Source organism: Sylvia atricapilla, chromosome 3 (assembly GCF_009819655.1).
Source record: "Sylvia atricapilla isolate bSylAtr1 chromosome 3, bSylAtr1.pri, whole genome shotgun sequence".
Lineage (NCBI taxonomy): Eukaryota > Metazoa > Chordata > Aves > Passeriformes > Sylviidae > Sylvia > Sylvia atricapilla.
Window position 1 is genome coordinate 54,897,373 of NC_089142.1, and position 66,764 is coordinate 54,964,136.

At 39.2% G+C, this 66,764-nt stretch overlaps 1 protein-coding gene across 2 annotated transcripts; it reads right to left on the reverse strand.

Annotated features, from left to right (window-relative positions):
* Positions 1–22,936: 22,936 nt before the first annotated feature.
* On the reverse strand, positions 22,937–60,542 carry MED23 (mediator complex subunit 23). Of its 2 annotated transcripts, XM_066315397.1 has the most exons (30): positions 60,429–60,542; positions 57,729–57,760; positions 57,500–57,587; positions 56,584–56,708; positions 56,332–56,443; positions 55,418–55,516; positions 54,732–54,833; positions 53,976–54,045; positions 52,291–52,403; positions 51,052–51,147; positions 50,500–50,517; positions 43,952–44,152; positions 42,389–42,532; positions 40,802–40,947; positions 39,988–40,233; positions 39,671–39,813; positions 38,936–39,110; positions 37,083–37,246; positions 35,851–35,975; positions 35,166–35,371; positions 34,039–34,219; positions 32,357–32,527; positions 30,853–31,069; positions 29,827–30,063; positions 28,534–28,699; positions 27,491–27,563; positions 26,138–26,352; positions 25,490–25,610; positions 24,684–24,815; positions 22,937–24,042 (listed from the first exon to the last, which is right to left on the reverse strand). In XM_066315397.1, the coding sequence occupies exons 1-30, from the start codon at positions 60,486–60,488 to the stop codon at positions 23,869–23,871; spliced, it is 4,152 nt and encodes a 1,383-aa protein (XP_066171494.1). In that variant the 5' UTR covers positions 60,489–60,542; the 3' UTR covers positions 22,937–23,868. The 2 variants fall into 2 exon arrangements, with proteins under 2 accessions (XP_066171494.1, XP_066171495.1); XM_066315398.1 differs by lacking the exon at positions 50,500–50,517.
* Positions 60,543–66,764: the final 6,222 nt, after the last annotated feature.

Genomic DNA, 66,764 nt, shown 5'->3' on the forward strand with positions numbered 1-66,764 from the left:
AAGTTAGACCTAAAACATTCCTTCAACATCCTCAAATTATCAGTCGTTGCATTACCAAGTTATGGAAAACCTCAGAGGGAAGGGAAATGTCTTAACATTTAATCTGGCAATTCATAGAATCACAGCAAAATTTAGGGTGGAGGTCACCTAGTCCAATCTCCTACACTAAGTTTAACTACTTATCATGCACACTGTAACACCTGCACTGAAAACAAGATCCTAAAGGCAAACTTACCCCGTGCAGTGAAGTCTGGAGGTTTCCCAGTGTCTTCCATACTCACATGGAGCAGATATCCAGTTCAGCTGTGTGGGCCCAGAGCTGAAGCATCGAGCAGATGCTTGGACTGTCATTCTAGCATCAGCAATGCTGCTCAAAGGCCCCACCTGGGGAATTTGCATGAATCCTATTTCCATGTTACCCCACGACCTTTGAAAACCAAGCCTACACAGGCTCTAAAAAGACCTCTGCCCGGACTCACCTGCAAATCTCCTCAAAATCATATTAAAGTATTAAACTTAGGTCAAAGGTTAGACTTAATGATCTTGCAGGTCTTTTCCAGCCTTAGATTCTATGAGTCTATAATAGTGAGTAAAAAAAATGTATTTCTGTTGAAGATCAATGGGGAAATAGTTGGGCTATCTTTTTATTTCCAGCTGCTGTTTAGTAAAGAAATGCAAAGTAAAGAATGGGTTCCACAGATGGAAGCCTCCATCTACACTTTGTTGTTCCCATTTTTCTCTCATTTTTATTTTGTTATTATCCTTTATTTTAATATTCTCCTCAAATAATTCTGTAATATCTCGGTGCTGAGGTTTCAACACATCTGGATTCACATAGTACGGTAGTTAATATACAGAGATTTTTGGCTTCTTAAATCTGGACTTAGTGCTGGGCTCAAATCCACTTCTGTTCACATAGGCCTTTCTGCCGAGCTTAACCTGTGTTCACACGAGTGGAGCACCATCACACAGGTGGATACAGGGTGAGAATGAGGTATCTGTGGCTGTTGTGCTTTCCTGTCAGTGCAGCGAGGCACACCAGCAACCAGATTAAAAGTCATGATTCACTTAAAATAGCACTTTTGAGAGAGAGGGTACCTGGTACAAGCAGAGGAGAAAAGTGGGTAGAAATGAGTAATGTCACAGTCTGGCTACCCACAGCAAGGAACTCTGTCTGATATTAGGAAGCAGTGCAGATCTGTAGGAGTCAAGTGCACTGCACTTCTTTAAGAGCCTATGAAGAAGAGAAGGCTCTAGGGAGATGTTCTGGCTGTCTGCCACTGCCTAATCTGAGAAGACAGAAGACATGAGAAATTCCTGTTAGATATCAGTAAAGCCTTTTTTGGCATGAGGCTGGTCTAATACTAGAACAAGGCCCAGGGAGGTTGGAGAACCTCCATCCTTGGATGACCTGACTGGACATAACCCTTAGAGAAGGTAATCTAACTAGACAGAAGGTCAGAGTAGAAGGGACCTTAGGAGATCCCCTGCCACCTAAATGATTCTGGTTTCTTCTGAATCTCTTTTTCAAGACACACAGAACTTGTCAGAGATAAACCTTCATTCATTAGTCATGAATTGTTTTGATCCCTTTCCGAGTAACCTGGTCTAATCAATGTCCCTGCCCATGGCAGGGGTGTTGAAGCTAGGTGATCTTCAAGGTCCTGCCCAATCCAAACCATCCTATGATTTCTTGATGTGTTGAACACACAAGTAATTTTCAGTGTCCCCGCATACAAGTGGACATGGTCATGCTTTATTTTCTTTGAATATGTTCAGTGGAATCAATCAGAAAAACTTCAATTTCTGAACTTCTGCACAGTACTCCTGCAGATAACAGCGGACTGTTGATCCAGAATTTTTGAAGGTTAGAAGAATGCAATTAGGTTCCAAGTCTGGATTTCCAAGATCCAGACTTACAGGCTGACAGAGACCTCAGTAATTCCAAAACATTAGTTTATCATAGTTTTTAATGGCTTTTTTTCTGAGGAATTTCTGGAGGTAATTTCCACACAGATATACTAAATTTGTTGTTGGAACACTAGTACATTATGGATGAACTGGTTATATTCCAATGCCCACTGCCATTTACATGCATAGGATTTTTCCTCTTTTGCCTGTTGCTTGTAGGTTCTTATTGGAAGCCTGCAGAAAATAAATTATGCTGAACATGATTAAACCGTCACACTTTTGAAGTCTGCCCGTTGTCCATAAGGGAATGCTGCAAAAATCTAAAACAGAAGTAGACATCAGTTCAGAGAGGGCAGTTCAGAGATATATTCATTTCTCCTACAGCCTGTACCATGAAGGAACCTTTGCCCTGAAAACTTGTGATTCCTGGTGGTCTCTCTTCAAGCTTATGAGCTGTGCCTGAGCTGATGCAGACACACAAAGCTTCATGTTCTCATCTGCTCCCATTCTAAATTAATAAAGCCTTAATTATACCAGCAGAAGAACAGAAACTATTTTTGAACAAATTAAAATACTCCATCATGTGCTTTGTGCTTTTTTCTAAGCAATTGGGTTTTTTCCCCTCCTCATTAATGCTTTTCACTGACGATGCTAATGACTCACTCAGCAACCATGCCATTGCTTTCAGTTAATCAGCACATTAGCAGTGACTGCCCTTGTCAAAACGAAACCAACCTCCCTGCCTCCCATTGAGTATAATTCACACTGTGAATGTTAACTGGTGAAAACACCCACAACAAAAGATGTGGTGTAAGGTAGCTTTTACCAGATACTTTTCTGTTGCAACTATCAGCCAAACTCATCCCAAATTAAGAATATTTGTTCTCAGTAAGAATAAATTCCTCTACGTTTTCTTCTCATCTGCAGAGGGAAACATTTACACAAAGAGAGTCAACCCCTCTATAAAATGGAAATAAAAAGTTTTCAGTTGAATAATTTATGTAAGGATTATTTAATGCATGCAAGGAAACAGGCAACAGTAGAAACTTTTGAAAAATTATGCATTTACATATAAGCATTGTCAAACTTTCACAGCTGGAACTGGGGATAAAGAACTTCACAGAATCACTTTAAGATCATTGAGTCCAACTCAGCCCTAATATCCCAACTAAACCATGGCACGGAGTGACACATTCAGTCTTCTTTTAAACACATCCAGAGATGGTGCTTCCACCACCTCCTCGGGAAGACCATTCCAGTACTTGAACACTCTTTCCAAAAAAACTTTTTCCTGACATCCAACCTATATTTCCCCTAGCACAGCTTAAGCCTGTGTCCTCTCATTCTTTCAGCTGCTGCCTGGAGAGAGACCAACCCCCACTTGACTATATCCTTCAGGAAGTTGTAGAGAGTGATAAGGTCACATCTGGATCTCCTTTTCTCCAGGCTAAACAATCCCAGCTCCCTCAGTTGTTCCTCACAGGGTTTGTGTTCCCAGACCCTCACCAGCCTCGGTGCCTCCTCTGGACATGCTCAAGGGTCTCAAAGTCCTTCCTAAACTGAGGGGCCAGAACTGGACACAGCACTCGAGGTGTGAACCTCAGCAGTGCCCAGTGCAGGGGAAGAATGACCTCCCTGCTCCTGCTGGACACCATTCCTGATCCAGGCCAGGAGCCATTGGCCTTCTTGGCCACCTGGGCACATTGCTGGCTCCTGTTCAGCTGCTGTCACCAGTGGCCCCAGGTCCCTTTCTGCCTGGGCACTGTCCAGCCACACCATCCCCAGCCTGTAACACTGCAAGGGGTTATTGTGGCCAAAATGCAGGACTTGGCACATGGAGTTATTGAACTTCATCCTATTGGACTCTGCCCATCCATCCAACTGTCCCAAGTCTGCGGAGCCCTTCTCCCTTCCGACAGATCAACACACACTCCCAGCTTAAGTGTCATCTTCAGATTTACTAAGGAAAGACTCAATACCCTCATCCATGTCACCAATAACAATATTGAACAGAGCTGGCCCCAGCACAGAGCCCTGAGGGACACCCCTGGTGACTGTCCCCAGCTGGATGCAGCACTGTTCACCACCACTCTCTGGGCCTGGCCATGCAGCCAGTTCCTAACCCAGCAAAGAGTGCTCCTGTCCAAGCCTTGGGCTGCTTTCCCAGGAGTGTGCTGTGGGAGACAGTGTCAAAGGCCTTGCTGAAGCCCAAACAGAAAACATCCACAGCCTTTCCTGCATCCACCAGGTGGGTCACCTGGTCATAAAAGATCAGGTTGGTCAAACATCACCTACCCCTCCTAAAGCCATGCTCCTGGGTCTGAGCCTTGGCCATCCTGTAAGAGCTGCATGATGACACTCAATATAAACTGCTCCATTACCTAACTGGGTACTAACTGACCTATAATTACCAGAATCCTCCTTCCCACATGTTTTGTGAATGGATGTCACATTGGCCAGCTTCCAGTCATCTGGAACCTCACCAGTGAGCCAGGACTGTTGGGAAATGATGGAGAGCAGCTTCACAAGCTCATCTGTCAGCTCCCTCATCACCCTGGGATGGATCCCGTCTGGGCCCATAGACAGATCCGTGAACATCCAAGCAGCTCAGCAGTTCTCTGACTGCCTCCTCCTGGATAACAGGGGGACCATTCTGCTCCTTGGCACCATCTACTTGATACTCTCAGTTTTTTATTATAGTTTAGGTATCCATTTTTACAATAGTTTATCTTTTATAAAGATGAGAAGAATGCTGGTTTCAGGTTACAAAAGGCTTAGGTAACACTGGCAGAGTATGGTGAAGACAATTGGCAGTACTGACCCCTTGTCTCACTATCAAGGCAGAGAATATGAAACAGAAACATGAATTAATCATTGAGGAGTGGACTGAATATTACCATTTTCTTTCCTTGTTATTCCTTCTATAGGTAGATTGGTAAGAAATCATTGATGGCAGGACTCGCATTCAATGCTGAAAGTATGCAGAAACACCCTGTAGCAGGGAGAAAACAAAATACGGTTCGTAACACTGCTCTGGTGTTCCCCAAGGTCAGTGCTGTGCACTTCAAGGGAAAGGATTACCTGAAGGGGAAGGAAGAGGGATGCTCGGGAGGTTCAGAGCAGGAACCATTGTCTTTGCAACCCCAGACCTCAGAGGTGCCTCAGAGGAAGAATTCCAATTTGCTGTTCCTCTGGAAGGAAGGCACAAACACAGTTTGAGAAACACACCTATACATACATACATACACTTACAAGGTACAAAAAGAGTTTTTGCTCTTGTAAGAGAGACATGAACAAAAATTTCAGACAAGTGTGCTTCCAGTGTGCTCACAAAGCACACCAGGTATAAATGCTGACTGGTGGTGTTCTCTGAGTCACTTAAAACTGAACCCTAAAATTAAAAAAGTAGCTTGAAATGTCAACCTTGCATCTTATACCAGGCTGGACTAATTTCAGTCTCTTCTACTTTTCCCTCATGAATTTCCCATTCTGAGTACTGAGTACTGCTCATTAGTGGTTGCTTATTTGAGATTTTTAGATTTTACCTTCTACTGCTGTAATTTGGATGCTGGGTGCTGGACTTCTCATAGGTGTCTTCTTCCATTAAAATCCCCTTGTTTGACCCCAGGCTGAGGCAGCCAGGCAGATTGCCCATGAGTATGGACTAGACTGGAGGGTGCAGAAACTTTTGAGGATGTTTTTAATTCCAATCATTATCTCCTTCCAGAGCCAGTGGAAAGACTCCCATGAACCAGGGGCAGCAGAGAACTAAAGTTCTTCAGTAAAGAAGGCAATCTACAATTGGTTACACCAGTCTCACCAAGGGTAGTGAGTAAACAAATATATTTGTAATCATTGTTTGTAAGAATATTTATTTTTTTCTTAATTATTATTTATTATTACTATTTATTATTCAGTTCTGTTAGAATTTCCACAGAAGATCTTTTTCATAACTAGCCTTTGTTCTTATTGAAACTTGCAAAATAAAAAAATAAAGCAACCAAGGGGAATTTTAACAGAGCATCCACTTGAGCAAGCAGAGCCTTTTGAACAGTCTTCAAAAATATATATATGCTCCCAGGAACAAAGCAAGTCTTATGCATTATTGGGTCCCTTTAGAATAGTTGAAAGTATCTATTTAGAAAGAAGAGCTATTATGAGGATTGTGTGGGCCACATTTGTCATCAATTCCTTTTTCTTTATTCAGATGCAGTATCTATGGGAGCACTTGGGCCACGAAAGCTTTATCTCCCGAACGTATTATATTTCCACACTCACGTTTTCAATGCCACCTGCCTTTGCTGGACCTTACAAACAAATAGGTGGAATTCCAATCCTCTGTAGCTTTGCATGAAATGGTTGCATGTTCCTGCTCAAACAGAGCATCTGTCATCATCTCCCAAGCAGCCATAAAAGCCTCATGGCTTTTCTCCACCATCAGACTGTGGTGCAGTCAGGTGGTCAGTCAAGCAATCTCTCTCTTAAAGCACAAGCTGTGATTATTAGAATAATTACATAAGAGGTTTCTTCCTGACTTTGGTTTCTGGTGATATGACTGCTGATGAATATAAACTAGAAAATTCACTGCTAATTAACTCACTTGGTAGCTGCTTGTTACATAATTTGCTCCATTTGTGATCAAAATTATGTAAGGGTAAAAATAAGGCAGTTCTTATATATAATTTTTTAAGGCCAGGTTGGCAGTAAATGCTGCTGTTGTTCTACTTCTCCATGTCAAAAGCCAAACAAAGGCCCCTACTGAAAAAATGTCTTATCATAGAGGACACTGTTTGTTAAAATGACCTCACCAGGCAGGTTTAGGAGAGGCTGATCCTGATGAGGGAAAATACACAGAAACCACTGTTAAAGAATGAGTTTTGTGCAAACAAATATGTTCAAATAAACTATTCAGTGTGCTCTCAAGCTGCATTGATTAGTAACCATTGATTAGTCCAAGGACACTTAACTCGTTTTTAATGGTCCATTAGTTAGGGGCTGGTGAGACCAAGGACTCATGGGGAAGCGTGGCAAAGTGAAAGCACAGGGATGAGCCACAGGGAGGTATTGAGATCCAAAGGGCCAGGAGAACCAAACCAGGCTTTTCTGGAATTTTTCAGAAATTACAAGGAGTGAGGTTGGGTCATGTGTATAAATGCAAGGATTTAGGTCCACATGTGAACTGTAGAGACTACTGTCTTCCCCCAATCTTTGAAACAAATATCTTTCAATACACCAAAACAAGTATTTCCTTCTCAGATGTAAACAACCTAAACAAGTTCATTCATTCAAATTCATTCAAGCAATCCATTCAAATAAAACAAAATACGTTGTGCATAATTAAACTTCTTTCAATTTTGTTTTTAATTTTGCTTCCTTTCTTTATCAAAAACTGTTGTTTTGAATGAAATATCAAACCATTGTAGTCTAACAGCATAAACATGAAACACTTTGACATCTTCATACCAATATTTTGTTTCCATGTTCCCTTTTTTACAGGGATTTTACAGGTCTATGTAGTGAATAGAGTCAGTACAAGCAGAACCGACCTATTTCTCTGTATATAAATATAGATATATACATGAGTTTTCTGAGGTACTAGTATGCTATAACACAGAGGGCTATATAAAATTGTGTATGTCATGTACAAATAGATTTAGAGGAATTAGACAAAAATTCATTAGTCATTACCATGGATATGCATTACCATTACAGGACCCTATAAACACCACTTTCAGCAGCAAATCCTTAAATTGTAGATTTTGTTTTTGTAGATTTATTAAATTATTACACATACTGAGGTATTAAATAGAGCATATTAAATATGCCATTACTGAATTATTGAAATAGAAATACAAAATATTTTAGCAGTATTTCAGTTCTACTAAGATCATTATTTTTTCCTCCAATTTGATAGAAGCTGACATTAAAAACTCTGACTTTAGCCTATCTGTTGGTAGAGGAAAAATCCTTCCAGAAATGAGTTCTGCAATTCTGGCACTGGCTTGTGACCTGCTATATTATCACACAGAAATTTCTCTTGCCCTCCAGTAGCTTTTCCATAATCTGCCTTCCAAAGCTTTTCTGTTGACAAGGTAAGTGAAGTGTTTACAGAAATGGGAAATGTGGTGTGGCAGTGTAGCAGAAAAGGCTCCTGGCAAAGCCATATTCATTTGTCACAGCAAAAGGTTCCTTGCTCATATGAGGAAGACGTAAGGTGTGCTGGTTAATCTCACACAGTTTGACTATGCTGAGTATGGCACTGTGACCTCACTGCTGGGCAGGAATGGGCACTGTGCCCTGTGGTCTCTGACCACCTGAAGTGTGGCAGGTCACAGGGGTGTGACTAGGCATGGCCACACTGTTTGCTGCAATGCAGGTTTGCCCTCTCTGCTCTGGCTCTTGTGACACCATGCTTAGGCTTCAAGGAACAGCAGCGTGGGCCACCAGCACCAATCTTGGCTCTTTTTTGGCCTCTCATCCCAGTTCTCCTGGAGCCATCTCACCATGCTTGTGATAGCCTGGGGAGACTGGGCATTGCCTGTCCCTCTACCTGTGCCGCTGGGAAACAAGGTCCTGCCCACTAAAAGCCCATTCAGCCTGAGAAATCCCTTAGGCAGACCAGCCTTGGGGTGACAACAGACTATCCCAGAGACTCTCCAGTGCTCTATTAGGTTTGCTCTGCTCACCTTGCTCTCCTGACCCCCAGCCACCACAGGGAAGCTCTCCGCCAAGCAAGAAAACACAGCAGTACATCTCATCTTCTTTTCTGTTTTGTTTTAAACCACACTGACAAAGAACCACCTTCTGCTTTCCTTTTCATTTCCTTGCAATTCTAAGCCCTAATCAAAGCACTCATAAATCCCCCACTGTGCTATCACAGTGTTTATGAGTTGGAAAAATTGTAATAGTCCTGCCCTAGCTGAGAAATAATGAAGGAACATCTTTGATCCTTATTGCTAAAATAAACCCAAGGAAAGAAACTGATGAGTATAAAATCTTGCATGTCATATGCTTCCTTACCTTAATGTGGGATTTGCATTTGTGTCACAATTTGACTGCTGTTCACCACATGTGTCTGACTTTCTTCCTTTCTGGAGGAAAACTGTGAGAACTGTGCTGTTTGAATAAACATTTATTTGCAACTCTTGTGAGTTTTAGAAAAATTTACTGTAATGCACAAATTTACAATTCTGCATGCTGCTGAATACTTGCAACATTTCTACTTTGCTAAAACCAATTCCACATGGTATTGAAGCAGTATGACATCAAGATTTTTTGTCCACAGCACGACTTGATGTAAAGGTGAACATCCAAGACTGGATGAGTGATCTTTCGAATATTTAAAATGAAAACATGACTAAATTGACATCTATGATTTGCTGGAAGTTTATATGACATGGATATAACACCTTTAAAGAGCATGCTTTCTGAATTGGAGCATGTACCCAGTTTCATTGTTCTAAAATATTCTTAGCGAGGCAAAATTAAGTTCCCGTGGAAATCAGGATTTTTACTGAAGTGGCAGCATTATCATTATGATGAAGGTGGCTATGCCAGCACAAATGCCTGGATTTAGTCCCCCCTCTTCAGGAAGCTATAAAAGATCCTTCTAAATTACAGTTTATTGACTTGGTTTCAAGGCTCTTAGCCAAAAGTGTGAACAGTAGAGGACTATTTCATAGCATTCTCAGTAAGACAAGCAAAGCTTTTGAGAGGTGCTGTGCAAACATCTCAAGGAAAGGGAAATGTCAGAATCTGCATATTTCTACATCTTCGAAGATCTGGGATTTTCAAGCACCTAATGCTACAGCATAGCTGTGCCTAAAAGCCCTGCTGAGGGGAATTAAAGCTCTGCTTTACAAGTTACTGAGAACAGATGCAATAAAGAAAAAGAATTTCTGTCCCAAGGAACTTCAGACCTCATACATGATGAGACACAATGGACAAACACACCAAATAGGTAGGGAATTTGGCCAATGTAAAATGATTGTTTAGTATGAGCATCAGTTGCAGATAAGATAGTTGAAAGATAGTTTAATATCTCACTTGTAAAGTAAAGAGAATAGCAAAGCTGAGCAAAATATTTCCATGTGACTACTGGGACTCCTAAAGCATCAGAACATTATACATCTCCCTTCATCACTCCTCAACCTCCACACAGTGTTCGTATGACACCTATCTAAACGTTTTCCCCTCCACTACCTGCTGACATGAGCAGCTGCTGTTTTGGAAGCCACAGCTTTGGCAAGGCTCTACAATACTCTGCAAATGAACTCTTCTTCTGAATGTTCAGGAAAGTAATGGAAATGTCTTTGTTATGAAAGGGAGAGGAGGAGGATAGATTAGAAAGTTTCTCTGCACCAGAGACAACAAATTCCCATTGATACCTTTTTCTAAACAAATGGTAACAGTGAGATGACAGTCTCGGGAAATCAAGTCTCAGTTCTTCATGTGCTCCTAAGTGATGCTTGTCAAGTCACTGTAGTCTTACATATCTGCATGTGGCTAAAACATGAGCTTTAGCTGTGTAAGGGGAAGATAGGTGTCTTCATCCCACCTTTTGATTGAAGGGGTAATTAAGCATTAGGCTTGACTTTTTTTTTCTTTCTCCCCAGGGCTCAGCTAGGAAATACTTGCCCAGAAAAAACGGTGGTTTGAGAAGCAGGGGCAGTGCAACCTAAAGGATAATCCTTACTTCCTCTTAGGCTCAGGCAGAGAAATCTTTCCCTGAATTGCTTCTTCACCATCATGCATGATGAAAAAACAAGAACGACTACTATTATCCATGAAAAAAATCCAGCTATTTTGTTAAAAGGATAGTAGGCATCCATGTTGTCCAGTCATGATTCATTTGTTATTGCAGCAGCCCTCTTGTTAGAGGATAGAAATGAGCTGAGACACAGACTTCTTGTTTATCACAGCATGAAAAGGGCCCTGGTTTATTCCTCTTTACAGCTCAGCCATCCTGACTCCAGCTATTCGCCGATTCTGGCTACAGGAGCTCCTATTGTAGGTTTCCCTTGCAGCCTCTGACTGCTGGTTATTTCCTGCTAAACTATAACTGCAGGTATTAGTTTGCACTCTGAATGCAGGCTTTTACCTAGCTGGACATGACTGCAGATTCCAACTACAGACCCAGACTGCCCTCACAGCAGTGATTCTCTCCTCAGGATTCTTCTTCATGACCCTCTTCTTCCCTCATCCTCAAGGTCCTTCACCAGCTAACCCACTCCCTTTTATCACACTTATCTTTATTGGTTATAGCTGTGATTCATCAGGGGCAAGGCTGTATTGGGTAATTAACATAGCTCTTACTTCTCAGGGGCAAGGTCACCTATATTCCCTTTTCCTACACTTTAGCAGCCAGGGCCATCACAGTGTCCCAAGCCTGACACCAGGCAGGGACTGCAGAGTGGTATTAAGTCACACTCTGCTCATGCTCCCAGTTCATATCTGTCTGTTTGTTCATCCTGTTCCCTGGATCTCTAGTAGTAACACAGAAATGCTGTTCACAGGAAAAACAGCTCAATACAGAGCCAAGCAAATTATGAGAGTCCAGTTTTTCCTCTTTTGTAGCTGTGCTGCTGCTTTACCACTTTGTAAAGAAAGAGGTTAAAGAAGTTTAAAAGCACTTTGGCACAGCACATGGAAGGACAAGGACAGTGGAAGGACAAGGACATCAACCTCACTGCAAGGTGGAAGAGCTTAACCAGGGGCATCATATATCATCCACTACATGAGCTATGGCGTTGCACCACTCTACGACACCAGTCTGGCTGAGTAGCATGAGCTCTGCTATGAACACGTTCTTAGTTCTCTTCTGGACAAATTCTGACAGTTTCAAATGGAGGGGCTTTGTCTAAGTTAATACAGGGATGAATTTAATTGTTTGGTTGTAGAGAGGTTATCAACAGTCTTCCCATTACATACTGTTACTAATTTTTTTTGTCTTCTTTCTCTCAGCTGGCTGCAGGATGAAAACCTCAAGAATGAAGGAGCCATCATGTACCTACTCTTGCTGAATGGGATTCCTTGTCATGGCCTGAGGCTGGAGAGGGTGGGACATGTCGTTGGGTGGTAAACAGAATTGTGGACAGTGATTTCAGTCGGAAATGTCACTCACTTTGTGAACAAGGGATGTGTGAAAAATACATAAAAGAAATATGTTCCTGTCCTTTGAATGCTAATGTCCCTATCTGAAACTTCTTTTCCTACCCTTATTCCTCAGGAGAAAACAAAACCCACCTCCATCTCGATGGTCATTTTAGATTTTGTACTACTTGAATTGTGGTAGATTTTGTGTGGGGCACTTAAGGATGATTTCAGGTACTACAGACAACTGAAAATATTCTGTAACAGGCAGAATCCAGGGCAGCAGCTGACAGTGACAGTGAGGACAGCACAGAACACAAGTTTGAGAACCTCTCCAGAAGCCAAAGAGGACAGTACCAGACTCAAGGGGAAGGATACACTTAGCAGTTATTTCATGATTTTTCCTGTTATTTCCCTATGGCATCACATGGCCCTAATTACTGCTGTGTACATGAGTACTTTACAGCCTCCATGGCCCATCCAGGATTAGGGGAGCATCATTTGCCAAGTTTTAATAGCGAATTCCAAAGCTTTGTCTAAGATCATTTGGGAAGACTGTGTCAGAGGAGAACAAACATGTAGCTTCTTCCCATATCTCAGCCAAGAGCCTTGGTTGTCAGCATTTTATACTTTAATTTCTCAAATACTCCCACTCCATAGTGTTTCATCCTAATGCTTTTTTAATGCTGTCCTAGTTTTCTGTCTTTTAGTTTGTCTAATTTCAGGGAAAAATATAGACAACTGATGCCAAGGAAACCTATAAATCACTTTATATAATTCGTAACACTACTGAAAAATCTGTTTGGGATTTATGTCACTGCAAATGAAATGTGCCATTTGCAAGCCGCCTTTTATAATTTATTAAGCAAGCTGAAATGTTTGCTAAAACAAACTTTGTTAGCGTGTCATCTGCTGGAGTAGAAGAAATACTTTGCTGGCAGATCATAGAAATTGGATTTTTATGGCCCCCTATCCACTTCAAAGGGTTTTCTTTTCTCTGACAGGCTTGACACAGGATGCTACTTCAGAAGCATTCTATGTGCTCTAGGGGACCATCCCTGTTTTCATCCCTGTTTTTAATTAGTACAACAACCCATCCTGCATTTTCCTTGAGCGAGCTGAATACTGTATGTTGCAACACCTAAATTTGGAAATAGTAGGTATATAGAAACACAGGTTAAATGTTTAAGGCTGATACAATGCACACCCAGAAAGCTCTAAATCAATCATTTATGCCACATAACCAACCTGCTTTGGGCCCTCACTCAATTGCAGGTAGCTGCCAAGCAAATCCAGCAGGCAAACCTGAGGACAGAGCTGAGTGTGCCAGTCTGAGAAGGGCAAATCCCAGATCCAGATCACAGTGAAGTGATGACAAGGTTTCCCTGGGCTTCATGAAAGTTTGACAGAGGACCCAAGGAAGCACATATCTGATTAATCTCTTCACTTTAAGACTTACTTTCATGAGCCCAAACATTGGGGAGTTGCCTAGAGCAAGGGCTGTATGTCTTAAGGGCTGTACTGGTATTTTGGGACAGAACACCAGAGAAGCCTCCTGTGCAGGACAACTTGAACACCCTCCATACAGTCTCCAAAGTAACGGAATGTTCATATATTAATCTGTTTCACAACTTGCAGTGCTGCAGCTTCTGCTTGCACACTGGCTGAAAGTGTGCTCAAGCCAGCATCTTCTCCAGTGTTAATTCCACACACTGAGGGAAGAAGATAGTGTAATTACAGCACTCTGTTATTTTCATCTTTGTGAAGAGAGCTCACTTTAAAAAGAAGAAAGAGGTGGCCCCAACTGCCTCTGAGAGAGGTGAGAGCACCCTCAACATGCTCAGTAAAACTCTTTGCAGGCTGGGAGGTTGGACCATTACCAGAGCTCATGTGAAGGCACATCTCTCAGAAAGCTATGGAAAATGAAATTAAATTGTGACATTCCTTTACAGGTGGCAAAAAGCCTTATCCTACTCATGTGTTATGGTGACAGAGAGAGGAAAAATCCAAATAAATATATAACTATATTAAAATTCCATGGCAAATATAGGTCATTGCATTTCTTCAGAATTCTCAAGGGGTTTTTATATTTTCTCTGAAAAGAATAATGGGAAATTAAAGTTAATACATCTATTATTTTCTTGATTGTTATAATTTCTCTTGCCCTCTTTTAAAGACAGAAAGTCTCAAGTCTTCACCAAAGGGTTACTACTATTTGCAATACATAGGCTCAGCTCTTGGCTGCTTCCCATACTCATAGGGTTGAGCAGCTCAGAGCTGGGGGAGGTTGAATCCAGTGGAAGTCGTGGTTGCTGGCCACTGAGGTTCTGCAGAGGAAAGCTGTGATGACAGCAGTGAGAGTGGGAGCATGGAAAAATGAAAGATAATGCCAGCATGGAAGCTGTGGAAAACCAAGAGACTGCAATGCAGTGGCTCATGCATGATAGGGCCACCCTTCATGGGCTGGTCTGGAATCCCTGGTTGCTCAGCTGGTTGCTCACTGAGTGAGAGAGGAGAAAGCTCAGTGGTGAAGGATCCGAATGCAGGGGAGCCTGGGAAGGCAGGCATGGAAAGGTGCCATGTGTATCTGCTCCACAGAGCCCTCCCCACGTGTGCTTGCCCAATTGTGCCCCATGTCTGGGGCACAGCTTCTCACAAACACTGAAGCACAGGAATTTTTCTTTGATATGTAGCAATGCTGTGGGGAATCATGAAAGTCCTCTGGCCTTAATTTTGTGAGTCTTTTCCTAGAGAAAATACTGAGTGAAAAAAAAAAAGGAAAAAGATAGGAAAAACCCCAAGGGAATCTCAAAGGGAATTTGAAATAGTTGCCAGAGTGCAGAGTTGACAGAGTTGTTATCTGTCAAGGGTTATCCGTCTTATTAAAGCAAATGCCTCAATCTACTGTAAAATGAAATTGTTCAGCAGGAAAAAGAAAAAAGGAAATGAGAGGAAAAAAAAATTGACCTAAATTATAAATAGCAACATGAATCATAATCTTGAATGCATTTTTTCCTCCAAAGATACTCAAGAGGTGCTGCCCAGCATTGTATTTAATGGAAACATGTATTTCTTAAAATCTGCTAAAGTGACATTTCAGTCATATTATAGACTACAGAAAGACGGTCTAAGAAAACAGTAGAACAATTGCTGTCCCACAAAAAAGCTCAAGGACAAGAAAGCAGTAACAGCTGCTCCTTGGTTTGTGCTTTTGTTTTTCCTGTGGATGGAAAGAAAAGCACATTCCTTTTTACAGCAACTCTGTTGCAGGTGTCATAATGAGTGTCAAATTAAAGCAGGTAGCTGGAGTAATTGGAGTTCCTCTTTCCAAGGGACAGGCAAACAGCATCTCCAGTTTTTGCCAGACCCATCTAGAAACACTCTTGCTCAGTGTGTGAGGCTGCAAATGATTGAGTTGCCACTGGCCGTGACCTTTCTTCAAGGTTGTTCATTCCTTTTGCACAAAAAAACCACCAGACCTTCATGGAAAATACAGAAAAATCTCAGCCACATTTTTTTATAGTGGGAGGAGAAGGAGTTTTTGTAAATATTTCTTTCAGGATTGACATTTTTTTGAACTTTCAGGATTGTCTTTGCTTTGAACTCAATACAGGGGTTGATTGGGGAAAATGGGAAGTCAGTTTTTGTCCAGTGTTCAGGATAATTGGGCCCCTCAGCAGTACCTCATCTCACTCCTCTCTTTTGGCTTGTTTCTCCAAACCATAAACCTCAAAGAGGTCAAAGTCAGCTCTTAAAATATGTAAAACTGACTCTAAATATTATAGAATGCCTTCTTATTAAGAAAAAAAGGGAAGTTAAAATGAAATTATCATGGTGGCTGTTCTCTCCCATCTGTAGTGTGGGAGTTTTACTCATCCTGATGAATAAGGAGAGTTTAACGTTCTCCACTTGAAGAATGGAGATAGAGAGTTGTGTGCTATAGCATAATAAAATTATCTTATTTGAGGCTGCTTCTTCAGCTAGGTACAGCACATACATGCTTGTGACATACTAAATTTGAGGCCCACGGGACTCTAGACAACATCTGGGTGCTGTTTAGGCTTCCCTCAGTTGCTCCTTTAATTCTAGAGGTGGAAGGCACAGAAATGCTTTGTAGTGCACTGTCAAAATTCAGCTTGACCTGCAACATGTGAGCCCTCAGCACCCTCTTCCCTGTACCTACATCCAGGCTCCTCTGAGGGACAAGCAAGGCATGGGCCAACAGTCAGGGGGTAGCAGGAGAGGTGCAATCCATCCTGTCCTGTATTTAGGAGGGCCATGATACTTCCTAGGCATCACAAGTTTCAATCTGAGATCATAGGTAGGAAAGATGTGGAGATGGGCAGAGCCCCGGCTGCTCTGCCCTGGAGGGAGCCAAGCTGAGGAGTCAAGGAAGAATTTCACAACTTCAACCTGAGCCACTAGGACAAAAAAGACAGGCCTCCTAGCTACGGTGACCTGGCTGGAGACCCACAAGCCCCCTCGGGATTTTATGTAGATCTGTTACAATTGATTGGTTCTGTACCCTTTTCCTCCCACCCTAGTGTCCCATAAAAACCCCTGGGTTTCCTCTGGTCAGCAGAGGTTCTTCGTCCCTGGATCCTTTCGCTGGTACCCTCTCAATAAAGTACCACCTGCGGAAATTCCATATGAGGCCTCTCTCTCTCTCACCACGGCCGGCTAAAAGAGGGGCTAACTCACAAGGGCATGAGCTAAGAGCACTGAGCTGAAATCACTGAGAGCTGAAATCACTGAGCTGAAAAATCACTGCTCTGCCCGATGCTGAGAAGCCCCTCTACCCAGCTGAGGAGCGCCCTGACCCCCCAAGGAGCTGTTTCTAGCGAGACATCCTTTGGGGTGGCTGTGGCTCTCTGGGTCCCAAGCGGCAGACCCCATCCACCAGCTGGCATAGAAAGAGACTAAAAAACCTCTTTTTTCAGCTTCTCCTAGAACTTCTCTATAAAAATCTGATTCACCAGGCAAGCTCTCACAAGGAAAACAGGCACAAAGCCATCAAAGAAGAGGAGGTGACATGGCTGATGTGTGACCTGCACTTCCAAAGCGTGGGTGCAAGCAGGCTGAGGGACCCACTGCCAGTGTGGGCTGGGTCCTCTGCAATTCCACCAGCACCAGTGGAAGTGCTGTGGCTTAGTTAGATCAGCACTGCACCCACACTTCCTGTCCAATCTCACAGGGCTTCCCCTGTCCCTTCTAAAGCTACTACGTACCTCAGGATGCAGTCCTCCGGCACAACCTTCACATATTGTGCCTCATGCAGCATGGAGGCTGGGAGATGCTCATGAGGCTGTTCTTCCCCCAGACACTGGTGCTCATCCAGCTTCTCCCACGCTGGATCCCAGACAGGATTCACTCCCATAAGAGAAAAGCAATTTTCATTTTCACAGGGTAGTTCTGCAATTAGGGCGGAGAAGAGTCACTGGGGGCACAAATGAACAGAATAGGTGGGAAGAGAGAAGCAGAATGTAGTGCTGCTGCTGAACTCCTTTTACCATGTGGTTTAACATGGTTTCACTCACAGAACAGTGCTAGTGGTAGAGAGGATACATTCTCTGACGTTCCTCTTTCTATCCATAGTCAGAGCACTGCTGCTGCTGAACAGGCTCAGTGCCTGCTGAAGAGAGATGACAATCTGCTCTACTATCATGCATAGAGTCAATCTACACTCCTCTAATCATCTTATCTAACCTTTAAAAGGAAAACAGCAAAAAATGGGAATTGCTCCTCTAAGGGCCCTTAAAGGCTGGTTCAGCTGGGTCTTGATAAATGAACACACAACAGAAAAGACACCGATGTGATAAGTTACAGCCAGGACTCCCTTCTTCTAAATTACATCTTAGCAGAAACAGCATCAAGGAAGGAAAGAACCTATGAGGATTTTTCCTAGAGAATTCCACCTCATAACCCTTCAGAGAGCACTGACAGTTTTCCATTTCCATGTTCATCTCATCCTCACCTCTTAAGTGCTTTCTTCATTTGCCAAACACCTCCATAAATTCATTCAAAAGTATCACACATAGATCCTGCTTTTGCAGCACTCACAGGAAAATTGATATTCTGATAAGAAAACCCATCAAATTTTTTCTTCCTCAACGACATGATTTTTCTCTTTCTGCACACTGTCATTTTTAGGTTGAAAGTTCTCCAGGGCAGGGACTGGCTCACTCAGTACTAGCTCATTCAGGACCTTGTTTTCTGCTCTTGACTTTGACGTATTTACTAAATAATTGCATGCCTTGAGTTATAGCTGCAGTGGGAATTGACACTGAATTTCTCAATTCCTCTCAAATCATACAGATAATGCTATGCTGTCATTTCCCACAGAACACGCTAATTGTATTTTATACAACTTTCACTAGAACTTTACTAATTTTAAATATACTTGCTGTTGATGTCATGACAGATGTAGTCTTCAAATCAGTGTGGAACAGGTCACCTCAGTACAAATGTTACACAGGACTGTCAGACTTGTCTGCTCATTTTTCACTGTTTGTAGCCACCTGTCATCTGTTTATAATGATGTGAGACATAACTCCCTGACACTTGGATATCCTCTCTTTGCTTGTTTTGCAGTATTTAACATGCCCTAGAGGTCACTAGATATTATATCCCATCAGCAGGACCACAAAAATATGAAGCTTATGAAAGTTTTTTCGTGCATGTAATGAAGAAATTGCACCTGAGAGACAGGAACTGTGACAATGGCTCTTCTGGATGTGCAGGCTGATCTCACTGATCTCAGGCTGAGCTGAGCTAAATCAATAATGGAATCCTGCCTTAAATCTGGAACATTGAACTTTCAATTTATTTTTAGAACAACAATATGATCAGAGCCTCACACAAGACATAAATCATAAACCTAGGAACTATTTATTAATGATGGGTTTTTTTCCTTTGCCTTCATGGCCACCCTCAGTCTTTCCTCCTTCATTCAGCACTTTGATGCCTTTTGCTTCAGAAGTATCTGGGTTGCTTAAGAATTTCCCATGCAGCACTGATGTGGGGGCAATTACATGCAGGGACTTTTCAGCTTTTTAATCAAAAATTAAACTGTTAAGCAGCCTGGGCCTGCTCAGGGCTGAAGCAGGGCTGGGACAGAACTATAGATCCTCTGCCGTTGATGGCTGACAGGAACCGACTGTGCTCCTCTCACCAGGACACAGGATTCCCTCACATTTCAGGAGAAAAATATTAGAAGGTGCCCACTAACCTTTGAAACAACTCACTCCTATTGAATCTGACATCAGAGGCACACCACCAAGTCACAGAGTGGTCTCTGTGAAACACTAAAGAGGTGAAGGACCAGATCTGAACAGCAACAAAGCTCACAAGAGCTTATACATAACAGATATATGGGGCAGGGAAAGAAAAAGGAAAAAAAAAAAAAAGGAAAAGAAACCAAGAAAAAAAAAAGACCACCCACGCCATCTCAAACAAAGACCTTTGTTTTAATTGAAATTATTATAAGAATGGATGGAGAAGCACAGTGGTATCTCTACGATTACAGCTAACAGCAGGTGCACAAGTGAATAACTAGGGGGGTTGGATGGGAACCTCTCCATGTTGGCTTTCTGGATCCTGGACCAGAAAAAGAATCCTTCCTGTGCTTGTATTCGCTGTAGGTACAGGGAAAGCGAAAAATATTCACCACCTTTTAGAGCTGCAGAGATATTACACCTGTTTGGTTCACCTTCAGAAAAGGCTCCATGATTCCAGGTACAACTGGCCAAGCCACAGGTATCCATATTTATCTCCTAAAAAGCCTTTGTACATGCTTCTTATGTGCTGGGATTTTTTTTTTTTTGTTTGTTTTGGTTTTTTGTTTGTTTTCTTTCTTTTTTAGGTAATGAACTACAAAATTCTGTCATCAAATCTAGTAGCTGTTGCATGAATCAAGTGATCAGCTTTTATAAAAAATAATCTGAGAAAATTCTGAAAGACTAAAAATCTTTGTATTGTTGGAGAGATTTTGCAAATCCCATACCTCTCTGGGGTCCTCCAGCAAGCTTTTGAGGAAGATAAATAAAATGTATTTCAAACATCAAGGACAATTGTGTAATGTGGCCTCTGTGTTGTCAAATCTTGGATAAAAATGTTGGTAGATACTAGGAAGATCTGAGTGTTCAGAATATTGCATTATACTCTGAGACAGTTGAAGACCAGATTATATTTTTTGAAGAAATCTCCCTCTGGTGGCTAAAAAGGAAATTAAAATTTTTCCTGACTTTTTTTTTTTCTTTAGGCTTAGGAGTCTGTTGACTCAGCCACTCACACTTTAATAGATTTTAAAGTCCTACTTAATCAACGGTCTCTGTGAAAGTCAGATGGGAAGGAGGAAGTCTGGTACTATTGTGTCTTTTCCATACTGGCTACTTGCAATTTGAAATACAAAACAAAAACTAAAAGTCAAGTCCCCAACCTCAGACTTATGCCACTCCTCACTACTCTCAATCACTTTGAGTTCCAGCAGACTGACGAATTTTGACTGACATATTTTGAATTTTAAAACCCAGCCATATGAAAGCCATGATCAATAACAAACATATGTCTGAAATCACACTATTATTTTGTCTTTCTGCACTAGCACTTTAGAAAGTGAATTTGGTTAGCTGGATTTTAAGGGGTAAGGTGTTTAACTCAAAGCAAACATCAATAAAAATTGATTTTAAGACCAGTACTGCTGGTGAAAATGCAAATGTAGATTATTGCAGAAGAGATACCTTATTCACACCAGAAAGGCTTAACACCTTCAGAAATTCGGTGAGTTTTACAGAAAAAGAGTGTGCATGATGGGAAGAACAGATGGTCTTCCTTTGCCTTTTGCAGCATACAGAACATGTAAATCCCTAATCCTGCTAGGCAAGCAAGGGTCCCAATTCATAGCACCCTTAGTGAGAGGCACAGCCTTTAAGCTCTGGCACAAAAGTTCAAATCTAGTCCAGTATGGATGAAACCCAGGTTTTTCATTGATTTGCCAGTGCCAGTCCAGTTAAGGCAAATCCCACCTCCATAGTGCCAGACCAGTGTTCCAAAGTCAGCTTCACATAACTGCATGCATGGCAAAGACAGAGCACAATGAGGGAGCTTCAAAGAATTCCAACCGCTTTCAGGATTTGCTGCTGATGACAGTTACCCAACTTCCTCAGTACAGCCTCTGAAATCCCTGTGACTGAAAACGTGCTAGTTTAAACTAGGGGTTTAAAAGGGGTGACACATAAGGTGCCAAAACTATTGCAATACGAAATGAGACAATTCAGAAAGATGCTCAGAAGAACAGTTAGAACACAGAACAGCAACGGAACACACTCTTTCTACAGTGTTTTCTATTAATTTGCTGCAAAAGGTGCTTAGAAAGAGAAGTCTCACTGCCCAGTCTGCAAACCCGCAACTAAAATTTTGCTTCTTGGGTCTGCTCAGAAAGCCTGTGGGAAGACCTGCACAGAACTTCACTGGATTTTTGGAGACTAGCTATTTGACCAATTAGTAGTTGTTAGTCTTGTTATCAAAATGGAGCCCAATGGCACTAGAGTGACTTGAGTCTGGAATGGAATACAAGATGTTTAAAAACAAACACAGAATCATAAAATAAAGGGGTGAAAAGGCCTTTAAGATCATCAAGTCCTACTTTCAACCAAGAACCTCTGTGTTCACCACTAAACCACATCCCCAAGTGCCACATCCATGCACTTATCGAACACTTCCAGTTATGGTGATTCCACTTCAGCACTGCATTTCAGTGCATGAGCAACCCTCCAGTGAAGGAATTTTTCCTAATATCAAATCTCAAACTTGAAACCTCTCCTGGCACAACTCGACACTGTTTCCTCGTCTTGTCACTTGTTACTTGGAAGAGGAGACCAACCCCCACCATGCTACAGCCTCCTTTCAGGTAGTTGTAGAGAGCCATGAGGTCTCTACAGCCCCTGAACCTCCTCTTGTCCAAGTTAGCAACCGCAGCTCCCTCAGCTGCTCTTTGCAAGATTCCAGACCCTTCACAGTTCCATTGGTCTTCTGTGGACAGGCTCCAGCACCTCAAAGTCTGTCCTGTAGTGAGGAGCCCAGACCCAAACAGGATTTGAGGTGTGGCCTCCCCAGTGCTGAGTACTGCTGGCACTGTAGTATCCCAGTATCCTGCCGAGTCCTGATCCAGGCCAGGATGCCATTGACCTCCTTGGCCACCTGGGCATAGCTGGCTCATGTTCAGCTGCTGTCATCAGCACCCCCAGGTCCTTTTCTGCAGGGCAGCCTTCCAGCCACTCTGCCCTTAGCCTGTAGCACAGCAGGGGCTGTTGCGACCCAGGTACAGGATATGGCACTTGGCCTTCCTAAACCTCATACAGTTGGCTTCAGACCATGGATCCAGCTTGTCCAGATGCTCCTGAAGAGCCTTTGTGCCCTCCAGAAGGACAACATTCCTCCCCAACTTGGTGTCACCTGTGACCTGCCTCAGGGTGACCTCGATCCCTTTGTCCAGATTACTGATACAGACATTAAGCAGGACTGCCCCAAACACTGAGCCCTGGGGAACATCACTTGTGACCAGCTACCAGGGTACAGAATAAATCTGCAAATGTAGTTTTCTGTTAGACTACAGGTTCATTAAAGAGCACTCACAGTTGTTACTCAAATTACACTTGGCAGAATTTAGGATCCAAGTACGACAACAGCAAAACAGCCGACTAAAGAACTTTCACCTGCTGAGTCAGCAACTTATTTCCATAACTGTTAAATTTTTAGAGATATATAAATCAGATCAGACTTGGGTTTATTAATCTGGACTCTATTTGTAATGTGTTAAAACTGTCATTAATGCAAAGCTGATAAGAGAACTTGGGACATGAAATTATCCTTGCTATGGTCAGTTCTTATTTTTAAGGTAATGAGTATGGAAAACAAACTTAACAATACTAGTACCGACTTGTAAACTGTGGAGTTTTTTTAATTAAAAATTTGTCCAAAAAGATGAATATTTACAAAACATCGAGCCTTTCAATTCTGTTATCAAAACCTGTACTGCTGAGCCCAGTACACATAAATCCTAAAGCAGAATATTATACAAATCCAAAATACAGTAAGATCAGTAAAATTGATGTGATTGACTTAATAAAAACTACACCATTTCCCAAATAGGAAAGATCAAATATGAACCAGCACAGCTTGAAGTGAACATGCAGACTTCTAATAGATTCATTTGAGACAGCCTCTGGGGTGTAATCCAACAGTCTAGTAACTGACATTACATCAAACCCATTGAGGTGTGTTTAATGAAATCTGTACACACAAAATTTACAAGTATTTTCAAAGTTTCCTTCTTAGTCTTTGGAAAGATGTCATAATTAACTCAATAAAACTGATGCAATCTCTCTGTCTAGGAGTGTTTCTGTATAAGGGCTTAAACTGTCTGCCCAAAAGACAAAAAAGGATTTTAATTCCTCTGTTGGATGAAAAAATAGAAATTTTTAATAAGGCAGAACCCAAATTTTAAAACAGTTTTACACACTCAAGAGTTCTTTCATATCACAGGCAGAAAAAAGGAAAAATCCAGATAACTCAACCCCGGACAGGGAGCAGAATATGGTAAACTCTTCAGAAATCCATGTATTTGCTCACAGAGGATCTTCACTCATTGCTTTCAGAAAAAGGCAACATCTAGTGTCTAGCATAAATAGCTAAGAAGATTGGCATGCAGAGCTAGGCAGCTTCATGATGCAAAAGAAATCAAAGCAAAATGCTGTACATGGTTGTCTATCCTTTTATAAAGCATCCCGGATCTCAGACAAGACACTGCTTCACTTCACTGAGCAAGAGGAGAAAGCCTTCACACCAAGGTCAGCCCAGCACCTCATTTCACTGGGTTACAGGTAAAGCCACATTGACAGGCACTTGGCTGGGCTGCTGTGCTGGGGACCCATTGCTGAGGGGCTGCTGTGACACAGCAGCTGGCTCCATCTTGCTGATGTGCGTTATGAAGCGCAGCCGAAGTTTCAAGGCTGGTCTTAGATTACAAATTATCTTCTCTACCTGTTTTAAAAAAAGAAAAAAATGCACTCGATAAAAAACAGGAGTGTTTTTTACATGCCACTACTGTACACAAACATTACATTAGCACAACAGAAAATGGAAAAAGATATAGTAAATAGATGTATTTACAAGAATATTTAATTTAAAATGCTAACTTTTGGACCTCTTCTGAAAACCAATCTTAAATAAGTCACACAACTGACATTTTTAAAAGTGCATACTGTTATAAATTGAGTGAATGATTTTTCACTGAACATCAATGAAATATCCCTTTTGTCACATTAAATTATACTACTACTGAATCAGAAATTAAGCAAAACTTTAAAGAAATAGATTTAAATGGATAAAAGTTATGACATATCCAACAGCTTTATTTCTAGTGACAGCTCTAGTAATAGTTTTTAAAGCACCCTGAAGCTGTATCTTAAATTTCAGACTACATAATTAATCTTGAAATCTAAGATATCTAATCTACTCCATCTGAAGCTTTTCCTGCACCAGCTTCCTACTTTGTATATAGAGACTAATAAACTGTTAAGCAATTTGTTGTACTGATACCTATGAAAAATAGTTCACAAAAATATTAAATTACTATATGAGAAGAAATATAACTAAAGTATCAATATCTGCTCTTTACTTACTTGGTCTTTCACACTGTCACCCGTAAACATATATTTCATATGATACAAGAAATCACAGATGGGATCCATGTAGTTCAGGTGGGAGCTGTACCGATCTGCATTCAGGAGCATTTCATAAAACGCTACTCCAATCTGCTCATGGACACAAAGAGCAGCCCAGATGAAAACAGGTATTAAAATGCTTTAGATTAACAATATAAGAAATATGTACTGCTTTTTAAGCAGCTGTGATTCCTAACAATTTACTTTCTTACAGGGACATATGGACACGACTAAGTCATGCCATTATACTTCACTATATGATTCCCAAGTTAAGCTCTTCTTTCCAGCAGGATCTCTGATATCTGACATTTTTCAGCTCATCTGCCTACTGGTGAGCTCCATCTCTTTTTTTCCTCCCCTAACCTTATCCATACTGACATAAATGTAAGAAACAGTTCATGTTCCTCCATCTTCACAATTCACCTCTTGCATACTCCCTTCCAGGCAGAAAGTTTGATGTATATTTTGAAAGCAGTTTGAGAGCCAAAGAAATCATCTATTGCTTCATATTTCTGGCGGGTTATTTCTTTTCTTGCTTAAAGAAATGAACTAGGTGTTTTATCCAACAAGATTTCAGTTAACGGGGTAAGCTGAATACCAACTCAGCAACTCAGATCCTTGCAATCACTGTTTACTTTGTACAGAATTTAATTCTGGATATTTATTAAGGTTAATATTTATTAAATCCCATTCTGATTCATGAGTCAATTGCACAGGTAAAATAATCCATACAGTATAAAGCAAATCACAAGCCAGACTTTTACCTCTATCATGCACCGTGTCCTCTCCTGCTGGAAGCGTTGCAGGAAAGGACCAACGAGGTGGTAAACATAGAGCAACTGGAACTCTGTTTTCACAATGGGTATCAACGCTTCCGTGAGGAACCTGTAGTATGAGACATGTACTACATCAGCTGTTTGGTTATTTGGGGTTCTTTATTTCTTTCACCTGTACTAAATTCTAGCCAAAACATCACAGCCTCTCTCACAGATTTAGACCTTTATTTTAGAAAAAACAGTGTGCCTCTGGAAATATGAGCTATTCCACGTATTATTTCAGGGCAGCTCTAGAATTAAGAGTAATATTAATGGTTTCAGTTGATGCTTTAGGAATATGCTACAGTCCATGCTTTAAGAAAAATTTAAATTAATAAAAGCATAAAAGCTAACCTAGATTTAAAAAGGCTTATTAAAGGCAGTCACACCACATGACAGCCCTAAAGCCTACAGACAACCAAACTTATGTCAATGGAAGAAAGAGCTGGAAAAAACCTTGTGATCCATCTGGCAAGTCTTGGAGCTCCCCTGTACATATTTATTTGCTGGATCAAGTGCTACAGGTGGAGCTTTGTTATCTATCTTATGTGTGGAATTTAAAAGACAAATTACATTATCAAATATCATTACACCTACTTAGGAATGAGAGAAAGCTGTCCAATGCTGGAATGATGCCAGACTGCATGTGCCAAAGCCAAAGTGTAGCTACAACTCATCTCGGAGTAAGACTGGTGGCATGCCGTGAAGTCAAACAGCTGGAATGGGTAACCAACCCACTCTGTCTCCGATGTCAAGCTGGGACTGTTGATGACATTCACAATGCAATCATGGAGAACGATCCAGTATGGCTCCTGGGGAGAAAAAAAAATCAAAATAACAGAACAAACCCAAAAATTCAGAATTATAAAAGGAACATCACTTAAGACAACGCCTCCTTATCTCTTTCTACTATTATTGCATTTCTAAAATGTGTATATATAAATACATATGTATATGTACTGTTTTAAATGACATATGGTATATAAATGGTAGCTGATAATCAGGAAGATGCAAATTGATGACACACAATACAGAAAGCATCCGTATTAAGGGGTAGGAACACTCCAGGTGTGGCATTACCAACACATATCTCATTGATTTAATTATTTAATCACCTGACATAAAGGTTTCTAAAAGAAGCAAAGACAAGGCAAAAAGCCTTAGTGGAAGAGGTCTGAGAATTTTGTCTTCTAAGTGCAGGCACAAACAGACCAAAAAACGAAGATAGAAACAGGAAACAAAAAAAGGCACAAAAGACAAAGAATATAGATGAAGATGCAAGGAGCGGGAACAGGGAGAATAAGAAACATTATAAAAATAATAAGCACTAAATTCTTGTTGGTTTCCCTTCAAGAAGAGGAACTATTTTATTGGGGAGGAGAGGTTACAAGGGAAGGACAGCTGTGACACATAAATAACAGGTATGGGAAGATCAAAATTACTCAGGCAGTCTTTGTCAAGTACCAAGAGTAATGATGTTCAGAAGATAAAAGTGATCTTCGGAATATAATATTTGTATCATATCTGATGCACGAACTACAGTACTGCAGACATTTCCTTTTGCAATCTTAGCCACATCTCATTTACATGGTTTAAGAACTACAAGGTGTGAAAGCACAAGCATTAATCAAAAAATAACCTTGCAGATCTTCCTATTACATAGCTCCAGTTCTCAATACTACACACGAGATTAACAATATATTTAAACAGAAGTGATTTACTTCTTTTCATCCTGGCCTCAAAACATAATAGAAAAACAAGACACCTGGTCAATTTTTCTATGCTGGAGGAGTAGATTTTTCTCAAACATGCACACAGCCTTGTAAATAGCTTGCTGTGCAATCTATAGATGCTGGCTGTAAGTGTTTTACAATGTAGTCTAGAAAGATGATAAATGTTTCATGGAAGAATATTTTTTTTTTAATTTTAAAATACAACATATTGACTCACTGGTAAGGCTGTGATAATCAGTCCAATCGCATTCATCCAAGCTGTGATGTTCTCTCTTGGCACCAGGGGCTGACTAGAGAAAAAGAAAACAAAAACTAAAGCTCCGAAGTACACAAATGCAATTTGTGCTTCTCATGCATCTAACAGACCACATTACTTACACCAAGAATGTTTGTCAAGTTGAGAGAACTACAAAAACACACACAGGTATTTACAAGAGCCAAAAGATGGTACAAATGCTATTGGGATGTTGTGTGCAAAACTTTATTTGGGTGTTTTGCATTAGTAGCAGGTTTCCTTCAAAGGCTTTGAAATTTTTCTTCAAGCTTTAGTGCCGAAGGACGGTCTGCCCCTTTATTGACTCCTTCCCTCTATATGCCCCAAACAGAGCTAACAATAATATATCACTAAGCTGAATGAGGCTGCACCAAAGTAATTCCACTTTGTCATTGCTCAGTGATGTTAACTGAATGGCTGCAAGAATAGCAGGTCCTGTCTCTCACTGCAGTTTATTTCAGTGGCTGCCCAAGAAGCAGCTATGGGTCAAATTTAATGCGTCGTGATAAAAGGTCAGCCTTGGCACACCACTCTTTCAAAGCACCTGTGATCTACATCAGCATCAGGAAGATTCAGAGTCCTGCCAATGATTCCTGCCCCCTTCTTTGCACTCAAAAAAGCTGTGATATCAGCTGATGAGATGTCCTCCTCTCAGCATAGCTGAAAGAACAGACGTTCTCCAGGCTTTCTTGCTGAACCCAATGGGTAAGACCTCTGCCTGTGTGAGGTTTTACCTCAAACTCATATGGGCATCATGCCACATCAACCATTTCTGAAGCACACAATCCAATACACCATAGGAATCTAACACATGATTTTTCTGCTTGATCCCTGTCACCTTGTTTGTCACCCAAAAATACTTTATATATAAAATGTTACCTATATACACTTTTTTTTAAATTAGAAAATTAATATCACATGCTACCTTAGCAATCTCAAATTATGTATGATATATTGCAGAAAACCATTTCAGAAAGCCAACATACCTCTTCAGCACAACATTCAGCAAAGCATTGCCCACCTCCTTCCCTGGAACAGCCAGAGCCATGAGCTCAACACAGGTAACATGCAGAGCATGGGCAGCTGGGTTAGGAAACTCATTGAATCTCCAGTCACAATTTGGAAATGGACCAGGTGATTTGCCTGCCATAGGTGGCAATGGTTAAGGAAAAAAATGCTGCCCCAACACAGACAAGTATAAGCAGCACAGTGATTAAAAACTGATGCATACATCACATACTAAAATGAACTGAAAATTATTGAAAACAAGTAGAACAGCCGCGTTTCATTAAAAAAAAAAAACAAAACAACACATACAGAAGTATGAATGTAAGATGCTGATAATCATTGAAGAACTGCATGAATACATGGCTATAAATATATTACACACACATAACCACACAAAGGATAAACTTCCCTGATTAAGAGGTGGAAAAACAACACAAACCATCTCATTTACTGCCTGCTTCCAAGAGGAGAAAATATAAATAATAGGAAGTTTCTACTCCTATATTCGGAAACCATTAATTTGCCTCTCTAAGATTTAGCAGACTTCTAGGGTGACAGCTTATGCAAAAGGAGCCCCTGCTTAGTCTCAGAAAATATTCCACTTTCCCAAACAAGACTAATTTATTAGAAACACATACAGAAAAGTTCTCTAGAGTTAACATTTGCATAAAAGCAGTTTATATAATTTTAGCTTTCTTTGGAGACACCAAATAGACTTCTTTCTAGTTACACATTTAAGAAAGGGAAGTTCAGGAGGAGTGAAAGAACTTGTAACATCCTGAAAATTGGTTACCTCTTGTAAAGCAGCTCCAGAAAGAAGCCAAAGTCCAAGAAGATTCCTATTCTCTAATTTGCCAGCTATTCCCACATCTTAAATGTGGCACTGCTCGCAATATTTCATACTCAGTAATACTAATAAACGGTATTAGAAAACAGTAATAATGAGTAACTCAGTACTCAGTAATAATGAGTAACCTCATTTTCAAAAAATTCTTTAAATACTCACGCTTTCCATCAAGCTTATTTTTTTCAACAACCAAAATTCAATTCAGAAAGCATAAACATGAATAACTGTATTTCTAAGTGATGCTTAAACAGTGAAATATTTATACAGCTGTATTCTACCTGACTTTCACCATATTCTTTTAAGATATCTACTAAGACAGCACATCCCTGTTTAGAAGAATAAAGAAACTGAACTTCATATTTTGATGAAATGAAGCTGTAAGACATTGTCACAGCTTACTTAAAGCAAACTTTTAGAAGGATATTGTCTACTAGTCTTCCAATGAGCTTGCAATAGTAAGCATCATCAGGAACCCATGGATTTTCTTCTCGGGGATTCATGGCACATTTGAGGTAAGTATCACTCAGACACCAGCCTAGTGGACGATTATCTTTGAGAGAGCCAATTATGGCATGAACGAGTTTTCTCTTGAGGTTTGTGCGGTCTCTCAGATGCCCCTCATAATAATGAAGAGTGTTGTACAGGTAGGTCACTGGCCGGTCTGCCAAGGAGAAAGGGAAAACAATAAAAGCCAGAAGTAACTTCCAACATCACTATTTGTGGCAAATAAAACTAAAATCAAGAGCCCTGCAAGACTAAGTTGCATTTATTTAAAAACAGCACATAAGGAATTAATTCATATTCTTTATTTCAATATACTGTACAGAACTGATTTTCCTTTGTCTTGTACGTACTTCAGTGTTTGTGCAGAACAAAAGAAGTGGAACAAAGGTCAGTATTCCTAACAGTTCACAATTTAATGGTAATTTTAATATATTTTTAAGTATTAAATGAACTCTTCATATAAAAGGTATTAGGTAAAAAGAATCCAGATATGAAATCAGAGTAAAGAAAGAGTACTGTAAATTGTCTGAGCATAACACAGCAATGTCACCCATAAAAATGATGATAAAAGGGCATTTCTAAAAGCATTCCAGTATCAGGTCAAGGTATTTGAATCTTAATTAAGGATAGAGAGAGGAACTGCTTTTCACAATTATTTCAGTCTTGGTAACAGAAAGTTTGTCAGGACACAGGTCCAAGTATTTACTGCTAGAAGGGAAAAGGCGTGAAGGAAGCACCAATTAGCAAGAGATACCTGAATAAGTTCATTGTTAGTAAGCTGAAATTCACTATATAGGAAATGCAGTTCTCTGTGCAAACGTACACAGGGTTTAGGAAAGGAAGAAAGCACTGTTGTGCTAACACATGAACATTATGAATGAAAGAGGTGAAGAGAACATAATGATCACAACAGAAATATAGCCGACTGCATTTACAGGTAACTTACCATGAAATTTGTATAAACCCCCCAGATGATCCAATAAAGTTTCTAGTGATTTGGACACTGGAAGCAATTCCAGAAATCTATGAATTACAATGTCAAACACTGGCAGGAAGCGCAGGCATACATTTCCAAAATAAATTGGTAAGTACTGGGGCTGGATCTGAACTGGGGGATTCACTTGCTCTGCCAAGCCTTCAAAATACAGCTTTTCAGGGTATTTCTGGAAGAAAAGAAATCCAACAAAATCAAAATCTCTTTCTTTGTAAATAATGGATTAAACATTCAGCATCTACATTGCTTTAAAAAGACACTTCAGAACCCACTTTATCACACTGTAACTCAGTGAAGCTTACTGGAAGCTTACTGAAGAAAACTGAACTATGACTTAAATTGGCTATTTAAGAATAGTGGATAATATCTTAAAAAAAAAAAAAAAAAACCAAAAACAAAAAACAAACAACTCAGCAACCCAGAACAAAAGTTCACCACCACTCAAAATGGGCATAAAAGAACATTAAGAATTCCAAAGCAAAGCTGAAAGCAGCCAGCACTAAAGTGTCCTTTGTGAAAGGACACTTGAAAAGAAAACCTAGGGGAAGTCAGCACTACTTGAAGCTTCTGCCATCATACACTGAATTAGAACACTAGAAATAGCATGAATGAAATAATTCCCTGGAAAAGAACTGTATTGTATAACTGTAGTGTATACCCAAATAACAGATGGGTACTGCTAAGGGCCTGAACTTAGGTTTTACCTGTGACTAAAATTTCTATACGATAGGTTAGGTGCAGTGACTGTGCAGCCATGTCAGAGCACCTCCCAGGCTCATTTGCTTCCCTGCTACCCTTACACTTTTAGGCACTGTCAACACACTGTACAGCCAAGTCAGAAGGCTAATATAGACCAAACAGTTCCTGGATCAAACTAGATGGCATATACTGAGCTATATGACAGTTTGTTTGTATTTGTTTGTATCTGTACCATCTCAGTGTTTATTTTTTAACAGAACAACTCATTGGCATATCCTTCTCTAGCCAGTAGAAACCAGTATGTTTACAGGAGCATTAAAATCTCAGCAATGCTCCTCCCTAACGTATCAGGCTGTCATGTTCTTGTCACACAGAAGATGGAAGAGTTTTAATAATTAGAAGAAAATGTATGTTTAACTATTGGTATAGTTATAAAACACCAGACAAAATACCTTCTCCCTGATGCACAAAAACTCTGTTCTGAGTGAATTTCAGTATAACCAAGATTTCAAAATTACTTGATTTAGATGAGCAAGAATGAACACTCACCCAATTCTTAAGCTACTTCTATCTTTGAATACTACTGCATTATAATTTCAAAGTCATTACATACAGTGATCTATTATTTTCATACTAGCCCAAACAAATTACGGCTTATTAGGAAAGTCTAAAAATCGATAAAGCTGTCCTGTAAATGATGGCTGATATAATTTCCACAGAAATTATTGCAATTAAAGAATATTATTAGCTGTGATACCTTGTGATAACTCATATGCTTTGTATGCCAGTCATTCTGCAGCCAATGTTCGGGAGAATTCTCCTTCACAAAATCACTCACTCTGTTTCTGAAATCATTAGGCTTCAGCAGGAGTAATTGGATTATGAAGTAACAAACTTGAGCTTCATTTCCTTCATGACTACGCATAGCCTGAAATGAAACAGATCAGATAACATGAAATTACAGCTGACACTGCTGTCTGCTCTAAAGCCCCAAAACACGGCAGCCAAATTTGGTACATCTGCACACAAATTCACAGTGAATACATGGTCTTTCAACTCTACTTTCCAAGTGAAGACATTAAAAAGAGGCAGATTCAATCCCTATTCCATTTTTTTGTTCCAGAAAATGGGCAGAAGGTCTTACAAACTCCCTAGTGATAGCACTTTCTCCAGGAATTCTAGCTCTCTTTTATGTGTCAGCTGTCTTACTGAAAATAACCAATTAAGTGACAATGAAGTTAAGATTGCTTTTAACCTCTGGCCATTCTGACATGACTGGAGTTCAGTCAGAAAAGCAAATTAGAATTCAAACAACCAACCATTTACATTAAGATGAGACTGAAAATTGAAGGACAATTACTGAATGCAAATGTAGTTCTCTCCAAGTGAATATTGCTTTATTTTATAGGATAACACAGAAAGCAAGAGAATGCCATTTCTGTCTTACTATTATGATGGAAGACGCTGATTTCTAAGGATGAAAGACTACTCTAATGGGTATAAGATTTTCCATATGCTTGTGAATGAATGAATGAATAGCACGCCATATCCTACCTACCTTTTGAGGCTGCAGGAATCGCACCACAGAATCATTTAGGGTAGAAAAGACCTTTAAGATCATTGAGTCCAACCATTAATTGAGCAGTGCCACTAAACCATGTCCTGAAGTGCCACACCTACACATCTTTTAAATATCTCCAGGGATGGCGACTAAACCACATCCCTCGGCAACCAGTCCCAACACTTGACAACTCTTTCAATGGAGATATTTTTCTTAATATCCAATCCAGCACAACTTGAGGCTGTTTCCCTTTGTCCTATTGCTTGTCACTTCTATAGGAGAAGAGGCCAATGCCCACCTGACTACACCCTCCTTTCAGGGAGCTGTGGGCGATAAGGTCTCCCCTGAGCCTCCTTTTCTCCAGGTTAAACACTCCCAGCTTCCTCAGCTGGTCCTCAAGATTTGTGCTCCAGGCCCCTCACCAGCACTGCTGCCCTTCTCTGGACATGCTCAGTGTCTGTCTTGTAGTGAGGGGCCCAGAACTGCCCAGCCTGTAGCACTGCAGGGGGCTGTGACTCAAGTGCAGGACCTGGCACATGGCCTTCCTGAACTTCAGACAACTGGGCTCAGTCCATTCACCCAGCCTGGCCAGGGCCCTCTGCAGATCCTAAATAACTGCACAGCTCTGAGGCAGAGACCCAAACCACCCACTACAACATTTAATAATACCAGGCTGCCATTAAATAAGCAAGAAGTGCTTCCCTGAAGATTTAAAGAACTGTAAGAGTTGGGATTTTATCTCTAGTATTTTACTTGATTATTGACTTGCAAATAGTCACTATTTAAGACCAATCCATTTTTACAAGATTGCTCCTAAAATATGAGTCAGAAGGCAAGACTGCATGAACTGTGATCTTATCTTCTGAAGAGATACTTACCAAACAGAGTATCAACCTATCCAGTGTTACAATATTGTATTTCCACACCATGTCATTGAGGATCTCAATACATTTATTGAGCTGCTGTCCTCCTGCAGATGTAGAGAATTCATACACCAAGAAATCTGCAAATGTCCTGACATGTGCCACCAGAGCTCTGGCCCCAATTCTTTCTAACACTCTAGAAGGAAAGGAAAAAAAAAGCAACAAGAAATTGTTAAAGTTTCTAATGCATTTCTAATGCATATCTATTTGATATGAGTAAGCAGGTTTTAACACAATTGTTTTGAACAAAAAACCCGACAAATTTCCCTCCCACTTATTAAATTAACTGAAGGAAATACGAAAGCAAAGCAAAACACTTGAAGTTTAGAGCAAGAGAATTCCAAAGTCCAAATACCAGTCAGGAGAAATGCTTCAAGTTCACCAATTTCATCTGCAGTATTCTGCCCAGAACCCAAGCTTTACTTCTGCAATTTTAGTCATACATCTCTGAGGACAACTTTCTGCAACTCAACTTTATTTTCCTATGCCATGTACTTTAATACAGCCACAGTATTATTAACAACTTCCTCACTGCACTATTTCCTCATTGCACACATGCTATCATAAATACTGCTTCAGCATACCTAGGAAGGACTGAAAAGAAATAAATCTATTTTTCACAGCTGGAACTGATGCTATTTCTACCAGGAAAAAAAATTTAAAATATCAGATAATTACTACTTCCATAATAAATTTTCATCTTAATCCAACATTTTTTTCTTAAAGAAATATTTGGCCTTTATTCATGTATAAAGGCTAAGTAAATGAATGCTTTAGATTTTCTGTTTACTCTTTCAGATTGCCTGAAACACTGCTATTACAATTAAACTGCTTAATTCAAACCTCACATCCTTGTTTCTCACCAGGAAAAATGTGCATTGCAGACCACTGCATGGTGGAACCAATCTTAAACACTGCACAATTATTATGGCATGCTGGCTACTACCTAATTCCACTCTCTTTTTCCATGCTATGCATGCTCCAAGTTAATTTCAAGAACAAGCTATTAATGCTCAAGGCCTATGCCCTCAGAACTGAGAAAGCTGCTTAATAATGTTGAAATAGCACGTTTTTAAGCTCACCTGTAACCAATTTGATTAATGTGATCAGTATCTAACAACATCTTCCACAGGAGACAAAGGAAAAGCGGGGATGAGCCTTGAGCAGAGAAGTGTGTGATTATCTCATTCTCGCTGGTCATCGACTTCCACTTCCGGTATTCTTCTTCCACATTCTTCTTCAGATTGAAACGGCTTTCCTGAGGCACGTTGTTCTGCTTGAAGAACACCTGAAAAAAGCAGCCTTTGCTGTGACTGAGAGCCCACAGTAAAGCATTTGAAGATAATTTTGCCTGATTTAGCACTGTATGGGTTCCTACTTCCCTGTACCACACAACCTACTAGGGAAGGTTCTTATTTCACTGTGATACCACAGTGACTGCTTTGTCACTAACAAAGCTACATGACAAACTGCCACAAGAAAAAATGGCCTTTCCAACTTTTTATTTATTTTTTAAACCATCTGATCTACCTTGCACCAGAAGTATCAGTTGACAAAATCTGACCTTAGAATACACAAGGGGAATGTAGCTAACACATTTCGAAGGAAATGGCAATGTTATAATCATGCAGCATTCTTTAGGGACTTGAGATTAATGCAGTCTAGACAGGGGAAGAATGTCACCAACCTACAAAAGGCAAAGGATCTTGTTAAGAGAATAAATTCACTGCATTTCCAATAGTAAAGTATTCATGTCTAAACTATTACCTGTAGAGGTGCTGGAAAACAGCTTAGTGTATGTGATGCCCAGTTATGTGGAGTGAAACTCATGATAGTCTGCAGTATGTCCTTGCACCAAGTACCCTGAATTGAATCAGAGCCTGTAAAAAAGTCTAGAAAATGGATTGATGGTATTAGAATTTCATACAAAACTATTTCTTATAGGTATTCCTTTTGTCATCACACACATCAAGGCTTTTCTAGTCCAGTACAGTTTCCCTTTTTTGTCTGATTCCTCCCAGCCCCTTTCTTTGACTTTATTTGCCCTATAAAAGATGCTGGATATTACCTTTTGTATGCTATTAATAAGAAAATTATTTATAAGATTTGAGCTAGAAATAAAGCAATCATGATTTTAACACTTTAAATTTAACTTCCTGTAATGTCACTAAAACAAGCTTCTGCTGATTAGACTTCTAGAAAAAAATCCTGAGGAAGAAAGTGATATAAAATTGCCAGATGCCATTTTATGTTACTTCAAAAAGGCTGTTCAGAAGAACCCACCCCAATTAAGCAGTAGAAATGAATGCCACATTCCCCCAGCCTTTGGGCTGATTTCATCAAAGGTTGAGAAATGGTTAAAAAAAAAAAAAAAAAAGAAACCAACACATAGAAGTCCCTTCTCTTTCAAATCACCTTCACCAGTCTTTGTGAATCAGTTGTTCTAACTCTCCAGTGAGTCTGTAGACTAGAACCATAAAAAAGGAGAGAGAAAAAACCTCCCTCAAAGCTAACAAAAACCTGATCCATGTCACTGCACACTAGAAAACATTAGAAGACAAAATGAAAGCTTCTTTTTTCCCTTCCCAAAAAAAAAAGAAACCCAAAATTCAGACTACCTTTTCTTAAATGCAGGCTATAGAGGGGGTGGCTTCCACATGAACAGCACAGTGGCTGTGAGTATTTCAAGCTATTTAAATAGCATGTATTAATAATCAATCCAAACATTTAGATTTAAATTAATGAAACTCAAAATAAGACACTAAAAAAACTCTAAACCCTATTCACAGTGTACCTCTGAATAAACTTTGAAACAATGTCTCATTTTACTCATTTTGCTACTGCTTCAATAATAAGTAGCTGGAAATTAAAATTACACTTTCAAAACCAGAAGTGTATGTGACATGTTTTATGACTAGGCCATTTTGATGACACTCTTTTGAACAGCACTTTAGAGAAAAGGTTTGACTACAGCTTTTACTGGGAGGTACTACTATTACCTGTAACATGTGTTGCCCTTGCCAGAGTTAAGATCAAAGCCCTATTGAGTTCTTCTGATTCTGCTGAAAGAACTGTTTTGGGATCATTGAGGAACCGTGTGAACTGCGGCTGCACTTCCGAGCTGCCCAAAGCTGTGATTAGCCTTAGAGCAGTACTCTCAACACTGAAAGAAGGAAAACAGTCCAGTTAGCAAGTAAGACCTATGCTGATGCTTCTAAGATTCAAAAAATACCTATTTTTTCCTCCATTTACTGCTTCAAGTAATACAGAAACGTTTTGTTTTGAAAACAATGTTTTTAACCTTTCGAAAAAGTTTATTTTTTCTGCTGTTTAATAAATTTATCAACTATTTCAGTATCTTATTTTCAAATATAGCACTCAAAAGTAGATTTGGCAAAACTTTCAAGTGCAGACCCTGAAGAAGAGCCTCAAGTCTCTCCAAATTAGAGCCCCTCATTATTATTTTTTGCACATCTTCATCTAAAGAAGATAATAAAAATAAATATATGCAAAACCAAAATTAAAAAAAGCATGAATAATACATAGGAAGCTTCAAAGCCAACTAACATCTTCAAGTAGACAGCACTAAATTGTCCTTATTAAAGAAATTAGGAAGTTGAGGAAGTATTTTGATTAAAAGCACTCCAATTTTCCAGTGCTTTAGTAGGAAGCACTTTTCACACCAGGTAGTTTGAAATCATTGGAAAGATTTTTATAACACTGTGTCTTTGAAATGCCAAAGCCATAGTTTATTCTAGCTGCATGCAGTACTCATTAAAATTGACTAACACTTGTATTTTACAGACTCAGATGACAAAGCAAGATTGAGGTCAATAAAGAGAGCAGCGCCTTGACTTCAGGGAGAAACTGTTTTCTTTATGCTTTTTAAAGGATAAGCAACAAGGCAATTTGAATTTGGACTATGAAATTGAGAAGCCTGATCCAGTGGAAGGTTCCCCTACACATGGCAAAAGAGTTGGATGGAACTAGGTGATCTTTAAGGTCCCTTCCAAACCAAACCATTCTATGAATCTTTGAATTTACTATATAATTAGACTTTCTCTAGATGAACTGCTAATAATGAAGTTACTCTGTCTCACATACTCCCACAAGATTTATTGTGCTCTAAGAGTGAATTGACACTATTTTCCCCAACTTTTTGACTAGAAGCCCCAGATTCTACATAGAAACTGAATCTTATGCTCTTAACCTTCACTAACAGTAAGGTAAACTCAAAGCTTTTGCCTGGAATTACCTGCACAGCCTCTCTAGGCCTTCTCTAACCAGCTTTGTCACCTTTCTTGTACTCAAATTAGCCACTGTTTTAGGCTATCATGACACACACCCTATGAGGGACTCCACTCAGGTTCATGTACAGTCACCACAGCTTTGGACAAACTCCTTTTCAGTTTCAGGGTGAACCAGACTAATTCTCTGATCTGACTGAGAATCAGTCTCACATAAGAATTAAGGGAACCAACTTAACTCTTGTAATGGAGTTAAACATCCTGTAGAAAAGGAAGCAAGCACAGTCTCACTGGCAGACAACCAAGCACTGACTACAAGCAGCAGGAATTGCCCTTTATCTAGCATGCAAGAAGCACTTCTGGACAGGACAGTTCTGTTGCATATGCTGTGTGCTGACTCATGACACTGCTGCCATGTGTGTGCAGGACGCTGCCTCACGTGTCTTTGCAGAGCACTACTGCTAACATCCAGCTGTACTGCTGAGACATCCCAAAACAAGTAAGTCACAGGAGTAAGACTGGGAAGTGCCATTTGAACAATTCTCATGCAGCTTTCAACAAGAAGGAATCTGAGATTATGGACAAATATGGCAAATGTCACTCACCAGAGATGAAGCTGGTTCTGATTAGTCTGTGGCACAGCAGCCAAGGAATGAAGATGGCTGAGGAGCTGGACTCTGTAATGAGGCTGGATGTGATGCATCCGATAGCTAAACATTTCCAGCAGAGTATGCAAAATTCCCCAGGCATGAGATTTGAACACTGTTGGCAGGAGCTGACCTTATGAAAAAAAGTTTGTAAAGTCAGTTTAACAACTGACATACCTTGAAATACAATTACAGAGTACACAGGTTTTATTAGGCTGCAAGTCAGACATCTCATTTGAAAAGTGTATGACCTCAAAAAAAGCGTATGTGCGAGTGCTGTCTGAAGATGCTGTAAACGTATAGAGCTTAATAATCTTTCAATGTATAGAGCTAAATAATCTTTTGAACTAACATATACAGCAGACATGCAAATTGTTTTAACAAGAACAATTAAGTATCCTGTATGTCTCAAAGTAACTTTGCTTACACTTTTCCATTAAGCATGCTTTTATACGACACAGCACAACTGGAAAGGTCCTGGCCATACAGGTATACAAGCATAAAGGACAGCAGCACAACTAGTCTGGAATTCACTGCAGCACTAGGACAACTTTCACAGTTTATTTTACATAAAACTAATTTATACATGCTGCATCACTATTTTTTCAGTTTTACTATGGTCTCCAGCTGCCATTAAACAAAAATATCACTAAACAGAAAGAAAAGGGGAAAAAAAAGGGTTTTCTTTCTTACTGATAAAGCCTTTGATGCCCAACGATTCTATTTCCATGTAAACCAACAGGCGACTATAGGTTTCCACCAGAGCAGGAGCCAAGGCCACACTAGATTTTGCATGAGCCAGCTTAATTACCCTTGTAGCTATGCTGTGAATCAGACTGAGGAGAGAAAGTGTTTTTGAATCAAAAACATGGACTTGAAATTTACCACATTTTTAAAGAAAATGAATAGATCTATATATGACACGTCCAGCCACAGAAAGCCTTTTTGATGACAATTAGCTACACACAGACTTATGGGTTAAAATAAAAAGCTAGCTGCACATACTGTACCTCATTTTGGCATGAACTGTGAGTGAGTCCAAGAGGTTCATTGGCAATGGGGTGATAGACCCTGATGCCATGCAATTAGTCCCTGGAAGAGGTGTCCTCATGTTGCCATTTCCATAAATAGTCTCTACTAGAACACCCATTGGCAAAGTGAAACACTCTGAATTTGTTGAGTAAGCATTGCACAACAAGGCAATTTTGTAGTCATTCATCTGTAAGCTTTTATTTCTTAAGCTCTGTTGCAAAAACCTGTGTACCAAAAAGATTAAACATTAAGCAGAAAGAATACATATGCATTCCAGGAATACAGCTACAACAATCTCTGCCAAAAAACCCATTATAAAATAGTAGAAAAAAATCAAAATAGTTATTAATTGCACCATATCAAAACAACTACTTATGCCACAGTTTCACTGTGTTACGATTTTTCTGCATTGGAGAAATACCTCAGGAAACACAGTTAAAAACCACTTATCCAGACAAAAACTTGACCCATTATACTGCTTATCCACACTTTCCGAACCTCAGAGTAACTGAACAAAATTGCCCATAAATGGGCAATTTCAGATTCTCTATCAGTAATAAAGACATTATTCTGAGATAAAACATATCATTTCCACTAGCTGGATAACAGCATTTCACTTTTTACGAAATATTTTGAGTTTGAGCTCTGTCTTTTTGAATAACTTTGAAGTCACTCTATTGATAACCTTTATACAGCATCGCATCACACAATCCTGTCTGAATACAGACTTAGGACTGCCTATTTCAATATGCCTAAACATAAACCAAAACGTAACAAAACCTCCACACTCACTCATGGTGAAGTTTAAGAGAATGAGGAATGGGAATCTGCAACTTGGAGTTGTCACTATGGGCCTTCCGGTTCAGATGAATCCAAATGCAGGTCATTGCAAAAGCATGAGTTGACTGAGGTTTGTTAATATCAGGTACAGGAATATACTAAAGAAAGAACACACAAATGTGACATACCACATGAATTAATGTGCAGAAAACCAACTTAGATAGCCAGATCAGGTTCACAGATCAAGTTTTTATTTTTTCTGACTTTCTGACCCTAAAGAACATTTTTAAAGAACAGATTCTACCCTCATCAGTGTCTGTAATTTTAAATCAAGAGCTATGGAAGAGACCTGCACCTCAGTAATTATGCTGAAAAACACCCAGACAAACAATCTAAGACCTTGGCAAAAGGAAATTCATGCTTAAGAGTTTCCAGACATATATTCCAGTTACAAAGCACATGCTTTTTTCTCTCAGCCTCACACACTTTATTCAGAAACCAATTATGGTATCTGCTTGCATAGTAGGTACTGAGGGGTTCAACAGTACTTTCTGAAAAATCTAAATTGCTCAGCATCACAGTTAATCTTAAACAGTAATACACTTCTCATAAAAAGGTACAGATACAACCCAAAATACAGAAGTTTTGAATCCAGACTTAGACAGTACTGCTGCTGGAAAAGGAACTCTGGCCCTCCCCTTTTACCAACATTCACATTTCTTTCCCTTTGACACAGTTACTGCTGCACAAACACCACTGACAGTGCAAGTGAGACAGCGCTGACACAGCATCAACATGACAGCAAGACAAATCCTCTTAAAAAAAAGAGCCAGAGATAATATTTTAAGTGCTTGTGAATATGAATCTTAAAAAAAAAGCGCTTCCTAGGATTCAGCTTCACAACCACTTAAAATGTAACACTTAAAAAGGACTTAGTCAAGCAAAGACTTTCAGTAAGTGTCACCTGGAGCCATCACTACAGATGAAATAAACAGTCCTATTGCTCTTCTAGTATTTGATGTTGACAAAGGCAATTGAAAACTCCTGACACAAATTGTGCAAACAATTTCTGTAGGTCAAAACTAATGTAGCAGGGGGAAAAACTGTTACATATGAGTTTGATACACAACAGACTTCCATTTTACCCAAAGAAAAAAGCACTACGGAAAGTGTAAGCAATCAACTTCACACTGACAGTGCTGCCAGGATTAAAGCTTAAGAACTTTGTCTAAGTGCTCCTTCCTCAGGAACCATAATTCTTGAGGAATGTACAAAGCATGGATGTTATTTGATTTTCTCCAGCAAAATTAATTTAAAGTACTATTCTGTTTCAGCCCAGATGTAACAATAGAATTACACGTTATTCCTTCACAGTCTCCTCAGTGCTTTAACACTCCTTAATCAAACCAAAGCCAAGAAAGAAAGGAGTAAACACAAACAAATGTGGTTACATGGATATGAAATCCTCAAAAATCTTATGAAGTATCTCCCTCCAACTATGCAGCACCCTGTTGTAAGAGTGACTCAAGAAAGATAGTAATATGGAGACATGAAGGTCCCAAGTTGAATTAAAAATGAAACTTTTAATATCAGACTTACTTCTTTCTCAGGATACAGGAGATCAAACAGCTTCATAACCGGGAGGAAGTCAGCCAGTGCATTCTTCTGGATGCTGCCAGAGATGAACTGGAGTAGCACCCACATCAGGTGGTCTCTCCCCTTAATGAGACCACGGCCTGCCAACTGTCAAGAACACTCAGTAACAGACAAATACTGCACGCAGAAAAAAAAATCACTGTAAAGATTCTTTTAAAAGTAAAAGGACTGACTAAAGCAGTCCTAAAATAGTAGGACTTAGGTAGAACATACATTGTTCTCAGAAAGAAGAAAAATAGGTACATTAGTTCTAACATGTGAATGGACTCTGTGACAACAATTAATGGTAAGATTTAAAATGCATTTAACTCCTGAGGATAACTACTTTGAAAACAAGCAACACTTAAATATTGGTCTTAAATTGTTACCTTGTAGCCCTGTAGTGAAGTATCGTATTGCCACTGCCTAGCATCAGGCCACAGGTTTTATACACTCCTACAAAGGAAGTCCCTTGAGCCAGAACAACTTCAGTTTGCTTCATCTGGACTCACATGGGGTTGTTTTTGTTGTTAATTAATTTTTTTTTATCTGTAACAACAACCCTCTAATAACTAATATTCTACTCTTATCTTGCTTGCTGTAGTTTTATACCAGATTTATGCAACTGTGTTGTACAATGCCTACTGTTCCAATTGTTTCTTAACAATAATTACAGGAATACAGCCCTGCTAAAACTATTTTCAGGGAAAACACAGCAGAGAACTACAGTCCATCACAAGTGGAACACAACATATGAAGTAAATTTTTATGTAACATGGAACTGTGGACAAATGAAGATGGAGCAATGTGTTGTACGTGTTGGAAACTGTCTCTAAATAGCCACAAGCTGACCCTACAGTGAGGAGAAAGAACATCCCTACCATCAACAACATACAGCTCTCTCAGCAAAGGGCTCAAGATGTTGCTGGCTGACTGCAACCCCTCCCTCCTTTCTCATGGAGGACTGGCACCACTACCCTTACAACTATAACTCTGAGCACCAGAGAAAAGAGCAAATACTACTATCAGTTTTAATGGAACTATTACTGGGAAGTAAAAATAACTTGGGACTGTGATTGCCAGTATCACCATAACTGGGCAAACTACCTTTGCTTGAGTAGATTGATTAGACAAACAGCAAGTTCCTACATCCATTTGCATGGCATGTTTTTTTAGTCCATGAACAGAACAGGGCATTCACTCTGCTCAAAACTCATTTGTAAACTGGATGCAACAGCACAATACTTAGATCTTCTGAATTATGCCAGTTTATCTCTTTATTGTAGTTATTAGCACACTTTGAATCCAAATAAAATGCAACATCCTGTAATTGAATACACTAAAAACACACCTAGCTCACAGCACCATAACTTGAGAATTTGACTTCCAGAGAGAACAGTGATTAAAAATTTAATTAATTCTTACACATCAGGTACTTCTTGCAGGGTTGAGCGACACTTAAAAAAACCCCACTGTTTTTGTTTTTTAAATCCCTCTTACCATGTGGGAGCGATACAAACAATTTACCTTTTGATGGAGTGATAGGACCATATGAGGAAAACTTGCAAACTGAAAGAGCACAAAGAAAATGAGCTGGCTGGAGAGATGCTGCCACAGAAGCTGACTGGTTCCACCATCATCAAACTTCTCTTCAGTCTCAGACCGTTCCATGGCATACACCACAAGGTCCACCAGCTGGTCCTCCAGCACAGGGCAACGTTGCTTGTGCTGTAAGGCAGAGATCAGATACAGTATTCCAAAAGCCTTGCCATTAGCTCCAGAACTTGCACAGTTGCAGTTACAGTACAGTACTTTGACAGAAGGCTGGGAAGCATGAGATGAAGTCTGAACTTAAGTTAAGGATAAGCCAGTATATTAAAGCTGCAATATGTTACAGGTCACAATGACTTTTACATTTTATCATGTATTCCATAATTCCCTACTCAGTTCCAAAATACAGCTCATCAACACAGAGATAACATCTGGGGTTTTGGGGGGTGTTTTTTTTGCCGTTTTATAGCAAATTCAGGCAGAATGTTACTTCTCTGATCTTACACTCACAGAAAAAAAAGCCCATGCTTTAAAAACATAGGTGGGGATTCTTTTATTTGGTTTGGGTTTTTTGCTGGTTTGGTTTTTTTTTTTTCATTCCTTCTTTTCTCCGTTAAGTCCATTTCAAAAGTAGGGACCACCACAGAGAAGCAGCAGAATTAACATCTGGTTAATACCCCTATAACTAGATGCTGTCGTATTGACACAGCACCACATGTTACAATATCAAAAAGATTTGAAAATTAATCAGTGGTGAGTTCTACATACTGTAAATAGAACAGAAATTACACACCAGAGTGAGGAACCCCTCAGATGTTAGACTGCCACAGTCTTCATGCTGAGCTATGCAAACCCAGACATAATTTAAAATACACACCATCTCTGATAATTTTTAATAATGATCAAGAAAGGAAATCATTAGACAGTCTGACATATTCTGTTAGTATAGATATATATAAAGTAAGTCCACTACCAGTAATTTGGAACTCACTTATAAATCTCCGGTTCAAGACTACCAAGTATAATGTCACATGTTACAAGACCTTCAGTGCAAAAACTTCTTGTTATTATCCTGCATTTGAATTGTTACACTCACATAATGTACTATAACTAAGGAAAAAAAAAAAAAACCCATGGATCATTTACCTTATTTCAGAAAGTGCTAGCACTTTGGAAATAATCTAACCTGTTTGTTTCAATGCAATCTGTACTAGGCAATGGTCACATTTATTCATTTTTTTATCTAGCCTGATGCCTGTAATATAATGCAGCCTTAAACAAAAATTTATTACTTTATGATACAAAAGAAAAGGAAGAGCTGCTCAAACACTAATCATGAAAATGCATTATCCCTTTCTAGAGGCAAAAAGGTAAAAAAGTCTTAAAAGATCACCCCAATACTCATAAAACATTTTAGGGATGCCTTAGATGAATTCTTTGACTTACTAGCCAGGCAGCCTAAGAAAAGGCTAATATAAAGATATAATAAAAGTAAAGAGAGATGCTGAAAGGAGATGCTTGTTCTACCTTCATTGATGGTAGTCTTTTGCTATGAAAAGAAAAGAGATTCTCTTCAATTTAAAACAGAATGCAAGAATTGGAAAAGTTGACAAAATACAGTGAACAGCATCCCCTGTTGCATGCTCTTTGCCAGCTCAAAACTGCAGAAAGCTACAATTCCAGCTGTGCTTTCTTGAAGCATGCTTAACACAAACCTCTAGCTAAGACAGAAAGCATGATACCTTTTCTCCCAGTACGCAATGTCATTATCACAGACCAACCACGGTACAGGTTTACAGAGAGCAGTTATTGGCACCATCACTTCAGAACACTGGGTCTTTTGTGGCTCGTTTTTCTCCCCCTCCCAAAGCAACTAATTATGAAGCAGAGCAGGGTGCAACAGACAACACTACAGACTAGTTTATAATCCAGCATGCAAAACTATTATGTACAGGGCTTGAAATTTAATAGTTCGCTAAGCACTGGGTTAATGTCCAAATGCCTAATCATGTTAGGCTATATTAATTTGGAATGAAGTTACTCGAAGAATACAACAGAAAAAATATTACTGTTAAAAAGAGAGCCAGAATTTCCAGTAGGAATTTTGCTGTTCTGAATAATTCTAAGACTGGGGAAAGTTTAAGAGGCAGGAAATTTAAAAAATTAACTCAAGCTTTTATTCTGAAAACCACACTTTCATTGCTTTAAAAACAATTTTCCATCAGAAAATTAGAAGTACATCATATTCTATCCTAATTAATTCAATTTTATGGCAACTTTTTTTCCCCTGTATTTTCAGTGAATGTATATTTTGCAAAGATTTGTATCTATAGTTTTGGAACTCTTGGAAATAAAATACTATGCTGCACAGGAATTTGCAGGATTGTTTTATTAATTGCTCATAAGTGAAAGAAAATTGCAGTATAAACTGAGATGAATAAAATTATAGGTGAGAGCTGATTACCCTCACAAATAAGCAGGAATTCATGTTTTGGCATGGCTTAAGTAAAACAAAAAGAACAACAAAAAACCCTCCAAATGCTGTTCTGGATTATGTATGAAAAAATGTATCATTCAAAATCACGATGCTTTTCCCCTAAAGTAAGCATGACTCTAATTTTTTACAATCTGGTTGTACAAACATGTTCTCCATTTTGTTCTGAACATTTAAAAATCTGAAAATACATAATTTCACTGAAAACATTATTAAACCATGAAAAAACACAGGGGGGAAATAACTGCTTCCATGACAACTTAAGACAAAAATGTCTCAAGACCAGTCCTCTAATGGTAATTCTCTTAGTGGATCAGAGCTTCAGTTGTATAGTGTCTTGTTGCTCTTATTTGGGTTTGAATTTTTAATTCCTTCTTTTTCTGAGGAATCGAGACAGGGTGGGTATCAAAGGGTGAGGCAAGGGCATGGCTAGCCCTAAACTGAAATTTCCTAAAAGGAAAATATTTCAATGAATCAGTAAGGCTGGCTGATGGCTATGATAGCTTTTGAGTATTTTAAACAAACAACATTCAGTAAATATCTGCTCTTAAGAAATGGACTCAGAAGACCAAATCACAGAGGCCAAGATCCTTACAAGAGTAACTGGTGTCTTCAAAAGTCCAATTCAAAATGCCTAAAGTAGTTAATGCGTGACAGAACTACCCCCACACTTCCATGTTCCAAAACTGTCTGCTACAAGGACACAAAACCATAAAGCTTATTGTTTATATTATATCTGATTCTATCATCTCTTCCAAGTTTGGCAGCCATTCTCAAGTTTCTCCCATTAAAAAGAGAAGTAAGTTTCAACAAGGAACATATACTTGAGTGTCCTCAATGCACACCCTTACAATCAGAAACATATTTTAAAAAATGACACCCCTTAAACTGAGTACTTTGCCATGCTATCACCAATGAAATTTGATAGTAAGATCCCAGCATCAACTGAATTTTTAATAGTAAAAGTGGAAGTCAATTTTAAAATATTGCATTATATCATTCCTTTCACTTAACAGTTCTGCTTACAATAGCTTCTCCATGCTAATTATCCTGGTTTGTAGCCAGCAGAGAACACAACTACACATTCACCTGCAGGGAGTAAGGCAAAACCAACAAGATAAGCTGCAGATCACCACTGCTGGTTTAAAAGGTGACCAGCCCAAATACACTATTTAAAGAGCAAAATCATTAATACAATAGCTGCTAATTAAACATTTTTACATTACAGAAACAAGAAACCTGAAAATTATCTGTCTCAAATATTCTCCAAAGAAGAGAAAACAAAATAACAGCTTTTGATTGATTAGACTGCAACAAGATCCTAACTGCAACTACGCAAGCAAAAATGGCATTCTATTCTTCATGCAAGTCTCAATCTGTACATAGAGAGAAAGTAAAGATATAAACCAAAACCTCCAAAGTGAGTTCATGTCCTTAAGACATTACTTTAGTTCCATTTTAAAAAACAGCTGTAAGACCCCTAAACTAAATCTTAATGTGGTATCAGTGTGGTAAGACTGTTAATCATTTTCCAAAAAAACCAAACTGTTACATGGTTAAAAAAATTATTTTAAAAGATTACTAAGAATTGAAATTGATACTCCAGTTAGCAGAAGAATATAAATTGACGTAGAATTGTTGAGTCATTTAGGTTGGTAAAGATACTTAAGATAAGATTTCAACTGCAAACCATGATAACATACAGAACAAATTACAATTTAAATCTCTATTTCCTATAGACTAATTCAAACAGATATACAAGAGTATGTATTGTTCCACACAGAAATACACAATAGCAAAAACTCAGAGTCCCCAGACATCAACATAAGAAATATTTCCAAGCCCATATTATTACATCTGGACTTAAAACCATATACTTGATAAGGGTATTGGAAAACCTCATCCCACAAGAAAACTTAGAACCCTGAAAGGAACATATGAATCTATAAATATATGAAATTTTACCTTCATTTTTCTCCCTGCAAGGTTAACAGAACAGCTGGATTTGTATATTTTTACACAACTCAGAGATGGCTTGAGTGAATGGTTTTCTAACACAGATCTGCTTAGTTAAGACTGAACCACAAAATTTCGTTGTTCATCTTCAAGAATATTTGAGAACTAGGACAAATCTGGCTGAACCATACCTAGATTGTGATGCCAAAAGATTCAAATGAAGGCTCCAATCCTGCAACTGGATCTGTGTAAATAGTTGATAGGGCATACAAGCAACTCCACATAAATAATTAATGATCATAAATAAAGAATGATCATTGCATTGAGGTGTTTCTGTATTTATTCCGAAACAAACTTGGCACTATTTGCATTTCTAAATGTCTTCTATTATAGTGACAGTTCAATTTCTGCAATTATTTCTCTAATAATAAAATACAAGGTTATCAGCCATTTTACTGAAAGCATTGGTATAGTTACACAACTTCTGAAAAGCATGCTACTATTTTTGTCAGGTGACTACATTAACAAATTGAAATATAACACAAATGCAATTTGTACCTAAAAACAAGTAAAATTTTAATGTTTTCCACAGTTTTATGCAGAGTATATTAACATTTAAATGGAACATATTTCCTTTTCTATACCACTGTACCACCCACCCCTATATCTGTATTTTCAACTCACATATTTTCAACATCTTTATACTGGTGTAACTGTAGTAGCACAGCTATAGTTCATGTTCTGTCAGCATTTCCTTTATAAGCCACATTCTTCACGTTTGTTCCTTGGCCATAAAAGTTCACACCAGGATGAAACTTTGTGTAGGAATTTTTATAGTAGCAAACAAATTTTAAAAAGTATAATTTAACACACTTTATTTCTTCAATTACTTTTAGAGGACGGTGAAGTAAGAGGTAAAACCCAGCATTTTTAACTTTTTTTTTTTTTTTTTAACATGAAAGGACAGACCATCCATAGCTAGAAGAATAGAATGGGTTCAATGTAATTTTTGTCTATATCTTGTATTTACCAGCTACAAAATGGATAGAGTGTGGTTTATCAACTCAATGCAAACACAAAGACACACAAATACTACTCATTTAAACAGTAAACCTAGCAGCTAAATTTCAAGGTTTAACATTTCAGCTGCTTTAAGTCCTAGATACAGAAGACTGTCATATACAACACAGAGTACTGTCAGCCAAGATGTAGGAATCTGTGCATTCAAAAACATTATCCCAGTTCAAAAAATGCACTGGTGTATTCCATTACATTGGGAAATGTACACAAGGTTTCAGGATCATGTAAATTTTATAGTCAAGTTACAAACCTAAAAAAAGTTTCTTAAATGGAAACACTGACACAACCTTCACTATAGTATTGCAAACAGCAACGCTATTTTATAAATCTTAAACACTGTTTTTTTAAAGCAGGTGTGGCAATTATTAATGTAATGAGGGACAAACTATAAATATAACACCCATAATTTCAAATTTCGAGCAGAAGTCCACTTGGTTGACTTGCTCAGTTGTTTATTTATTTCAACAAGCAGTCAAAATTTTAAGGAATTACTTTTTGTGTGGTATTCTGCACTATTCTTTTCTCAGCTAAATTGGAGAATATTATAATTGCTTGTTGGGAAGTTCTTTACAGAGGCTTCCTAATGATAAGAAAATTCCACTTTTAAACTTTTCTTTTTTTAAATTTATATATTTACAGCCTTATATTTTTACAATTAAGTCCAGTGGATATTTTTTCCACCAGCTTAAGGAAAGAAATGTTGAACTAAAAATCTCTCCTCATCTGAAAATTCCAGCAAAGTAAAAGTTATGACTGGTAAGGGAAATGGTAGCAGTCCATTCCAACAAAAATTTTAGTATCAAAGGACCACTGACTGTCAGCTTTATGCTACATCTCTCATATGTCTAGAGAATCGTAGTGAGAATTTGCCCTTGACTAATGGTCCTGCCAATTTCAAGCCCTGAGTGTACATGTATTCTCTACCTGGAATCAGTGGCTACAAAGCGGCCAGCGTATCGTTAGTCACAATACAACAGTAAGGTTGTGAACATACCTGAGCAATGTTCAAGGTCTAGAGCATTGGAGGATGGGCAGGACAAGACAGGACAGAACAAAAATAAAGGAAGAAAAAAAGAAAAGACAAAACAGTGACTATGAGGCCAGCCTCAAGGATCCCCAAGTCAGACTAAGCCCCCCCATTCTAACGTTTCAAAAGAAAAAACGTAACAAAACAAACCCCAGCTTTCAACTATTCTATAGCATTCCAATATAACAGAGTACAACAACCCTTTAAAAACCAACAAACAATAACCAGTCTCCTACTGTCTGTCAAAGGTGTACTTGAGGCTGGCCTTATAGGAAAAAAAAGCAATGCAAAAAAAAATCATATTTTAAATCTCTACTTTTCAATTTAACATTCGTAAAGCAATATACAAATGATAGGAATAACAGTGTCCAATTAACCTAATATGATCTCATTAAAAAAAAAAAAATCACTCTCTGGACCTAAACTGTTTTGCTTAGTTAGCTATAGCAAAGAAAAGAGAAAAAGAATAGTGCAGATTCTATGCAGAATTAAATCACGTGTTAGAGCACAGTACAGTACCTGCTTATTCAGACCTAGCATATTGCAGACCATATCCCTTGAATACGGTTGTTCCAGCACATATCTCAATAAAGCAGTCTGTGGCTCAAACAGATCCTTGAAAAAGAAACAAGCAATCACATACAAACATATATTGCCTCAAGATTATGTTTACTACTGAGCTTACACTTAACTGAGTAAACATTGTAAGAATGAACGTTTAATTTATGCAGGTATGTATTATCTGGGAAATCCTCTTGCTCTCTGATAACTAAAATAAATGAGGAGATAATCATAGCTCTTAAGAAGTGGCAGATTTTATGAGGTCCATGTAGAAGAACGTTTTTCATCCAATAAAAGGATGGTATACTTTTTGGAACAGCCTTGAACTCAAAATGCATAAAACTCTCAAAATGCATAAAAATCAGGACCGATGTGAATAAATCGGATACAAAAGAACTGCTCACTGCATCTTCCAACAGCCTGAATCACTTTAAATAAAAATGTTATCTGGAGCTGGGTTCAAAACAAGCTGATGGAGCTGATTCCTCATGCAACATAAAAGCTGAAATGTGGAACTCCTTGTCAAATGCATGTTGAGAGTACCAAAACCTTAAAGGGACTCAAGAAGAGTCTAAAAAGTATTTGGGAGATGAAGGTTTACTAAATACAAAGAAACCACATCAGTGTCAGAAAACACAAAAAATGATAATGGCTATAGATAGTGAGCATTGTCGCTAGACATGCTGTATTTATTTCCTTTCTTAGACATCTAGGGTATGAGGAATGGGATGCAGGACAACATGGATTTTTGTCCTTATCCTTTAAATTCTTCCAGTACACCACTACTTCACATTCAGAGTTTCAAGTTCAAACATTCAAACTGTTTGAATTGTAAATTATCTTTCCTGTGTGATAATGAAGAGCACAGAAAAGAAGAAATTACTTCCCCATTCTCTTCTATCTGGCCCATTTTCCAATCAATTCTCTGCTCTCACTTGCTCTCTCACATGCACACAGCCACAAAGCACACTAAACTGTCTCATGTTCTTCAGCATCCTGGACAGCAGTTATACCAAGCACGACTTTCCATGTCCTCTGTATATAGCTTGAAATCACTGAAATATAAAATGTCTACACCTTCTAAGTTATCCTAACTGGAACAGATGGATATCATGGCTGACATTTTTCCCTGCTTTAATGACATCAAAGTTTTGTTTTACTGAATGTGACAGGTTTAAGAAGTTTAATAAGGCATACCTTATCATATGGTAAGAGACCTTTCAAAGGAAAACGAAGGGTTGTGGGATCCAGCTTCCATGAGTTACACATGGCACCTGAGTTATTTACCACAGGAAGGAGACTACAGCGACCTACATGCAATGAAACATAAATTCTCAAGCAGTGAAACTGGCCCATTGCCTAATCATTTAGATGCAAAAACTGGCCTCGGCCACTTTTATATTCTCCTTAAATTCCCATTGTTTAAAGGTTTTGTACCACAGGATTGCTTCAAGTTAATTTTATTTTTTAAAATATCTAAGTAGTAAAATCCCCATTTATTCACATTGGGTACTCCAAAACTAAAAGCATTTGCAAATATCAATCTAAAAGTACCCTTACAGATGACGAGAATACTGTTACTCTGCCATTGCTTGATCTAGGGATTTGATTTTGACAGACTGACCCTTTCCACAAAAAAAAGAGCCTTATAAACTCAAGTTTATAATAAACCTTATAAATCTAGTCTTTCGATTTCCCTTCTTTGACCCTGTGGGTAAGACTGTGTTCAGTAAAGCAGTCAAATGAAACCATGTGTATTGCAATTAAAATCTGTGAAGATCCAGTCAATTCAGCCAGCAGAGCCCAGTGAGACCAAAACACATGAAGTGTGTTTGGTAGGCCAAATTTACACTTGTTAGTCAGTATGGATTCGACAACCAGCCTTTATTTTAGTTGCTTAAATGTAAGCATCTGAACTGAGCCCCAAGCAAACCTGTATATCAGCATGTAAATTTAGGTGCCTCAATTTTGTCCTCTCTCAGTTCAAATTCCATGACTTCTATTATCCAAACTGGCTATATCATTATCAGATAAATCAAGAAGCAAATAAATATTTATTTCTTCTCTTCAATCATAGCTATACAAGTCATTTACACATACAACACTTGAAAAAAATAAAATGTGATCCCTGTCAGTCATATCAATAAAAGCTATGCCACACTTTCATTACAGGAATAACTAGATGCTTCTGAAACAAAATGCTTTGGGAGCATTACAGCTGAATTTACATTTTTAATCTCTGCACTAAAGACCCTCCATCACAATAAACCTTGCCCAGAACGAATGCAGCTCTTATTAAACTACTCAAAACAAACAGAAGACATTTTTATCTTTTGAAGAAAAATGCAGCAGGCATCACATTACAGCAGTCAAATTTTGACCATCATATTTCTAACAATAAATGGAGAAGAGCATTTCTTTCATAAGTACCCATCAGAGCTAGGAAACGTTCACCCAGAAGTGTGCAACAACAGAGAAGAAGCTGAGCAGCTACAAAAGCTCTAGCGGAAACCGCAGTTGAAACACTCCAACACTAACATCTCAGTGGGTATTTATTAACTCAAAATCCTTGGGCACAGAAAACCTACAATTTTCCTACTCTACTAGTGACCCGCAGTTACAAAGCATATGACCATGTAACAACTATAACACTTCCACTACCAGCAGGTAGCAAAAAATTATTTTGATCTCAGCAACGAATTTTTGCCTTCAAAACAAAACCTGAAGGGAAGCAAGTCTGAAAACAAACTGACAAGGGCAGAGGTATTAGATGAAACATAAGATCGGAATTATTTTACTTAGATGATATAGATCCCAAAAGGTTCTAAGAAAAAAACAGCTCAAAAAATATTTTGAAGTCATTCATTAAGTCATTCTCTTACCACAAATAGAATTTATTCTTGCTGTAGGTCTGAAGGTATCCACAAAATCTGATACTAAATTACCTAGTAACTGTGTGAGAAGAGGAGAAAAAAATTAGGGCTTAAGTTCCAGACATTGATAAGGAATATTTAAGACTTAAAAATATATACATGTATGGATTTTAATAAAACATGCAGGAATCTACTAAAATAACTAGCTTCCTATTTCAGTAAGTTGGAAAAATCATCTGGACAGTAAACCACAAAACGAAAAATGTGGCCTTAGAACAGAGGTGCAGGAAGCACTCTTCCCCATTTGCACTCAATTAGGAGTTTATGTAAGAACTGTCTCCCATGAATACTACCTTATTTGAATGCATAACACTTAGATTATTCAAAATAAGCTCTGCATAACTGAGTTTAAACATAGAAAACATTAGTCAGGTATTTAAAGCGATTTTTCTTATCCTGAAGCCATAGAGAAAGCACAAAGTGGTAGGTATGCATGAGCTGCATTTCCAAACATATTCAATAAAACTAACTCAGTGCTTCAAGAGTTCTGAACATCAGACCATAGGTCAAAATTTCATCATCAGTTTCATGCAAGAACACATGGAGCTGCTGCTGCAGTCACATCAAGCCTGTATCTTCATTTATGTGACTAACACAGAGCTTACTGCTGAGCAGATTTTAAATTTTCACATACACTTTGTTTTAAAATACAGGCATTGTGTGCAACAAAATTCCAAGTTACATTATTTTACATCATATCATTACCCAGTGGGGAAGTTTTCCTTCAGGATATAGTTTTCTGATTTCTGTAACTGCAAAGTAGGCAGGCAGCAAACAAGCATTTCTTTCCAAGATGTAGGCTACCACCTATAAATAAAAAAATACGTCAGTGTAAAAGATCCTGCACAGGGTATATGAATAAATATATTCATATCTATATATGTATATGAATATACACGTGCAATCTGTCTACTAGTCTGAGACAGCCCATTGAAACAGATACAAGAATGAAAATACTTTTTCTTAAGTTGTATTCTGATAGTAATACTTCATTCTCAAACCTATTTTTAATTGTACAAGCATAAATTAGACTGTTTGAGCCTAATTAAGACCATGCCTCCATGTCTGCCCACAAAGTACTGAAAACAATTACTATTTTTATTCACTAAGAAAAAGCTATTAATTGTTATTATATCCTATACATCTTTCCTTAGTCATGTCAAGCATTGGGCCTGACTCTCTTATTAGGGATTTTAACACTTACAATATCTCACAAAAGCACTTTGTTTACTGCATAAGCTCAATTACAGTTATTAACTAGAACACAAAGAGTAAGACTTTCTTGTTGAATTACACCAACAATCAGAGTTCTCCCAACCATCAGAAACTCACTAATAACAAGAGAATGAGGCCTGTCTTCCTCTACAGTGGTATAAAATCCATATAGTTACCTCTCTTGCTGCTAAAAGCTGCTGCACAACAGCTGAGCTCACAGTGTTTGGAATTGTTAGGATCTTCTCTAGGATCACTTTCAGAAGATCACGCACACCCTGAAAGAAAGCACGTGAAATTAACATCCCTCGATATTCTTTATTTCTCTCAGAAAGATTACACCATCAATATGTTCAGACAGTATTTTGACAGAAAAATTAGTTCTTGCTGCTAAGTTCTTGCTGCACTTCTGACACTGCTAAGTGTCAGAAGACAAACCACTCCTGAGAATATGAATACTGATTACATTAAAATTTAACACTAATTACAATACATTCCTTATGGAACTTTTCCATCTTAGGATGCTCCAGAAGAAAAAGGAACTGTTGATATTTTGATGGGCATCCAGAGACATCCAACCTACAAAGTCTTTTTCAACCAGAGCACAATGTTGCTCTGGCTGCAAATAAAACAGTCTGCTCTAACATGATCAGATGCAGTGAGGTGAGTCTCTGAAAGACATTCATGGTTTCCTACTCTTTCTGTTGGAGCTGTACCACACCAAGGACTCAGCCTTCAGGAGCTTTTTTGCTGTGTAGGAACAGAGGTTAAAGCAGATGACAGAATTCCAGCCTTAATGCTTGACAGTTTTTATTTTCCAGTGCTTACCAGTTCTGTAACTGTATTAGGGTAATTTAGTTTGTAACTGAAAATAGAGGAAAGGGACTGCAACAGAGAAAAGACTATGAAGAGTTACATTGTAAATACAAAATTATCTCTTAGGGTAAAGTTCAAAAAGAATTAAAAGTGCTCACTGAATTTTATTTTCTAAGAAAAGCAGACTTTGAAAAATTGCATGTCTCTGAGATAAAACCCTAAAAACAAAGGTAACAAATACCATCTTTGCAAAGAGAAAGGAAGGAGTGGAAGATACCTTGTAGTCTACACCTCCGATAATCTTCCGAACCAATTTAAACGTTAATGCCCACAGCTGAGTCCTTTCCCACTCAAGTGTATCAGAGTTTATCAGAGATTCACAAACCATCCTAGCAGAACAAGACAATGCAAGAATGAATGGCAGATAATAAGCACATGTTTTCCAGCAGTAACTGTACAATGTCATTGCAAAAATACCTCCAATATAACACCTTCCATGTATCTAATCAATTATTCCAGTATGGCTCACCTAGGTGGCAGAAGTCCAGTTTCTACCGCCATTGCTAGGCAGTCATAAAGAAAAGAAATTCTTTTAGGACTATGCTGGCTATGAATGAATCTTACAATCCACTGGACACACTGTTCATGGGACTCCTGAAAAAACAAGAGAGGAGAAAGAATGTATTTACAGGTAGCGAAACAAATGATAAAGTTCACATAGTATCCTACTATGAAAAAATGAAACTAACACAAGGCCAGGACTATAAATCAATAGAAATGATCCAGTTGCCCAACCTGTAGTTTTTCCTACAAGTCTTTTGATCTTATTTTGAAGCTCACTTATCCAGCAAAGTTGGTCAATTGTGCAGAACGGGAAACATTTCCTAGCTTAACCACTGATTTCTATAGTCAACTTTTTACTTTTGATTTTCACAAGTAAGTTAGCACAGACTAAAGTAAAATAGAACTGTTCATCATTTTTTCCCTTTCACAATTATGATCAAATTTAGTGAAAATTAAGATGAACAGGTCATCAATTACGGAGCAGTGTCTGGAGGTATCTAGCTTTTGAAAGGTGATTTTTTTACTTAACCATCTCATTTTATTTTTTCTCTTTTACCTACTCCTTCACTTCTACCAAAAATTTTGTAACAAACTACCTTTTAGTGTTTATTTCTTTACTGTTACACTTCTATCTGTTTGTCTTTAGTTGCACTGCACACCAACCACTGCTGAACAACTATATAACCTTAAAAATCTCAAAATTATCTTTTTTTTTTCTTGCAAAGTCTTTCTATATTCTTTACTAAGCCATGTCTGAAAACAGCTTCTGAATGACTGGACACAGACCTTATAGCTTAAGTGTTTGTCTAATAGAAAAAGTATCCTTGCGTTAAAAAAGCATATAAAGTACCAAAGACATAAGCAACAAAACAAATGTTAACCTGGGAAAGACTGCTCCAGAACTGTCTAAAAGCTCCCAGGCAGCTCATCAGTTTGGTTCTCTCATCTTCAGGAGTGTCCATAAACATCCTAATGCAAATAAGAACATTAGTTATTAGCAGTATCTAATGAAACAAGTAGAAAAATGCATTTATACATAAAATCTTGCACAAATAAAGCAGTATTATAAATATTTATATTTATTTATAAATAAAGCAGTATTATACTTACCCAGGAAAAGCTTCTTCAATTACTTCTGTTTTCTGTAAGAGAAAAACCCCAAGTGAGCTACTGCTAGAAGGTTTTCTACAACTATCATGGCCCCAGGATGAAGCACGAAAGACAAAGTCACATTGCTGTGGGACTGTAGCAGGGAGCGATCGGTGTCTTCTGCTAAATCACACTATTCCAAAGATGAGATTGCTTTGTTATCATCTGGACACAGAAATGTTGCAGATCTACATTAAGGCTTTGTTTTGGGTTGGTTGTTTTTGGTTTTTTTGTCTTCTAAACACCTAGAGATTAATTCACTTCCCAAAGCTGGAGAAATTGTTTGATTGTATCATTGCAGCTCTCTTCTCATAATTCTCTAATTTAGATCTGTTGCTTTTTAAATTTGATTGAATGATGTAATAGTCTTTTACTAAGTAAATATGCATATCCAATTTATCTCCTCTAAGAACTTCCTTTATCCCCCTCCCCCCCACTGCCCCTTTTCTTTTTCAACTCCATTTTGTTCAAAGGGTTCTACACTATTATTCTGAAAGTTCAGCAAATAGGTTCTGGAAAATATTATCCTAACGCTTTTCCTACCTTTTGCAAGAATTTCATATTATGCTCAGGTGTGATCTATCACTGAACACTACGTATTTTCATTGTTATATTACAGACATAAGAACATGTAACAAAATCAACTTTCTGGTGCTCTTTTTCCATCATCTAGCCCAGAATTGCCTGTCACTGCTAATCAAGAAGCAAAGGAGAATACACCCATCTAGGAGACACCCATCTGCTCTGCATAGAAAGCAAGGTAAGGTTTGCTGCTGTCCACCAAGTTGGTAACAGCAGCAGGGAAAGCAGCAAGTTGCTATTTTATCAGTTATGGTTCCAAAAATACAGAGAAATTTTCTCAGGAACAATTTTGTTGCTGCTCCCTATCAATCTTAGGCACACAACAGTGAACAAAAACAGGTAGTGTGACAACACACGCAAATGACAATGTTAAAAATGCAAAACCAATCTAAAAGGCAGTGCCAAAATGAGGAATCAGTCATGTGGAGGCAATTAATATGCTACAAGCAACTTAACACCACACAAAGAAAAGTACATCATGCATTTTATAATGCTGATTTAAAACAGAAAGGTTGGGCTTTTTTCCCTCTACTGAAATTATTCATATGGAAATAAATTTCAATTGCTCTGAGACCTACATATTCTTTCCACTTCAGACATTTCAGCTTCTTTTTGTCTGAAATGTCAGTCAGGCTCCTGTTCAGGATCAGCTCCTGTCACCCAAGTGTTTCCAGCTGTGAACATCTCATATCTACCAAGAACCTCATTCATTTGTGCACCACACAAGTGTGATTAATGACCCATTGACCTGCCTTCACAAAGGGAAAGTCCTATTTAACTAATTTAATATCTTTCTATCTTTACTATCATAAGGTTGCCCACTTAGAGAAGACAAAGAGAAGCCACTGGAAGTACTTTTTCTGGATAATGCTTTTAATATTACCCCTCACAGCATCCTTCTGGACAAACTGTTGAACTGTGGAATAAGCAGGTTCACAGGTGTGCTGGGTAAAGAACTGGCTGGAGACCAGATCTCCAAGAGGTGCAGTCAGTGGGGCTGCATCTGGCTGGTGATGGGTCACCAGTGGTGTTCCTCTGGGCTCAGTTCTAGAGTTTGGTATATTTATATTTATATTATGGTGCAGGAGCTGAATGCACCATTAGCAAATCTGCTGATGATACTAAACTGACATGTGCTGTTGACTCTCTTGAGGGATGACAGGCCTTACAAAAGGATGTGGACAGACTGGAGCACTGAGCAATCAATGAGCGGCACAAAATTTAGCAAATGCCAGATTCTGTAGCTGGGACAGAGTAATTCTGGGCACAAGTATAAACGGGGAGAGGAGTGGCTGGAGATCAGCCCTGCAGAAATGGATCTGGGAGCGCTGGTCAGCAGCAGCTCAGTGTGAGCCAGCAGAGAGAGCCCGGGCAGCCAGAAGGGCAAACCCCGTCCTGGGGCGCACCAAACCCTGTGTTCAACCAGATGAAAGAGGTGATCATCCTGCTGCACTCAGCTTTGGTATCGAGTACTGTGAGCAATTTCGGGGCATTGAATGCATCCACGGATAGGCAGCAAAGCTGGTAAAGTGTTAGAAGGAATGTCCTATGGAAAACGGAGAAGGCCTTTAGGCTAACTATGCTTCGCCGTGCAAGCAGCATTGTGCGTATTTCCACAATCTGAGCATGCCATTATGCTGGCTCACCTACTCGGGACATCCATCTTCTCCTAGCCTCCTTCAAAACTCCTCAAATTGCTTATGTTACAGCAAACTCCGCGCTCTGTAATTCGGAATTGGCTAAGCAAGCCGTTTCACGCCCAATCCTAAATCCTACCCTGTCCCAGCTTTCCTATGAAGCCCAGCGGGGGCAGATGGCAGCCCTGAGGAATCACCTTCCCGCACGGCTCCCGGGAACAGCGCCAAACAGGCCGGGGACGGCGGCGGGGCTCCAGGGCACCGACTGCGCCATGGAAACCAAAAGCCCCTCTCCCACCTGCTTTTCATCTCCCGCAGAATGCCCACCCTCCCCACTGCCCCCACCCGCGGAGGGAGCACGGCGGGCCGCACGGACGCGGACGCGCGGCGGGCCTGTGCACAGCGCTGCCCCGGCAAAGGCGGGCTCCGGGCACGGACTCACCACCACCTCCTCGAAGATGCTCTGCAGCTGCGTCTCCATGGGCACCATGGGGATCGCCATGGGGCCGGGCCGGGCCCCGCCGGGCCCTTTGTCAGGCGCCCACCCCGCCTTCCCCGCCGCGCCGGAAGCTGCGGCCCGGATGCCGCTCCCCGGGAAGCGCCGCCTCGGCACGGCCGTTCCCGCAGCCGGAGTGACTTGGTTTTTTTCTTCTCACGATAATGTTCGCTTCGGCTTCTTTTGGTTTTGAATAATCTTTTCTTTCAGTAATCTTTTTTTAGCATATTTTGGCGAAATCCTGGTTCTGGATCTTACAGCAAGGACCCCTTAGGTTGTTATGAGATCCCTATCTGCAGGACAGATCCCCAGCCACTACTCTCCCCGTTTCTGCTTGTGCCCAGTTTGGTGAAATTACTGCGGAGTTATTCATTCAGAGTAAATTATAGAACGATCTGAAAACGCCTTTATCGAAAGACATCCAGGAATAAAGAATCACAGAATTGCAGAATGGATTGGGAAGGGACCACAGTGCATTATCTGCTCCAGCCTCCCTGCTCAAGCAGGGTCATCCCAGGGCACATGGCACAGGATTGTGTCCAGGCAGTTCTTGAGTATCTCCAGTGAGAGAGACTCCACAACCTCTCTGGACAATGTATTCTGTTGCTTGGTCACCTGCACGGTAAAGAAGTTCATTCTTATGTTCTGCTGGGGCTCCCTGTGCATCAGTTTCTGCCTGTTGCCTCTTGTCCTGTTGTGCCTGGCACCACTGAGAAGAGCCTGACTCCATCTTCTTGGCACCCTCCCTTCAGATGCTGACAGACATTGATGAGTCCCTTCTCAGTTGTCTCTTCTTGAAGCTGAAAATGTTCCCTCAGCCTTTCCTCATAAGGTGCTCCAGTCCCCCAGTCGTCCTCTTAGGCCTCCACTGCACCCACTCTAGGAGCTCCATGTTGCTCTTGCCAGAACTTCACACAGTAAAATGCAATAGTATTACATTTTAAAATGAATACAACAATATTACATTAGAGTCACGGAATCATTAAGGTGGGAAAAAACCTCTAAGAACAAGGAGTCCAACTGCCAAGCCCATCACCAAACCACGTCCCCAAGGGCTACATCTACACATTTTTTAAACAGTTCCAGGGATGGTGATTCCACCACTTCCCTGAGCAGTCTGTTTCAATGCCTAAATCACCCTTTCACTGAAGATTTTTTTCCCAATATCCAGTCTAAACCTCCTCTGGTGCTACCTGAGGCCATTTCCTTTTGTCCTATAACTTGCTACCTGGGAGATGTGTCTGACCTCCACCTGTCCACAACCTCCTATCTGGTAGAGAGCATTATACATATACATATATATATATATTTACGGAGGTTTTTATACTAAAAAGAGATGTAAAATGCTGAATCAAGACAGTTCTAAAATTTTGTGTGTGTTAGATGCTAACACCGACTTTTCTGACCTATCTGTGGATGTTTGGCTGCAAACATCCAGCCAGTGCTGGTGAACAGATACAAACTTATGTCTTCAATAGAAAAAAAAAAAAGCTGATCACCTCCTATCAAGCTGATAACTAGAGGCCTCAGAGCAGTGCAAAATTTACATTTCCAGGCTTGGAGTTCAGTGGAAAATAACGGAGTGAACTCAGGGGGGAAATGCTTACGTGGAATTGGATAGAAAATTACTTGTTTTGAATGTAAACAGCTTTTGTGTAAATAGGCCTGGAAGAATACATAACATAAACAGTGAGAAATGTTATAAGTAAATTCAAGAAGCATCGCAGAAGACAGTGATACATGGGGCATCAGTGCTTGCACAGCTAGCAGAGATGTGTGTTGTAGCCAACAGGCACAGGATGCTTTGAAGTCAGTGCTTTCCTATCAGCAATGGGAAATACTTGGTTAGGAAACAAATAATGCTTACATGCATGCTATTTACCTATATATACATGTAACAGATGATCATTGAAAACAGAGGGCATGCAATTGTAGGTCTGCTTGTGCTTGCTTGTCTTGCTCTTAGAATTGGGTTACCCTTAGTCTTAACATGAAGTTATTTATTCTGTTAGAAATGTTCTTTATACTTTTCATTGGATGGTTATTTAGAGTGTTGCATAACAATCTCATATCTCACACCAACACTGTGTCAGTACTTGTCCATCCTAGACAAACCACCTCATATTTTATTAAAATGACAGTGCAGGGGCAAGTGTCTACTCAAATTCTCTGCCAAGCTCTTAATCCATTCCCATAGTGTCTACTCAAATTATCCACCAAGCTTCTAATCCATTCCCACAGTGTCCATAAGAGGACTGGAAATGGAGCCCAAAATAAGTTGTTTTACTCATCATAATGTATTATTATTATTATTTTGAGTACCAGTCCACTATTCTTACTTTTTTTTTTTTTTTGCCTTACTGCTCTGTCACACTCCTGGGCTATTCTTATCCAACCCTGATACATAGCAACATACAGTCTGTTCACTACTTTGTGCCTAATAGAACTTTACCTTGATTTAAAGTTATTAGCCAAATTCTAAACAGAATTTAGCATGCAAGCCTAAATCTTGCTGGTCATATTTAGTAGACAGACTTGGTCTAATCCTAGTTAGGGTCGTGGTTCACGACTTGTCCCAAATGCTATACAAAATCTTGAATTTTAAAACTGAACCACTCAACCATGTAATAGCCTTGAACCTCAAAGAGGTTCAAATGGTGATTTCTGTCCTGAATTAACACCTTGTCTAACCAGATCTCATTTTATCAAAACTGAACTCCCTATGATCCTATCTTTGTGTGGAAGAGTGGTAGAAAGAAGGCTCTTGGTCAGGCACAAGAAGTATGAGATATTATGTCGATGATTATGATTAGATTTATTGCTAATGCAGTACCTAAATATGCCAAAGCGGTATACAATATAAGCATGTTATAATATATAAACATATTATAGCCAGCTTGTGTTATAAACCAGCTAGAAATGTAGAAGTTTATTGTCTCTGACCTTACAGAATGCACAGTGGCTGTGGGAAATGGATCTGTAGAGGATTCTCAAGCCTGACAGAGGGCTCACATAATGTGCAAATGCAAACCTTGAGATAAGAAAAGCTGACTTAGAAATGCCATGGAATAGCATTGGAATAGGATGGACATTGTTGAGAGAGAAATGGAACTAGAAACAAGTTTCAAATGATGGCCTTGCAAATAAGACTAGATACTTTGGAAAAATAGAACTATGAAAGGTGCATTGTAGTAGGACTCACGAGGGGTGATTTTAGATGATTGGTGTTAAGACATTAACAGCATTGTGTGGCAAAAGCTCATAGGCCAAGAAACGCTTATAATGTATTGTAATTAGGAAATAGTTGGCTTCTGATTGTGATGGCATGAATTGTAACATCTGTGTTGTCTCACCCTTCACATGAAACTGAAAATGGAATAAAAGTTTTTAAAATGCCTCTCAGTTGCCCCATCTCTAGGTCAGAAAAGAGGGTGATCCAACAAAATCATCAAAGCACCTATGGAGCTGCTTTAGGATTTTCTCTCTTTACATGACTAGATTTTGGTGCTTTTACTCACCTGCCCAAAAGTCAGTGTTCCTTATCTTTGGGCTCGTTGTACCCTGCAGGCATCCCTTCCAGGACAGGGGGATCTGCCTGGAAGCTGCCTACAGCCTGGGAGACCAGTTGGCCCAGTCTCCAGCTGTATTTTAAACACTTTTGCAGACTGATATGTGGCAAAATCAGTGGAAATCATTACAGCTTCCTATCTCTGAAATGCATCATTTTTTGGGAACCATCCAGAGAGTTCCTCATGGAATACTCACTGGGTGTTCTTATCTTAGCACCGTTCTCACATGGTATTCTTATTTGAGAACAAATCGTATTTCCCATAAGAAACAATTGTAAAGGAGAGGGGTGTGTTTTTGGGAAAACACACACCTGACTAACTTATCTCAGTCACACCTTGCCAGAGAATCTTGTTGTTGGGATGGAGCTGGGAGCAGCAAGTCAGACCTATGCAGAGGTCATTCTCCTTTGCCTAAGGGAGCCAAGTATCCAGGAGGAGAAACAGTACTGCTATTTACGCTGGAGTGACTGCACCCGGGTGTGTCTGCCAAGGCATGAACCACTACGAGATTCTGTACTTTGTAACAGAGCCACACACCTCACCAAAAAAGGCAGAAAAGCAGCATTTGAGTGAGGATGAAATAACCCTCCTCACATAGATACAGAAAAAGCAATGCACTTTTAAAAATTATTGTAAATATCATATTACTCTAGCAAAAACACTTTCATCAAAATTACCATTTTAATGTTTGTGGGTGACAAGAAACATTTATGAGAAAACTGGTTAAACTTTGAGATGTTTTTTTCCTGAGTATGTGCCATTCATTTTAGAAGATAGATAACAAATGGGTACAAGAGTATCTTAGAATTGATGGTCTGTAGGGTCTGTCTAGTTTTTCATGGCCTTAGAGGACTTGTGGTTTCTTAGTAGTGAAAATTGGGAGTGTCTACAACACGGTGCTATTCAGAAACTACTCTCCCCATTTTCCTGACATGCTTGTTAACGTGTATATGGCAGAGATGTCTTGCCTGTGTTCTTTGAAAACATCTTTTTCCTGAAAGCGTCAGATGAACTGAGGACTGCAGTGTAACTGTGGGGGAATGGGTTTTTTTGTACCCTCACCCTGCGTTTGCATAGTGTCAGTCTGTACCCAGAACGGCCACTCAAAATTATGATATAGTAATTGAGAGCAGAAAGGATAATTATTTCCTTCTTCCTTTTTTTTTTTAATTTTGGTCATGTATTCATAATATCGATTTTTTAAATATGAATTTTCTTTAGGCAGGGATGAAAATAAGTATCTAACATATGAGGCCCTTGATCTTGCAAAAGAAAAGTTTGGGTTCTTGGTCAATATTTATTAAGTTTTATAATCGAATTGTATTGGTGAGAAATGTTCTAGAATGTCATAATTCATCATGCAGACAGTAAAGTATGTCAAGTTAGAGCAATGATTAAAAGTAGCAAAATCAAGTGTATGAGATCACATCCTGTTAATTTTAGCTATTGCCAAGCAGTGCTTAAACAGATTAAGAACCTTCTCTCTGAGTAGCGTGGGGTGCACAAGAGGCTGGGAGGGGGCACAGCTGGGACATCAGACCCCAGCTGACTGTGAAAAACAAGGTTCACTTTCTTGGTAAATTTTAAGAAATAGGTTTAATAAAGACATAAGACAATTCAGAGACAGAAATCAAGCAAAGGATTTAGGGCCAGGTGACTTGGCATTTAGCCAAGAGCACACCTGCTCCTTCAGAGAGATTTTTTAAATACCTTTTCTATTGCATCACTCTGTTACATATTCATAAATCATCATGCATATTCAAACTTTTCCCAAACTAGTTTTTATATTCCAGGAACTGTTTAGCATGGCCCCTCCTTGGGTCTGCCTTTTAGAGTATGCATGTTTCTTGGCTGTGTCTTCTTTATCACCTCCAGCTTGGGCTTTTGTCCCTACTTTCCACAGATAGTCAATGTTGATAGTTGGCTTGTCAGTAGCAGGGTCCTCATCATATGTTCGCTGGATATCATCCCAACCAAACAGGCAGTCCAGTAACAAGCATAACTACATATCAGCTATCCCATTACCATGTCTAAGTTTTGCTAATAGCAGAAATATAAACTATATTCTTACAGCAAAATTATTATACATATAACATTCACCTGAATATTTGAGAAAAGCCAATCATATAATATGTACTTAAACATGACCAAATGGATACCCCACACCATATGATGCTGTGCTCAGCAATAAAACTTTGGGGGAGGAAAAAGGAAGGCATAGGGAATGGTCAGAGTGATGGTGTTTGCCTTCCCCAATAATCATGACATGTGGTGGAACCCTGCCTTCCTGGAAGTGCCTGAACACGTGCGTCCTGATGTGAGGTATCTATTAAGTGATTTTGCTTTGCTTGTGTGAGTGGCTTTGCTTTACCTACTAAACTGTCTTTATCTCAACTGACAAGTTTTCTCATTTTTACCCTTCCTGTTCTTTCCTGCTTCCCATAGCAGGGGACAGCATGAGTGGCTGTGTTGGGCTAAGCTGCCTGCCTCATATTAACCCACAAGTGTGTGTTTTGGCACCCAGTGTGGGCCAGAGGGGTTGAAGTTAATGACAGATTTGATAGGAATGCACTCCACTGGATTTACAGCTGTTACAGCAATTTGAGCTATTAATTGGCATGCTGCTGTTCTCACTGGAGGACCTGCTTGCTTTGCTCTGTATTAGAATGGAGGGGTTGTTCATGGTTGCCATAGGTTGTTGTGCTTATCATCC

What these genes read in the sequence shown, in the direction of transcription:
- MED23 (XM_066315397.1), bottom strand. Translation starts at nt 60,488, where the DNA reads ATGGCGATCCCCATGGTGCCCATGGAGACGCAGCTGCAGAGCATCTTC. An exon ending in GGGCATCAAAGGCTTTATCA is followed by an intron (nt 39,111 to 39,670) that starts GTAAGAAAGAAA and finishes TTTTTTCATAAG; the next exon opens with GTCAGCTCCTGCCAACAGTG. An exon ending in TGATTATCACAGCCTTACCA is followed by an intron (nt 26,353 to 27,490) that starts GTGAGTCAATAT and finishes TTTTCTCCCCAG; the next exon opens with GAGCCATACTGGATCGTTCT.